General features: G+C 40.3%; 1 protein-coding gene across 3 annotated transcripts; it reads left to right on the forward strand.

Annotated features, from left to right (window-relative positions):
- The first annotated feature begins 8,521 nt into the window (after positions 1 to 8,521).
- Positions 8,522 to 55,673, forward strand: tnrc6c2 (trinucleotide repeat containing adaptor 6C2). Of its 3 annotated transcripts, none has more exons than XM_058641713.1 (22): positions 8,522 to 9,326; positions 17,715 to 17,815; positions 18,233 to 18,254; positions 27,263 to 27,616; positions 33,467 to 35,965; positions 37,687 to 37,890; positions 38,667 to 38,833; positions 38,943 to 39,020; positions 39,353 to 39,410; positions 39,561 to 39,703; positions 39,952 to 40,095; positions 41,360 to 41,503; positions 42,317 to 42,436; positions 42,662 to 42,745; positions 43,271 to 43,538; positions 43,820 to 43,978; positions 44,503 to 44,694; positions 44,825 to 44,986; positions 45,744 to 45,959; positions 46,703 to 46,776; positions 47,915 to 48,054; positions 48,471 to 55,673. In XM_058641713.1, the coding sequence occupies exons 2-22, from the start codon at positions 17,753 to 17,755 to the stop codon at positions 48,817 to 48,819; spliced, it is 5,640 nt and encodes a 1,879-aa protein (XP_058497696.1). In that variant the 5' UTR covers positions 8,522 to 9,326; positions 17,715 to 17,752; the 3' UTR covers positions 48,820 to 55,673. The 3 variants fall into 3 exon arrangements, with proteins under 3 accessions (XP_058497696.1, XP_058497697.1, XP_058497698.1); XM_058641714.1 differs by having other exon boundaries at positions 44,825 to 44,974; XM_058641715.1 differs by lacking the exon at positions 27,263 to 27,616.
- The last annotated feature ends 10,456 nt before the right edge of the window (positions 55,674 to 66,129 follow it).

The following is a 66,129-nucleotide window of genomic DNA, read 5'->3' on the forward strand; positions in this document are numbered from 1 at the left end:
TACAAGGTGATGGAGGCGTGTGTGTGTGTGGGTCTCCAAGAGCACGCCTCAGGGATTATACAGCCCGCTTGCATGAAAGATTCATGATGCTCGGGAGTGTGTCGCTCATGCTCAGGCACTGACTGGAAAAAGGGAACAGGCAGAGACAGAGAAGAAAAGGAAAGCGGGTGGGGGGATGGAGGGTACAGAGTGTGAAACAAATTGATGGTGCGCAGCAAGGCTAACTCTCCAGGTTGCTATTATACTACTGGCTTTTTTTGCACACTCTTCCAGACTCCATCTTGGTAAGGCCTGCCTTACAGAAAAGATCAGTGACATCATTTGAAACAGAAATGTGCAAATCAGCTTCTTTTTTCTTTTTTTCCTCATTTGTGGATTTTGATAATTTGGAGAGAGATGGCACAGTCTCTCAAGAAAAGGAAAACTTTCTCAAAGGTTTTTCACTTTTCAAAAGAGAGGAGCCTAAGGGAAACCAAGAGGAACCAAATCCAGATGGACCCTGCTCCAGAGCAGTACGGAGAAAACCAACAGCATGGATCACACATTATCAGTCAAGGAAGCCAAAGTCAAAGTCAGCAGCAATGTAATAATGTGACGATTTAACAATGAATGTTAAGTCATGGAGGAAAAGTTTATATTTTCTATATTCATAATATTCTCAATAAAAGTATTTATTGAAATAATTTGAAATTTTGGAACCATGAGTAAACTAATCTGAAGCAAACTGAGAAATATGCAGAAAAAAAGTAACTTTTGTCTTTGAACCAATTTACATTACATGATACACAATACACAATAACACCCTTTGAAAAGGCCCCTTTGAACAATAAATAGAGCAGGAACTGAAGAACTGCCATCAAAAAGTAATGCTCCAGGCCATCTGTAGATTTAATTAATAAAAAATAATAATAATAAATGTCTGATTACACAGACATTTATTTGGACCAACTTAGTTTCTAAGGTGGCCCTAAGATTCCCACAACCAGCTGACCCGGTGATGACCTCCAATACATTGTATATAACAATATGCAGCTGCTATAGTGCACAAGTAAGCTGACCTGTGTGAATCCAACCTTGAGCTTCTATTATAGACCTTTGTGGGCGTTCAGACCAAATATAGCATTGTGGTAGAAATCACAAAGACCTGCACTAGCGTGGGTGGACTGCTATAGTTTCTGCTGAGATGAAACAGTATCCATAGCTTTGACACTTTCATGACAACGATGCAGAGCACTTGAGAACACTCCCAAGTGCGCAAAGTGAAAAGCAACTACATCTACCACAGACCTGTGCAGCAGCTCTCCTGTTCACTGACATAAATGTGGACATTTTTTTACCATTCTGGTCATCTGGATAGACATTAACATAGAAATCGTTGGTTGCACTCCTTCAAGGAGTATTTGGCTGGTGCTTATCTCTGGTTTCTGTAGCAAGAAGTGACTAGGACTATTTCTATTCCCCCCTGGATGTGCTCGTCCATTGCATAGTGTCTTCATCTACACCTCCCTCCTGCTGATCGGTAAGCCGAGAGGCTGCAGGTATGATTTTTTTTCCCACATCTTTGGTGTGACGCAGCCAGGGTTTGAATCAACAACCTCCCACTGCAGAGGCGACCATTACGAAACACACATTTATGTGCATATTCGTGTTTCTTTTCATTTTATTGTCAATAAACGAATGGTGTGAGGCTTGCTTCAGAAAGATGCATTTAGTTGTGGGTAATGTGCAAGAGGTGGGTGGCTGAGTATCTGTATATACTGTATATGACACAATAAAGCCCCCCCCCAAAAAGAAGGTTTTAAATGTATTTATTGCCAGGAGAGCAGGATTGATGACTAACACACAAAACCTGTATTTTTCTCCCTCACTTCTCCTTAGCTACAGTATTTCAGTCAGAGAAGTGTCACTGCTGAATGTCTAATGGTGTTGGACAATTCTATTCATGTCCCTTCACCTTGCCAGTCTGTGTGTGAGAGAGGGGAGAGAATGGTGGTTGTGTATGTGTGCATGTATGTATATATGTGTGTGAGTGTGTATATCTAAACCTCATTGGAAGCTCTAATAGCCCCTCGCAGGCCTGTTCCCTCTTCCTCTCTTCAGCGGCTTCAAACACATTCCATTATTGCCGCTTTTGATTGCATTTCAGATTAGAGACCACTGGTGGAGAGAGCAAAGGAGTCACATGGATGGGGAGGGGGGGACGAGAAATGTTGGTAGTGAGAAAAAGATGGATGAGGATTGTGAGAGATAGAGAATGTAGAAAGAGAGGAAGGGCAGATCAAGGGGAGAGACGACCAGACAGACCGACAGCCAGGTAGGATGAGAGGATTTAAACGAGATAGATACGGGGAGAAAAGAGGAAACAGGGAAAACAGAGAGGAGAAAAAACCCTCAGAGGGAGCGTATTATACGGCTGTTACCCCCCCCCTCCAGTGCAGCAGCGAATGGGAGGAGCTGAGTACCCACTATTCCAGTGACCTTGGAGGTCAGTTGGAGGAAAGCAGCATTAATCAAACTGATGCCTAGGCTGAGGACGGAAGATAGCAAGCAGCAATGCCCACAACAACAACAACAACAACACCCCTACTACCACCAACACCAACAAAACCCTGCACATCCAAACTCAGTCCTTACACACATACTACACAGTTGATTTGCATTCCTCCATTCTTCTCTCGCTTTCTATTGCTTTTTGCCCTCTCTCCTTTTCCCCCTCCTTTCCGTCTCTCATTTACCCCATCATCCATCTCTCTCCATCCTCCTCTTTGTGTGCCCCCCAACCCTCGCTGGATCTGCAGCTACAAACAGTGAATTAACCCAGCTCCACCCTGTATTAATGGACTTCTAAATATCAGTCCTCGCCTGTGGATAAGCCACCAACATTTACATTGGTTATGGGATTGAGTTAGTTGCCTTCTGGCCACTCGCAGATGTTAAGATATCGATTTGCTCGTTTCGCTCTCTGCGCTTGTGCATATTTTGAGGAAATGGCTTGTGGGCAGTCAGAAATGGGTATTTGTTTGATGGAATAATATATGTGCAGAGGTATGTGAAAAATGACGTGCAGTGCATGGAGCCCAGATGCTGGCATATTTATGTGGCCTTTATCGTGCCCTTTTTCTAATGGCAAACATATGTAAATACAGAAACAATCTGTATGTGTACAACGCGGCATAGTATTCGAGTCCTTTTCAAAACCTTGCCGGGGTTTCTTGCACCAGACACCTCTCCTGTTTCCTTACCACTTACAGCAGGACTTCCCTAGCACAAATTCACTGTTTAAACCCTCGTCACTCCACCATGCTACAAGTCAACAAGCAAGTGTGCACTTGTGGTGGGTGAGTGTGTCGTTCAATACGAACCAGTCAATGTGTGTCTCTGTGTGTGTGTGTGTGTGTGTTTGGGGATGGTAAAGGAGGCTGGGTTAATCTGTGACTGTTCGTCTTCAGTGATGATACTATTGATCTGGTGAAGATCATGTGAAGGTCAGGTTGTGTTGTCTATGTTTGTACCATCTCGGTCTTAATGCACTGTCCTTCTTTGTCCCTTCAGAGCTGGTCTATAATAGCTTATACTTCTTCACTTCTAATAGGAGCGTCAAATATCACAGCAAGGGGCTCCGTAAAGAGCAAAGGAGCAGTCTGCAAAATAAATTCTCTCCTTCAAAGTGTTTCCATTTGTGTTTTGAGTGACAGGCAGGTGGAATTATTCATACATGGCATAACTGTAATCAGGTTTGACTAAGGCCAAAAAAGCGGATTCCCTATGTTAGCATTTGTTTTTTGATTGACACAACTGCAACCTTCTCTTTCTGTGGGTCATTATCATCATTTCAGAATGGTGAAACAGACACTAAGCTTGTTAGCACTTAATTATTCATTTGAATCCATAAAGGCAATCAATTAAGCTTAAGTGTGCAATAAATCTGATTAACCAGTCAGTTCCCAAAACACCATAAAATCCACGCAGGTCTTATACTCTGGTAATGAGTTTGCAAGAAGGGCGGGGGAAGGGGCTAATAAGAGAGGGCGCTCACTCATAAACACACACACAAACACAAATTACGGTATACAAACCAATAATGTGGCTGACGTTTTTTTTTTTTTTTTTCAGGTGATAATTTGATGTATTAGCTATTGTGGATGAAAGATAAGCAGGGCTTAATGTATGCTAATATTAAGGTCTGCCCGCTTGTAAGTGAATAAAGCAAGGTCATCAGGAAAAGGCGGAGTTGTAATTAATAGACGAATTCATTAAAAAACAATGACTCAGTTCAAAAACACTCATTAACAAGATAAGACATTTGAAGTGAAAATAGAAACATTAATGTGTTGACAGTGTGAGCTACTATATTTAAGCTTGGGATGTGTTATTGCAGAGCGGGTGCGTTTGATTGGGCAAATCTGCTGGCCTCTCCTCTGCCACTGCTGTATCATTTCCCATTATTCTCTGACACAATTGCTTGCTGCCTCCATCCCTCCCTCCCAGCCTCCTTCTATCCATTTCTGCCTCCCTCTTTCTCGCTGGCCTTTACCTGCTTGCTTGTCTCGGGGGAAATTACCACAGCTCAGAAACACTGTCCTACTGCACTGCAACATTCAGCTCTGCTCTGTCCGTCTGTCTGTCTGCCTCCACCCGCACACTTTTATGGACACATGCAAATGCACACACGTATACATTCGACATGCCCTCTCACACACAAGCATGTAAACGCAACCTTGCACACACAAACACAACCACAACCACAACCACATACACATACACACAGTCTGTACAACCCCCCTTCCCCACAAATTGCATTGCTCCTTTACCAGCAGCTGAATTCGCTTTCTTCTGGCTATTGTGCTTCCCTCATAATACATTATCTTCCATACAGACACACAACAATGTTTAGAGGATAAGATGCATTTTGATGCCAAAAACCAGGAAATAGACTAATGATCTATTTGTGTGCTTTTATGAACTGCATTGGTGACAATAAGTGTACACGTGTTATGTGCACATGTGTTTTGGTGCATGAGAGTGTGTTTATGTATACTACACGGTGCATTAACACATTTTTTTATGTGTTGGGATTTGGGGAGCCTCTGCTCAGGGTAATTCATTCTTTATTCTTAATGAAAGCTAATGGAAAGTTAATGATAGGACTCTTTATGGACTACCATGCCCACTATTCCTTCAGCTACTTGCAGTCTGGCTTATCTTTCATTGCAGTGTCTCAGACCATGGCACAATGGATGAGCAGCGAACGACTCCGCATGGCTTTACCACCCTGTACTGTTATTGAATGGTTAAGCACTTCAATCACATTGGTAATCAGAGTGAAAATATCTCACAATGGATGTTTTAGCTCAACTGCACAGCTAGTACTCCTTGAAGCAGCAGCTTGATTGGGTCACTCTCTGTGCAACATTCTTCTTTTATGTGCAGTTGGGAGATGGTTTCATTTGGTTCCTTCCACTGGCAGAATTATCATCATGATGGTCCTTTTGCGTATGTCAAGTCATGCCTTTGGAAATGTCACTTTGAGTGAAGCAGCAGCACCCTGTCTGCATTTTGATTACTCACATGCATAAAGTCAAGACTGTGGAGGAGAATTGTGTATTCGTAATCAATACCATAACACTGGCACCCCCAACTCATTAGTCATTCTGTATCACACAGCACACCATAAATGTCTTCCTCTTTAATGCAGTGTGCAGAGAATGAAGACTTTAAACCAAGATCTGCTTTTGGATTATGTTGCTCTCCTTCAATAGTTCATGTATATTTGGTTAATTCCATAAAATTATAGGTTGATGTATTTGGAATGGGCTTTGTATTTTAGAAAATGACTAAATTACCCTGCTCTGTCATAGGTTATGAAATATATTACATAAATTTGGGATACTGTTCTTGTAATTTGTCTCATGATATCAATTAAAATGAGTTCAACTGATAGAAATGCAGTCACAGACTAAACAAATATTAATTACACATGTAGGCACATTACACTGAAGTGTGTGCATGTGTATTTGTGGCACAACAGTGACATTAAGTGAATGTGTGTGTTTGGTATGTAAAAGAATCTGTGGTTTGGTGAATCCGCATGTAGTCTTGTATGAATTTGTGCATGCGTGTGTAAATCTGGCAGACTCAGTGGCAGGCTTGAAATTAAAACCTCATGCGGAACACATCTCATGATTGGACTTGAATTAAAACAAAAGGCAGAGGAGCATGCTGAAGAGATGGAGAACGAGAAAAAGAGATCAGTGAGAGCAGCAGGAGGAGAAGAGAAGAGTATTGTCTGAGAGGGGAAGGAATGAGCGATTACCTCTGCTGCAGTCCTGCAGCTTGTGTCTGGGCTGTTTCTTATCAGAATGTCAGGCAAACATTTCCCATTGGCTTGCTACTGTTAGCAGTCTCTTAAAATGTGAAAGCAATTAGGGAAATTGGTGGAGTCAAAGAAACGTCTCAGAGACACCAAAGAATAGCAATGATGAGTTGGAGAGTGGATCTAGACGAGGAAGGATGTGCCCATCTTTATATACATCCTGAGTAATTCTTACCTTTGATGGCTAATATGTCAAAACCGCGATAGTTATTTCTAAATTTCAGTTGTCCTTTGCGATTTCCAACTCTGACAATTCAAAAGTAATGTGGGTACTTTATTGTGCGTGATAAAATCACTGATAAATAACCAAATTAATGCTTCTCCTGAGCACATTTGACTGCCATGAAAAATGCTTACAATGAACAAGACATTGTTCATTGTAAGCATTCATTGCAAGACATTACAATGAGCAGCACATTCCTACATATAGTATTTTAGTCTGTAATCACACAACATACTCTTTAAGGATTTTCTGAAGGCGTTCCCCTCTGCTCTCACCTCTCTTAACCTCGAGTATGGAACATCTGCTTTTTTCATTCAGATGGCGCTGGCTGTTTTAATAGCTCTGGGCATCTTGCCTTGAAAAGAGGAAAAAAAACAATTTTGGCTGGGGCCCCTGGCTTTCTCATTAGCAGTCTCTTCGAGTAATACATAGAAGCCAAGAGCTTTCCTGAAAGAGTTCTTACTGGTCAGTATTCCCCTTTGTGGACTGCAGCCTTGACCTGTTCCCACTGCACAGTGTGTGTGTGTGTGTGTGTGTGTTTGTCTGCATGGAGCATTCATTTCCATGAGAAAGGAGTAAGGAGAATGAACCGGGGCCGCATTTTCTCTCTCTGGGACGGCTGCAGACGCGGTTCAGGGCACAAGGGCGACCTCATCCATCATGTCGTGAATACGCTGGAATTATTGTCCCATGTCTCTGGACATCATGTGATCAAGAGAATCTTGACAAAGGTCATCTGGGGTAGAGAAACTTGGGGTGAGCCCTTTAAGAGACATTTGGGTCTGCTAAATAAAGTCCATAATGCCTGCAGACTTTTACGAGTCTCTACTTCTCTATTTCTGTACTCTTGCTCTATTCACATTATGAGCCACATGACGTATGGTATTATATTTCTTGAATATATTATGTAATGTCATACCATGTCACTAACCCAGTAGTAAAAAGTAGGCTACCCAAGTTCATTTATACAATTAGGAGTATTAGAGAAGTAGTTTTAAAAACAGAACAGAGAACAACCGTAGCATTTATTTTGGAGTCCTCAAAATAGCTGACTCAAGATATAAATAGGATATTCCCTGACCTGACTTGTTTTGGCTTACACAGTCATCATCATAGACTGTGTAGACTGCTAAATGAAGACACAGCTTATACAACTGGGGAAATGGTGGAGTAACCAAAAAGTGAATTTGCTTATTTTCAAGAGAACACACCAACAATTCTTAAGCAATTGGCTACCACCTGGCTGTACTCTATATGCATCACTTTAACGCTTGGTGGTGGGTGTACTTGATGTTTGGTGTTGGCTCTGCTATCAGAATTTAGCAGAGCAGTAACTGTCATGGCCAACTTCGTAGAGTTGCTAATGTTGCTTTAGCGATTGCAATGCAATGTCTGCCATTGTTATGTGTTATGTGGAGAAATTGGAAAGTTAAACATTTCTCAACTTCTGCTGTACACCGCGCAAGCAAAGCGAGACAATTGATCCTCAGGCACAGCTGGAGAATGAGAAGTATTTTAGCACACTTCTTATGTGAGTCCACTGTTTTGTATGAATTTGATCAAAAATTCATACAAGCCTTTTACATAACCTTTATGTAATACTTAACAACACGTATGTACTTACTTAACATCATCCTCACACTTGTGTTATTGCTTGCCTCTGAAACATTTAAATGATGTGATTAATATCTTTCTTATTTCATATTATCATCCTCCCAGTACAGTGTTTGCTGCATGCTTCAGCAATTACTTTGGAAATGTAAGCTGCCTGTCATATCCACCCTCCGTGTCCATGGAGAGGATTGGAGAACGGCATAGGCGGGGCCGGGGAGCCAATGGGCGGAGTCAGTATCTGGTGTTGTGGTTGGTCGGGAGTGACGTACCTCGAGCCACTTCCTGGTCTGCCCGCTCTCTCAGAGGAGGAGAGGGAGAGACTGCAGTGTTGTTACTTTGAACAAAATGGCTGCGAGACCACTGTCAACGAGAGCCCACTGAACGCTTGCCATGACTGTCCGCTCCGCTGTATGGATCCACGCAGAATGTATTTTCCCGGAGTCGTTTCTCACTTTGCATTCGCGATAGCCAGCCCTTTGTTTTTCGTCCAGCTGGCGACCTAAACAAACAAACAAAACATTTCTTTTTGCACTTTAAAACAAGTTGGCTGGCTGACGGCGACCGTCGGCTTGCTCTGATACGCGAGAAGTCATCGGCAATTTTAACGAAAGCTGCCTGAATTCTCCACTTTGCAACACCTCGCGACGGTCGATGATTTTCAGCTGCCTACTAGCTAACATTAGCTTACAATTTTAAGTCATTTTATTCGTGTTCGGGTTTTTTTGTTTTTGTTGTTGGCGGTGTTTCGCTCCCTCCACGCCCCCTTATATCGTGACGTTTTAACAAACTGTTTTTTGCAAGTTTAATTTCTCGGTGATATTAAAAAAAAATATTTTTTTGTTCTAAGCATACATTGCCGTACTTGCTGTGTGCAACGTCATATCGGGCTCAGTAGCCCTTGTTTACCTCGGTATCTTCTTGTCACCAAGCTGCTTCAGCAGCAGCAGCAGCAGACGGCTTATCTGTAAAGTCTGACTTCAACTGCGACTGAATCTCTGCTCCTTCTCCTTACGGGTAACTTTTAGAGAAGACATCGGAGAATGATTTTCTTGCATCCTTTTTTCTGCCATGCACCTGCTCTCGACTGAAAGCTGCCAAAGCTGTGGTTAACGCGAGGTAAGTTTCAAATTAATGGCTTTTCATATCATGGGGGGGGATGAGCAAGCGTAGTTGCCGAGTGGAGATCATAATGGTGCACAGACACAATGTATACTGTATGTCTATGTAATGCAATATACGTTAAAAAGAAAAAAGGGGAAATTGAGTGACTATACAGCTTCATTATTTTATTTTAATTTTATAAAACCATTGGCTTTAATATGTATCATAATTTATTTATTTGGTTTGGTTTGTAACCATAGCACTGACTCACTCCTAGTCGACCAATGATTATTATTGTTTCCAGGACTGAGTGATTTCTTCACAATATAAACGTTTCAAATCAAACCAAAGTATATAAAAAAGACCTGGTGCAGCCAGCCTTTAAGAGCGCTAAGTGTGTATTTTGGGGGATATACGTGTCGTATATGTGATGTTGGATGGATGACAAAACGACCGATTGGAGGTAATTCTCCTTCGTGCTTATAGAAGAGGCGGTTTGATGTGAAAAATGTTGGGAACTTGTGTGTTATATCATAGCTCTTTCATGATTGGCTGAGTGGACCAGAACGCTCTGTGTACATGTGAGTGTTTAATGTGAGGATTTATTGAAACTGACTGCAAGCACTGCCTGCCAAGCACTAAGTCTCTGTAGTCACAGAATGTGATTTTGTGCGTATTTATTGCAAAGGAATTGTTCACTGATTGCAGTTGCTGACAAAGTATAATTTCATAAGGGTGAGGGGTGGTATACTTTTCTTTTCTTGTTTTGGTTTTGTGTCTACCTATTCTAGTCGCAGTGATTTTCCTCAGTTTGACCGAGGCGTGATGTTTGATTTTATCCTGATTACCACTGTGTAACGCCACTGGGGTTCTTTTTGTAACTCTACCTGATAAGAGTTACAAAAAATGATAGTCTATCACATCATGTATCTTGCACACTACTGTGCATTTCACTACACTGAGTCCCAAGTACATTATTTAAAATTGCTGCCCTGTCTCTTTTCCACCCTCCGGCTCAGTGAGAAACCCAGGGATTCTGATTTAACTGTCACCTTCCATTGCATCCCCCCCTTCTACGTCCTGTCCCCAGGCACTGGGGTATAGCTTTTAATATCTCCTCCGCATGTCTTAATTGAAGTACATAATTTCCTGTTCAATTTCAAACCTCTTTTCCTTCCCCCCTCTGACATCTCTGTCACCACTGTCTAATCTCTATCGTCACACACCAGTGAGGTGGTGAAATGAAAATCGTGCAGGCGCACCAGTGACACACATACACACATTATTTATGTGCAGTCCATACATTTTGCATCTCTGCTTTTGCCATATCTTGGAATGTAAGTGTGCTGTTGCAAAATGTGTGTGCTTGTGTTTGAATCAACAGGCATTACAACATGTAATGCCTGTTGATTTGCGCCATGGGAGGTTGTGTCACTATTTGTGTCAAGTTCACAGCTCAGGCAGTTGGTTAATGTCCTGCAATTGTTAATCAGGTTATGAACTGCCCCCTGCATGCCTAAGACACCCAGCTTACTTACAGACACACAAAAAGCCTTGTTCCTACCCGAGATCAAGGGTCCTCCCTTCCATATACATGCACATCTTTCCAAAAGGCTGACAAGCAAGCAGTAAGAGTAATATGTTGCCTGGTCCCTTTGGTGTGTGTAAAACTTTGGAATAGGCAGAGACAAAAAAGACATGAATTCTCTCTGCTACATTTCTGCCATACCAAATAGTTAAGCTTAACCCCCGATAAGCACAATGGCTACTGCTGTAGCCACAAAAGGTGGCTCATCTTTGGGGCACTTGGGTAAGTCTGGGGTGTGTGGGGGCATTAGGAGAAATTATTATAAAACTGATAATCTTGGAAGAACATGGACATGAGGTCTTTCAATCTATACCAACATCATCAAATCTAGTCACAAAAAAATGCATAACTTCACACTGTCCAAATGTGTAATATTGATTCTTTCCCATTTCACAAAGACCCAAGGTGAGAAATTCAGTCTCACACTGGCGGCCTAGGCTCAATGAATAATAATACAACTTTTTCAGCATGCATTTTGGCTGCATGCTAGCAGGAAACCCTTAACCCATGTTGGCTGTGTATTCAGACAGGCTCTAGGCTGTTGGCATCCAGACACTGTTTTGATTAGAGTGTAATGTAACAAAGCCATGAGCACAAACCCTGGCAGTAACTTTGTCTGTAGCCTCTTATCACTGTGCAGGATCATACATTTAAAAAGAAACTCAAAGCTTTCTTCCCCTTGTCTAACCCTTTAGAGACAGAACATCAACAATAGATCAATCCTCAGATTGCTTCCATTACTCTGGTCTTTGTTGGGCAGCATGCAACTTGGATGAGCCGCTTCTCCTATGCCACTCTTACCCTATATTCACTTTGTGTTCTTCAGTTATGAGTTTTTGTTTTTGTACAGTGGTTTGCAATTGGTTGAACATTTTTTTTGTGATGACCCTGACAAATGCTGCTTAGTAAAAGTAGCTTGTGTTGTCAATTCCTTTTCCCTGTCATTGACCTTAGCCCAAGCCTGACCACAGTAGTTACTGAGCCTGTGATTATGAGGCATTTCAAACAACTGGCACAGCCGTGATAGATAATGCACTTAACCCCACCACAGGGTGCTGTTTCCCATAAGGGGGCAGACTCAGAGCTTGATTCAGTGTAATGCCACTAAAAACCATTACCCTTTTGCTCTGCTCTATGGATGCTGTTTTGGAGAAGAGGGGAGTAGGATAAAGACTTGCCAGGCTGTTGGGTTTGGTTTGGCCATTGTACGAAATGTCTTTTTGTTTAGATCAGCGATGGTTGCTACTGCACTTACAACAATTTGTATTATTTTGTATTTTAGTAATTGTAGTGGACTAGATTGATGGTCGCAAGAAAAACCAGTGTGTTCGCTGAAATGTGGTTTTTCTAGCCTGGTTCATCACAGCTCTGACACTGATCTGCTTTGGTAAGAGATGGCTAAGATCATGTTGTGATACTTAAAATGTTATCGTCTTGTATTCTCAGCCACAAATTCACTTCTCCCTGGTTAAATGTGTGCAAGCTAATGAAATTGTTTAAAAAAAAAATCATATTTTATTAGTGGAGAATATAAAATATAGTTTCAGTCTTGTGTGAGGGGCAGTGACCCGATAATTGTTTTTGACCTGTAGTCCCTGTACAAAGATGAACATTGGTTAAACTCATGTTCATGCCTCATATCATTATGTCATACATGGGGCTTTTGTGTGAAAGGAGTTTTAGATCATTTTAACTATAAAGTCCTTTGGCCATTTCATTCAGGTTTGCTGGTGCTTGTGTCCCCCTCTCCCTGTCCAAGTTGTGTGCCAGTGGAGGCGGCTGGGCCTTAGGGGCCGCACCAGGGGTAAGCCAGATCGTGATGGAAGCAGGGGGATGGGGAAGGCAAAGCTGAAATCGGTGAGGTTCTGCCTGTGAGTCTTGGCAGGGGTCCAGAGGAATGCTCAATGTGCCGAGGTCTGGTGGGGGCCTCCCTCTCTCCCTCAGCTCCATGTTAGCTAATTGGAAAGACCTGGAGAAAAGGAGAGAGGCATCACATGGTGGCTGACAGAAAATCTGCGGGACATCCAATGTACAATGTTCCCCTTTTCCTGCTCCAAACCATCATTAGACAGCCTTACCCATTATGTAACAGGACTTAGGCCACAGCACTTCCAAATATCACAGTAAATAGCACTAGCATGTGCTTTCTGTCCTTACATTGGATTCATTTGTTAGCTGTCTGTTCAGTTTTATCACTTACATGTCAACTTGAATACATTTACTAAGCTTCTAGGGCTTACCTTTACTAGAAATAGGCCACTAAAACATTTCTTGTGATGTAAGACCACAGTTTGGTATAGCCCAATTTAAATTAAATAAGACATTAACTTATCTGAGACAATAACAATTTGGCCAAATAAGCTAGTACCCCAACTATCAGTGTTGTCTTTTCTTTACAAATGTTTAATGATAAAACTGTAGTATTTTATATATTTTTTAATACTAGTATTTTTATTTTTAATATGTCTACATGATGAATTAATAAAGTTAAAGATTTCTATATATTTATGTATTTATTTTTAACTTTGTTCAATGAGGTTGAATCGGATATTTGTTTTTTAATCTATTAATTGCAATCTAAGGGTCTGCCATTTTGTCAGTCATAACAGCACTTCTTTACGATCCAGACCTTTGGCTGTTATTCACTTCAAAACAGTGAGAGTCAATTACACTACAAAATGTACAGGCATATGCAGGGCATGCACAACCTCACATTCTCACCAACTCAAAGCAATCATAAGCAAAAAACACGTACACCAGTACATGACAGCTTCCTCTTGAATTCAATAAGCTTTAGCTTTGGTGCTGGCAGAGAGAAGGCCTGTTTGGTCTCATGCATTGTGCTGTTTTCCCATTTAATGAGCTGCCACTGTTAAAGTTTCATATCGACTTGGCAGAGGAAGCAGCCAAGACGCTGAGAGCTAATTTTCTGGAGGCAAACCTCAAAGCTTTTATTTATAGCACAGCCTTGACTTTCTCACTATCTGATTCTTTAACTTTCTTACTCCATCATGCTCCCCCACCACCTCCACTGCCCCTCTCCACACATCCTTTCTCTCTCAGCCACTACGCCGACCAAGATTTTTTTTTTTTTTCACCACAGTCTAGAAGCAACAAAGTGTCTCGGGTATTTTCACAAGCCACTCTCTCCACCTGCTGAAAGTGAAGCTGGTATGAACAGAATGCTTATAAACCAAGCAGACTCAAACTCATGTTTGTGTGATGAGGGATGGAAACACACCACCAACAACACCACTGTTATTACTGCTTCTCAACTGTGGAATTTATAGGCTTGTCTTTCCCCAAGCCATTCGGGTTAAATAAACCCAAATACACACCCACACACGTTTATGGGGAAGTAGTTGCGGTCTGTAGCAGGTATTGAAGAATTATTCCCCAGGGCTGTCCATGATAATGTTCCATGTAATAAGGCTCAGGAGAGTCCCGTGGCTTCTCTAATGCCACAGGAATGGGTGGCTGGCTGAAAGGTAATAGAGGTTGGGAGTGGATTTGCCACACTCTGTGGCTACGACCTATTACTTCTATTTCTGAGAGAGGAAGGTCCTCTCTTTTTCTTCCTACTCCTTTGTGATTGTTCTTGTCTGTGGTTGGTCTGATAGCCTTTCAGAACACATGAAGTTACACATTTTCCCTTGCAGCCCTTGAAGTTCTCTCTCTTTCTTCCGTTGCTTGCACATTCTTAACACAAATGAAGCAGCACTTTCTTTCACTTTTGCATGTTTTCCCACTCTCCCCTCATATTTCTCCATGCGTCTCTAGGTACTAATAATCAGGCTGCATGGATATTTCCGTGTCACGCCCCACCCCCAAAATTCCCCAGCTCTCCTCTTCTACCAGCACCAATATAGCTTTGTTCAGTTTTTCCTCTTAGTTTCACTGAGGGTTCCGTCTCTTTCCAGGGCAGTATTTCTTTCTCTTTGCTCTCTGTCTGGTTCTCTGGCGGCGGCTGTCGTTCTTAATTGGTGTTGCTCTGCATCTGCTTTCTACCCCCACCCCATCCTCATCTCGGTTTATCCTCTTCCCACCTCCCTCTCCTCTGCATGCCTGGCAGAAAAAGACAGGCTTCTGACAGACTACCTCCCGCCTGTGTACATCAAACCTCCCCCACGTGTGTCTGTGTGTTTTTATGCGAGGCTATGTGTGTGTAAGTGTGTGAGTGAGCAAGCTTCTAGCTTCTTCATTCCTGTACAGAGTGTTCCTGTTGTCAAGCCTCCTTCTCTATTGCTTAGCAGCTCTACAGTCCAAGGACATGGGGCTGTCTTTTGCAGCAGAGGATGAGAGGGTCCTGCCTCACCATGCAAATTATTCACATTTTCCCTGCGGCCCCAGAGATTCATTCAGTACAAGGGTAGCTGAATCACATGCTTGTTTCTGCTTGGCATCAGACTTGTACAATGGCTAGCCTCACATGAAAGTGGACATTTCCAATAACCCAAAAGCTGTGTCTTTTTATAATAAATTTAGAGATATAAAATGTTAAAGACATTGAGGGTTAAAAAGTACAGAAAATCCCAGCCAACTCTAGGATGTGTTGGTAAACTGCTTGCCAGCTAGCAGGAATATCAATAAACAAATCACTTTTATATATTTTATTTATGTTCTCTTAATGCTGACTTTTAACAAGAAATGTCTCTAGAATTGTCTGTCTTATTTGTATTTCATGGTTAATCTTTTATCAGGGGATGGTGATGAGTTGTAAAGGTAGTTAAATTATAGACATGAGTTAAGTACTTCCTTTGGTAAGTTACTATGTTTTGAGCTAAGGCCCTTTTGCATGTAAGAGTAGATGGAATGACATACAGTGGCCTTGTATGACAAACACCAAAACATGACATCTTTTTCCTAACCGCAGTGTCGTACTGCCAACAAGAGTAAATCTGATGCTTGGAGGCAGCATAGAGACACCCCAGGGTCACTGCTGAGAAGGTGCTGGTGTCAGCAGCACATACAGACAGGGAGACAGACAGGGTAGAGGCAGGTAAAGATATATGTGGGGGCAGCAGAGGACATAAGGGAATCTAACTTTAGCAATGTCTGTGTCAGCTCAGTTGGCCATATCCTCTTTCACATAGCAAATATTTTCTTCTTGCAATCCAAGATTGGAGTAAATAATGATACAGATCAATGTAATACAAAGCAATCCATATATAATTGATACATGGGATATTCAGTTGATGATAAATCCCTATTATTTTGCAGGTGTGGCGTACGTTGTATCTGTATATACCTCCTGACCCAATTTCTCCAACCCTCATTTCCTGTCGTTGTGTGTGTGACAGTAGGAGTAGTAACCAGATGGGACAGAACCAGCTGCATCAGAGAAGCTCTGTCGCTAGCAACTGATGGGGAAAGAATACTCGTTTTCATGTTCTTTTCTCATTTGTGGCATAATTTCCTCTTGTTTTCTAGTTATTGAAATTTGTGTTGGCATGCTTGGAATTGTTTGCAGTACCTGAGGGCTTTCTGCCCCAAGCTGCTGAGATGGCACAATGAAACCACAGTGAGAAAAAAAGGATTGTGTGAGTGCATGTTTGTGTGAATATTAGAGGCATATGGAGAGAAAGATTGAAGAAGAGGAAGATTAAAGCCAATGCAAAAAAAAACCCCTAATCTAGGAATATCACCTTATATTACAACCCACTGTCATGGCCACAAGTTAAGCAGTCTTTCCCAGGGTTTTGCTCGATACATTGTCTCTTCTGTATCTCCTTCTGTCCATATTTATGTACGACTAACCCTTGTCTACTGAATCTTTTTAATCCTCTCCTTCAATGCTATAGAGACATTGCCCCACCATCATGCAGTCTCTTTGAGGCCTCTTCTGTCACTTTGACTGACAGCTCCCTCCTCCTGTTAGTGGGCAGTGCAGTTGGAGAAAAGCCTTTTATTAACCCTCTTGCCTGAGAATTATGATTCATTCATACATTTTTAAGTTCTGATTCCAGGAACACACTTGTAATGTTGTGTTTCGTGTGTTTGCCAGGGAAAGAGTACATGATGTATAGAACAAAAGATTATTTCTATTATTGATCTCTTAAATTAGCTCTCAGAAATAAGACTGCCCATGTCCTAGAGTCTTAGAAAAACAGTGTCCTCACAGTTCATAAGGATAAAACACAATGGCTGTACGATGTGTGCATGCATGCATGCTTTTTTCTCATAATTTTTTCAACAGATATGGAGATTATCAATTTCATTTGCACATTTAAGACAGTCGTATTATTGATTTGTCATGGGGTTGTGCTGTATTATATATTAGCATCCATCCATCCCAGCTCATGCCTTTGCTTGTTTCCATGAGATATCGCCAAGGCTGAGCCAAAGGAAACACAGTGTAAAAAACACTTAATTTCTCTGGCCCTCTTCATTTCCTTAGGCTAGGTATTTAGGTAGTTTGACCCACAACCACTGAAAACAGGTCCTTGTAAAAAAAAAAAAAAAGACACTGTATTATTGTTTAAACCCATGCCATTGTATTTTCTTGCAATTCTCTGCCATTCTCTATCTTTAAACCAGCCTTTGTTTTTTTCTACCATGAGGGAAAATGTTCCTCAGAAGAGATGATTGTGAATGACAAGGTTTTTCCAGATTCATTGGCTCGGTTTCACAGAGGGAAGAGGTTTAGAATTTGCATGTGTGTTTATCAACTGTATGCATATTTGTCTGCAAGTTTAATTTATACCTTAATGTGACTGTACCCGATTGCAATTAATAGTGTAGTTAAAAGTGTTTGATGCATTCTTGCCCTTTTTCTTCATATCTCACTCATTACACTTTCCCTTTTTGTTGGACAGCTGAGAGAAGCTAGCAACAGAAGAAAGAGAACCATTTGATGGAAGAAAAGAAAAAGAAAAAACAAGAAGAAAAGACCAAGAAAGACATTGCTCAGAAAAAGGTGATCCAAAATCAGGCAAATTGTTATTGCAAATATGCTTTTTATTATTATTATTTTTAATTATTATATAAATACAAATGCAACTAAGTTGTTATGTGTGTACATTGAATAACGGTGCTTTTTTAAAACAGTGTCTTTCCTTATCATGGCATTTGTATTTTATATAATAAATATCTTTGGCTGAGCTGGAACATAGCCTGCAAGTTTTTAGTAAACAAATACTTATTCACACTCACTATTTCTGTTCATTCAGTAGAAAATATCACAAATTGCTTGACAAGATTGAATAAGTGTACTTGATAGCACAATAAAGCTCTTAACACTTTTGATCTATGTACTTATTTAAACCATGTTAGTTCAACATCATCCTTTCTGTAATCAGTACTAAAACATATTTCTCTCATTCTCCCTCTGTAGGTTGCTGATCAGAAACCCAAAGGTGAGTGTCATGTTCAAAATCCCTACAACCTTTTATCCACCTCATCTTCTAAAAATGCATTTCAACTGATTCACATTAATCAGCTCTGATTAACACACAATGACCTATCAAACCATAGACACATTTTATTCATGCATTATACACACGCAACATTTTTGCATTCTTGTACACAGATGGACATGCATATACAGTTTGCACATGCATGCACAATTATGTCGGTTAAAATTTCCAAGACACACATGTACATACACAGCAATGCAAATCCAGAGTGTGATAATGATGTGGAGTGACGCCCAGTACGCCTGCAGCATCAGGCAGTGAAGCATGAGGGCAGCCAGACAGCACCCTGAGTGTGGTGTTAGTAGGGGGATGGGAGGATGGGGGAAGGAGGAGGGGAGAGAAGAAATGGAATAAAAGAGGGGTGTGGAGTTCATCTGAACTCCAGAGAATAGGGCTGAAACAAATGTGTCCTCGTGTGCCCTTGGTTGCTCTTTTTAGAAGCAGAAATTGATTTTGTGTGCACATTGCGAGAAAAATCTGTTTGACTTTCATTGTGAGAAATTAACATCTGCTGGTCTCAGCTGTCCAATTGTCAGACCTGTGCTTTAATTTGAGCTCTGTTTTGCTTTAGCAAGTAAGATACAGGCATGCAAACAGGGCTGAAAAAGGTGAGAAGGGTGAGGTGTGTGCCTAGTGTTTATCTGTGTGTTCATGCGTGTGTTCATCATGGGACCGATAGTTGTTTCCTCCTCTGATAGCCTTGCTATCATGTTCGTATTTAACAACAGCTACATGCTAAGGCTCTGGCTAGTAGGGCTGTAATCAACCAAAGAAATTCTTGGTCGACTGAAGCCCTGAAATTTCGACTCAAAATCGACTAGTCGGGGGTGGGGGGGTCACTGAAAGCGCGCATCTGCACAATATCAATATCATAGCGCATATATATACTATACTATACTACATTGATATCAACGCAATATCAACTGTTGAGGAATATTTAGATTATTTGTCGCACAGAGCGACCATAGGAGCTTAGCTTCGCGGCTGAGACACAAATAGATGTGTATAGTGGCTCATAGTGTTGTTGTGCTCTCAGGCCCATGAAAGTAATCCGAGCACTTATATAACGCACAACACATCAAACTCTGTTTGGCCACGTTGACACCCCCCATCTACATTCTTACACTCAATAAACCCCTGGTTATTTTCCTTTACTTTAGTCTCACTCTGGATTGATACTTGCATTTACAGATGAAGATGAGGGAATTCATGTAAAACTTCTGAAATTGGTGTTATTTGGTTGACGATGGCCGAGATTATGAGCAGAGTGATTGGCTGGCACAAAATCCTCTTGCTGTGTCTGTTGGCACAGGTGCCCATCCACAGCCTGCATTGAATTACCCGCCTTAGTGTTTCACTGCCACATCCCTGAGCTTGAACTATCTCTATTGCAGTTTCAAAACTTCTGAAACATTTCAAACTCATCCCTTCTTTAATTAAATTACATTGAAGTAACAGATTGTATGTTGTACAGCAGATTGTATGTTGTGCAGCAGTGGTATTATTTACATGTGTAGCTCATTCTCTGAGCATGAGTTCTCTATCTCTTTCGGTATGTGTTGCTGTATTGTTTACCTAATATCTTTTGAGAATTCATCTGCAACTATCGCGTAGCCACAGTATGTGGACTGTGACATATATTTGTTGTTTTGGCTCTGTACTGCTATAGAATTCAATGTGCAGGATTCAAGCCAAACCATAAGTCCCAATAAATGCTACTGGTAGGAGTAGCAAAGGAAATGTTTAATGTTAGAAAATAGTGAAAACTCTGCAGGGAAAATATGTTCGAGTGCAGAGGAACTGAAGAGACGTACTGTGGGAGGGAAGAGGAAGGAAAGGAGAGGAAGAAGGACAATGTGATCCTGGGAAATGTGAGGCCAGATAGAAGCAAGAATAACAGAAGGAAAGAAAGTAATGAAGCAATGAGCACTTAAGTGCCAAAAATGACCATTGGTAGTTGATGCCGGTGCTTGTATAGATGAGGTCTAATGACATGGACATTTATTTTATGCTATGTTTAATGGAAGATAAAGAGAAAAGGGAACATAGAATGAGAAACTTATTGTGTGTATGTAGCGAGAACTCATATGGCCAGAAAGATAAAGAAAGTGGAAGACGAGGGAGCCTATTTGAGGACTAATCGCTTTGCGAGTCATCAGGTCCTCTGTTTGCTCACAACGTCCCATCTGCAATATCTTTAAATGAACGTGGCATGAACTGGAAGGAGTTGAGTTTTCATGCGTGACACTAAATAATAGAGCTGTGTGTATATATGCAGGAAGGGAGGATATCAGTATGCAGTAGTGATTTTGTGTCTTTCCATCCATATCAGTGAATTCTACCTTCCTCATGCACTCTCAGAAATTCATAGACATTTGCATGCATACCACCTCCCCCACACTCAACATCATCTTCTGCTTTTCTCTCTGTGGGCCTCCTTGGTCCCAGGCATTTCAATTTGTTTGTGGTAATTGATCTGGGCCTGGCACATTCATATGTATGAAAATGAGATAAAGCTTTGGTGCAGTGGAATTAACTTCTCTGCCCCCCATTAGGCATGGAGCTTCACCAAAAGTAGGGTTCCAGGAGGCAGTGTCCCACTGCCCTAACCCATCAGACATACACACACGCAGCCTGGACCTCTGATACAGAACCCTCCCTCTTGTTCCCTATTACCTCAGAGGGATGCTGATTATTCACTGCCAGCACACATGCAGCTTCATCACAATCACTGCCACCACTGCAATCATAATCAGTCAGCTTGACTACTACACATCCCTACCAGCTTTAGAAAAAAAAAATAACAGAGGAGTGAATAAAAACTACTTGGATTGAAGCTTTAGATTGTATATCCCTAAATGATACAATCATATTAAAATATATGCATACTTGCACTTCCAGTTACCTGGGGCCTTTCAAACTGTTCTCAGTGAATCAAGTGCTTTCACTGAGGAGATGCTCAGTGAAAGCAGTGTCTGTAAGCATATGCCAGTGTAAACACACCGACATATACAGATATTTTTGGAGTTATGAGAGGTGGCTACACACAGGCACACTAATACCATGCATCATTCTCACACCATGATAATCAAAAAATATGCAGCCTCCATTTTTGCTGCCTACACACTTTTCATTGCTGGAAAATTGGAAAGGTAATGCCTGTCGCTACCTTGTCCCTCACTTTCCTCCATACCTGGACTGTTTCTTCTGCTTGTTTTATTCAACTCTCAATATGTTTGACCTCAGCAACCACAGCTAAGGAAAAATAAATTACTTTTACACGGCGTTACCACAGTGGTAACGGCTTTATATTTGCCAAAGTGGCGGGAGACATGCTCAAACACAAGTGTGTCGTTGAATTTTCTATGGGATTCATTCGAAATTTCACATGTTATTAATTGCGTCAACACTCTTAAAAGGGAATTGCATGAATTGCAATATAATTAGAAGCTAATTTACTTGAGCATTAGTGCCGCTTTTCTCTTATGTTAACCACATTTACAAACACTCAATGAAATAATAGTGAATAGCTTGTGAGTTATGTCCTGTGGATTTATGACTGCAAAGCATAATTGTTTTTCCCTGTGTTAGCCTGCAAGCATGTCAAGTGAGGGAGGAGAGTGAGAGATGGAGAGAGAGAGAGAGAGAAAGGAAACCGACTTAAACAATGCCTTTCTCTCTGTTGTTTGATCGCTCATATGCTGCTGACAAGAGAGCATTTGGTGCCTCTTTGCCCTTCCCCCATCATCTTCTCATCTCCCAGCAGTGAGCTGCTGTGTGTCAAATATCAGGCCTATTAACAGGATGTAGCTCGAGTGATATGAATGACAGTTCAGCCTGTGATCTGAGGGCAGCATGGTTTCATATACAGTATGTGTACTAAAGGGTTTCATAGTTTTATAGCCCATATGACTGCATACGTGTCCATTATTCCTTGGGAAATTGTTCAGTTGCACTTCTACCACAAAGAAGAGATAGTTCCATGCACCATTTTTATTTTACCAACAGATTTTAATGCAAGCATTTGTAACATTTTTTGTCATAAGTTGATTATAACTAAAAATGTTATTCATATTATAAAGACATGCATCTGGGAAATCCACAGTAGTAGTAATCCTTCAAAGGTTAGATATACCTTTTGGGATGCTACTCACACCAATTACACAAAAAGGTAAATTTCTACGGATGTCCTCAGGCTCTGACCTCACATCATGTGTAGCATGATTGTATTTAAAGTGTTTTATTCAGACTGAATTGGCCACATAAGAGCTCAAAAGGCCAAATGGGTCATAATCCAGACAGACAGGTTTTGGCATAGCAAAGATAAGCAACTGAGACTGAAAAAGAGGAAAAGGGGAGCACTAATTAGAGAGAGAGAGGTTTAAGAGAAGTGGTATAGCAGGAGGTCACAGGAGGCACAGCCACAAGAGGCAAACTGAGGTGTGTTAAGCAACTGCCAGTCTCTATAGAAACATTCCCTTATAGGAAGGGTGAGGGGTGACAAATTTAGCCTTTTATGTTGTGTGTGACTGAGTGAGGGAGGTTTCTGCTTCTCCACGAATACTGACAGATGGGACCTCATCGAGACACACCCACTTGACCCTCCCTTTTGTGTATAAACACATGCATGTTCAATGCATGCGGGTCCTCTTGGTTACCGTGCCAAAATACGGTAAAACACCAAAACTAGGCAACTTGTTTATCAGTGTATGTGTCTCTGCTTCCATATTATTTTTCTAATGTTCCTCATCAATATCAATATACATGAAGTACGACATACAGACGTTTCCCACTACTCTATGCAAGGTGCAAGCACTAATACTTTCAGTTGCACACCCATATAAAAGTACTAGAGAGGTAACATGTATAAAGTTGTTGCAAACAGATGCAGATCCCCTTTTAAAACATGCAATATATTTCAGAACTGAACAAGGCCCCATGAAATTCCATTTGCCTACAGCTAATAATTCTATATGAATCCATTCTCGTTCTTAGTTCTTGTAGGTTTAAAAACGGCAACATTTTATATGGTCTATAGGCCTCTGTGTTGTGGCCTTCTCTCCTGTTGCTGTAAACATGGCTGCATAATAAAGTGACACTGCAGACAATGGACAGAAGAGATGATGGAACCTGCGCTGCCTGGCACTATGCTCAGAGAACCAGTCGCAATTGCTCTTTACAAAGACACAAAAGACCTTGCCTCTCACCCATGTTCATGGCTTTTAAACTCTGTATATCTGATTCCTTTATGCAATTCTCCCTGAGTGGCCTGCTTTTTTCCCTCCATCAGTACTGACTTGTTCTCTATTCTTAAGCTCTTGCTCTTTCTTTGGCTCTCTCACATTGTGTGTAATTAACCATTTAGTGTGAGGAAGGGCTGTAATTAAAAGTTTGCAAGGTTGCAGAGTGTGCCTCAGTTGGAGGGTTTAATCAAATTTACAGTGCACTTGGTATAAATGCCTCGGTAATTGGTTAGAGGCACCAAGGTCGCGCCCACATAAAAGTCTTGCTACACAACTGTCACTTGAACTACTTTGACTTAAATATTAAGATATTTAATACTGCCAAGATAGCAGAGAGATAATTGTCAGCATTTTGTGTAATTTTGCTATATCCTTTTTCTACTGCTTTTCAGCAGGTTTAATGCTGTCGTTCACAGTTTGAAGTTGAAAACCTTAAAGGATTTAAGGAAGTGTGTATTCAGAATACTACCGTTCCTGTCCAAATGGATTAGACCTAGAATATGAAATTGATAACAAAAATGAATGATTTATGAATGAACAATTTAATTGTTTTATTTTTGAATGATGAAGTAGAGTAGTAGTTAGTATTTTGATGGCATCTCATTTCAATGCTGGAATTTGATTAAAAAGAAAATATATATATATATATATATATATATATATATATATATAAATAATTAGACATATTCAACATAAGGGATTTGTAGTATGGATGCACTTGGACTACAAAACAGTCACAGACTGTATGACGCCGGGTATATGTGAGAAATGCAGTTGACTATGACCAGGAAAATGTGTTTGTTTGACACAGCAAACTGTTTTGCAATAATTGTGATTTTGTCAGAAAAAGATATTGTGCAAAGTTTGAGGAGGAGATTGAAAGAAAACTCATGTTGAAGTGTGTCACCTGCTTAATAATTTGTGTGTTTTGTATGTATGTACACAACCACACCAACATAAATAGTCAGCCAAGACCAAATTCAGCTTTGTTTGTACTTGGCTTTATTAGATTTGAAAAACCTACAATTAAATTTCCTTTGCTAGCAACAAGTATGTGCATGTAATAAGAGTAAATTCTGTACACAGATGTTCCCCGTCATTGGGTGTCAGTTCTAGCAGTGAGACGTATCCAAAACTGCAAACTGCATCCTGGTAGTTCCTTGGTCATTGAACAAATACTAGCTTGACCATAGTTAGTATTTTATGGTAGGATTCCAATAACAAAACAAAAACAAAAATAACAAAAAGTTCAATTTGAATCTGTTACAATTTGGTAATCTTGCAGCAGGGAACAGGAGAAATATCTAGTAGTGCAGAAAAAAGTTGTTAACTATGTTAAACTAGATGAAAAATGTCAAAAATAAAGAAAAGTGAGGTGATGGGGGGATTAGAAACTGGGAGATGAAAAGGTAAGGAGAGAAAGAAGATGGGGGGAATCAACGTGTACAAAGGCAGCATAATATAGCAGAGAACATCTGGCTGAAAGACAGGTAGACAGGAAAAAAGAGAAGAAACTGATATTATGGAGCAACCCACTGAGGGAAAGAGGGGGCTGAGAAGAAGCTCACAAAAGGAGCGGGCAGACAGGGGGGACTGAATGTATTTACCTCCCTGGTGTCTGATTGGTTGAGGCTGAGTCAGGCGGGCTGAGCTGAATTTAATCAGAGATGTGCGTCACCAGCTGCAGTTCCAAGCCAGCAGCCCATCAGATAATGCTGAGGGGGGTGTCGTTTTCTCTCTTTCCTACCTCCTTCTCCCTTTGACTACATTCTCTTCGGTGGAATGGGCCAAAAACCCCTGTGAATCTGTACTGTACTGTATCTGTTAATGCAATTTCAAGTTTCCTACTTGTCTCTGCTCTTTCTGTGTGTCAGCAAGAAGGCAGCCATCTGGATTGGCGTTGTGCTCACTGAGAAGGGCTCTGTTTTTAGCCCAAGCTTTCAGAGAGCCTCTTGGCAGGCAAAGTGAATAGCTCTGCACTTTGAATTTACTTTAACCTCCAGTGGGGTAGCATTTGCCTGTGTATGTCACTTAGCGGGTAATTGCCAGCACTGCAGTGCATGACTACCATATGATGTGTAGTTCTGACTCTCAGTTTGGACAGACGGAAGCTTTAATTAACAAATTATTTCCATCCAATTTATTTCCTTTCCCCATACCAGTATTTACAAAAACGATTATTTCGTCATTCTCTGTCTCTCTCCCTTGAGTGAAAGACAACAGATATGCAACTTTGGGAAAATGATGATGTCATAGTCCCAACCTCTATCTTGCGCTGGCATTCACTGTCCCCATCTTCGTCTTTGTTGTTGTCGTCCTCTGTCGTCCCCTGTTTTTGGAGATTGTTTAACAACTACTTTCAATGAAAAGTAACTAAAGTCAGTCTGAAATTACCTGTTTTCACAGACACTATTTTTTACTTGAATTAACAACACAACTCAGTGATTGTTTTTCCCTTCTTTTCCCCTGGCTTGGTTCATTCTGTCGCTGTTTCTGTGATTGTATACATTGTAATGTGTACGATCAGCATCACAGCACCACTAACAGGCCTGGCATAGGTACTAGGGCGTTTTGAATCTTTCTCAGGGCTTTGTGTGGATGGAGACATTCCTTGAAACAATGCCATGTTCACGGGTAAAGTTTTTCAAAAAGACAGAGTAAGAGACTGTTTCATCCCATTTCCATGTGACTATGACCTCACGATTGCTGCACTTTTTGTTTGCTAATAACACCACCTTTCAGGACAACACTCAATTAGATAGCTAACTGGTCACTGCAGCTACAGGGGAAAAGGTCAAACCAGCAGAGAAAGGTGTGTGAGTTATTGCATCAAGCACATGTGTAGGTTACTTTTGGAACACATTTCAGACTTAACACCAATTCATTAGAGGGGTAGCTGTGTCTCCAATTGGCAAAAGGCAGATTTCTGGGTGGGGGTGGAAGGAAAGGCAAGTCGGTGTAATGTCCTTTGGCTAAATTATGTGTCTGAGTGTGTGCACGTGTCTGTGAGAGAGAAGAGTGTAATGATGAGGAAAGTAGCTTCTTCATGCATTTGTGTGTCTGTGTTCAGTCAGCAGAAAAAATATGACCTTTTCATACTGCGTGTCTGTGGCACTAACATATGTTGAACAACAGGCTGCTTGAGGCGGTCTACTTAAAGGGATAGTCCTAAATAAATTGCAGTGCAGAGAGAAACAGTTTGAATTAAATGCTTTTTTTGCTTGTTTTATTTTTAATGAATACCTGCTGAATACGCAAAAAAAAAATATCACCCAAAATATTACCAAAGACTGGAGCATGTCATGTTTGAAGGACTTGTATATTGTAACTTGTAATCTTACAGTACATAACAGACCAGAATATAACTTGCTAAATTACTGGGGGGGTTTTACGATCACCACGTGTGCGGCTCATAGTAATTTTGTAACATTAAGCAGTATTTAGCCCACAAAGGATTTTTAAAAACTAGATTAACAGTCTTAATCGCTGTATAGAAGCTGGCATTTCAACATCAGGACTGTTCTTGTCAGTAGCTGTTTAATGTCAGCACTACTTAGCCTAATAATTTCTGTTATGTATTTGCTCATAGTGCGTTAACCCAGACATTAATACCTTGCTACCTGCATGTGTCTTTTTGTTTGTTTGTGTGTGTGTGTGTGTGTGTATATGTGTATGCTTGTGTGCCTGTGTATTGTATCCATCCAGTGCCAGAGACTGCTTCCACTAAGCCCAGCCCCGGCCCACCTCAACACCTCCGCCCTTCCAGCCCCACGCTGCCCCTCTCCTCCTCCTCTTTTTCTGGCAATGGCAAGCGCGCCTTCTCCAGTAGCCAACTCCCAACTCAGACTCCCCCTCAGCAGCAGTGCCAGTTGTCTTCTGTCAGTGCTCGCTACCCACCCAGAGAGGTGCCTCCACGCTTCCGCCAGCAGGAGCATAAGCAGCTACTGAAGAGAGGCCAGCCACTGCCTGCAGGAGCCCTCAGTGCTCTGACCCTCTCCTCTGCCTCATCTTACTCCTCTTCTTCTTCTACAAGTTCCAGCAGCACTAATCCAAACACAGGTTTGTTTCAGTATAGACATTTTTTATTGATTTCTGATAGATTTTCTTTTTTTATTATTTTAGACTAGACCTTTTTGGTGGTGGCTGTGTGCACATTATTTTATCTCGAAATACCATTCACTCTTTTTCTTGACATGCAGTTTAAATGCACAAAATGCTAAGCCCTCTGTAGCCTGTGGTTGCATTTTAATGAACTCATCAGTGGCCTCCACTATCACTGATATATACTATGCCTCAAGGTGTACTGCAGATGAGTGCTGTATGTGCATGCAAGTAATATTTTGATAAATGATGGGCACAGGTTATTTACATCATTTCTACTGCTGCTGTAAGCCAGCTTTGTCTTAGTATTTTTTTTTCCCCTTTTATATGTACATTTAACTTTGCCGATTTTAATTCAGTATAATCTTCCCACAATCATCTGCCTGTAATGCAGTATACGAATCTGCTTTATGATTTACATGGATACAAAGATGGTGTCACTTCACATCTTCTAACATAACATACTGCTTCTTCGAAAGCAGAGATGCAAGGCTTATTTCTGTTGCACACCATGCACTGTTTTGATATTTCATGCTTTGAGCAGGAGCCTGCACGGCCATCTGCTTGTGTCCTTGTCTCTTTTCTTACTTACTTTCTAATGCTTCTCTGTGCTGCCTTTCATTACTAACTCAACATTTGCTTGGAGAACACCATGCTCTTGGTAAACAAATCGGTAGCAGCTGTGGTGCATGGCTAGCCAGTCAGCAAACTACAGCTCTCTGCATTCAAGGGGCAACTGGTCCTTACATGCTGAATCAAGACACAGCATCCAACCAAAGCTGTTGTTTTTGGCAAGTTGTGTCAGGCTTACTTACTTAAATACTAGAACGGGGGGTTGATGGTGTTTGGTGGTTTTAAGGCTTTTCTATTTACTACGCAGTAATAGATATTAGCCTTGACTTTAATAAGCCGTATTCAAACATTGGCAACTAATTTGCCTGATAGATATTGTTCTTGTTTAGCAATAAAACACTAGGTACAAACACAGGACTCTAGCGGAAATGGGTGAATGTCATGTAGTGCACTCTGAAAAATTAGTATTCTGGACCATAATAATGAATTGGACAGATTACCTAAAGAGAGTACTGGCATCTCGTGAGAAGTGCCTGTACTCAAATAACAGCACCAATCCTCAAAAAAGTCAAATCAAGAAGTGCCGATACTGCCTACCGGGCAATACCAGCCCACTTCAAACCACTGTATATAAGCCTTTAAATTGAAAATAACATTTCTCCCACATTTCTCCCTTTCTCCAAGTTGAGATCTGCAAGTTGAGTATACTTAGCCTATAATGTCCTTATTCTTGTCCTAGTTCAGCAGTTGTTGTCATGTTTGGCCTTTGCCTCACACTGGTTTTCCCAGGGGCCCCTCAGTACAACACAACCTGTGGCAAAATAGCCATTGGCCATTGGTTTCCACCTCCTTTCTTCTCATTTTTGTCCTCAGGGCCTACCATCTACAACTAGTTCTTTCCTGCCTGCTCAGCAAATAGCCTTAAGCCAATGGCCCCGATTCTGTGAAAAATGTATTGTTAGCCATTTTGATTATCGATTAATCGATTTGAGTGATTCTTCCACAAATAAAACAAGTTTTCTGATTTTCATCCTCTTAAACATGACTATTTTTTTTTCCACCTATTGACATTTTTCAACATTTTACGCACCTAACAACTACTCGATTGATCAATTAATCTGCATGTACAAACAGGACCACATGTATGTATAAAGACAAAGTGGTTGGGTAGCAGTAAGAACACTGACCTAGTTGTCCTCTCAGATCCATGTTCCTTGCAGGCCAGCTGGCTCAGTTTGTTTGTATGCGTGCATGCAAACACACACACACACGGAAAAACAGACAGTACATGTTTATAAGCCAGAACTGCTGCAGTTTGATTTGGAGGATGTCTTAATGTGGTTAAATGTATTTCTTCTGACCAATTTTAGCTTAACTTTGCACACAAGTAACATTTGTGCAAAGTGTGTTGTATTAATAACCTCCCCAAATGGCTAGTCACACTCACCACCCCACCCCCAGTGTCTGAAAGACAAGGCCCTCTAGTTTCAAGGCCATTCACAACACTCCTACATAACCTTCACTCTACCCAACCCCGTTTAATTGTCCCACACACCAGACAGAGACCCCCGTCTTTTCTCCCTCCCTCCATTGCACCCACCATCCCCATCTCTCCAGCTGACTGGGGACCATTAAGTTGTCCAGGGCAGCCAGCAGCCGTCCAGACAGGCTTCCGAGTAGCAGGTGCTGGAGTGGGGGTCTCTTGAGACTGTGGGAACTGCAGGCCAACAGCTGTTTGCCAGTCATTCAGACAGAGCATGTAACCAGAAGGCACTCTGCTGGGTGCTGTTAAACACTTAGCCCTTTCATTGGAGCCCTTTTGATGAGCAGGTAAATCAGTTGGGTTTTTGAGTATATCTTATGTGTGTGGCTTTCTATAAGAAAGTTGTTCCGAGTTAGGCAGAAACTATGGTGTTTTAAAAATGGTGGTAGGCTACGTGGTGTCAAATATTCCATCAAATATTCGTAAGACTACTAGGAAGGTATTGATTGCCCTGTGTGCTCAGGCTGTGACACACACACACACCGAGGTTGCAGAGGTTTGAGTGAGAATCCCCCCAGTGGCTTCATTAATCTAGGCTCTGTCAGAGAAACTAGAGAAGTCACCATGGTCTCGCTCTCCTACTTTCTCCCCTACCTTTACAGAGGTAAACAAGCATGAGTGATGAGCTATGTAAACCCTCCTGTGACCATTCCCTCAGTCTCACTTTTATTTCTTTTTTTAGTCATTGCTTCCATGGAAAACAAGTACATGCCTTCTTGATGTAAGTGGGCGTAAAGCTCCACTTAAAGAGGAATGGAAAGAGACTATTTGGTGACAAAAGGCTACTAAATGTCCCCTACTGCCTCTGGTTCTGGTAATTATGTCATCCCACATTTGGCTCTGTGAAAACAAGATTAGACTGTGGCTCACAATCAGACTAAAGAATCTGTTCATGTTTCTTTCCCACTGTCAAGTGCCTGTCCCTCCCCCAAGACTTTCCTCCATCTCCCCCTACCATCCTGTCCTCTTCCTTATTCATTGACCATGCCTTTCATTTTATGCAAAGGGAGATATTTAATTCTTGGCTACTTGCCAATTTCTATGATGGCAGCTTGCCTCATTATTGACTCATCCCCTGCTTGTTTCTGCATTTACTCTGGCAAGCTGCATTCACACAGCTTCAGTCTGTAGGTACTGCTATTAAATGTAACTTTTTCTTAGCGCATGTATGAGCAATATGCTCATACATGCTCACAAAAAGGTAGCCCATCTTCCTATAGGAAGCATTAAGAGCCACCGAGGGCCTCTTTGTTTTATTTTTTTGACCTTTTTTATTCACCAAGCATTATCAGTCGCTGGCCCTCTAATTGCTACCAGAATGAAAGCAGCATCACATTACTGACACATGACTGCAAGCAGTGGATGGAAATTATAGTTCCCTTTTCTTTGTTTTTCATGTTCGGCCTGTCTCCCTCCCCTGCCAAATCGCTGCTTTGCCAAGAATCAGTAAGACCTTTCTGTTGGAATGTCTGTATAGGCAGTTGAAAGTGGAGCACTTGAGGCATGTTGAGGTGAATGGAAAAAAATCTGTTTCGCGTTAGTCCACAATTTCTTTATTTTGACATTTGCCAGAAGACACAATAGGCTTATTGCCTCTACAGTTAAATGAAATACAGCACAAACTTATTGAGTTAAATGCTCCTATTGTGGAGTGTATTGTGTTTATTTTTTGTTAAGACAGATTTCAACTTTTGCTATTTTATATTAGCTATTGAACACAATTACACAAATAGCTGCACTCAAATAGGTACCCTCTCTCGTCTTTCCCTTTTACGTGTTTTAATTTTTTTGTTGAAATATTATTTGTTTATATAGTCATAGCAAAGTGCTACTTTCCAGTGCTTTCCAGACTTTGATTAACTCACCATGTAACCTACTTTTACGCTCTTAAGGAAACAAAATGTGCAACTGAGACATGGACAAATGAGAGAGAGAAAGATACTCAAAATTTTGTGTGGATTCGTAGCTTCTTGGTCTGTTAAATGGCACACCCCTTGGCTCATAGAGTTAGATTTGTCAGAGCTAGATCAAAACAGACAGAGTATAATCAGTTTACTCTTTGCGTTTAAAAATAAGCCACTGAGAGCTTGTCTTGGATGAGGCAAATATTTTACCAACTCTTTCTGAAGTTAAAGCCAAGTGAGTCAAGTATACTGCAGTAGTTAGCCAGGAAATTATTATCTAGCGGGTTTCTAATGCTTGATATTATTTATATGTGAGCTGTATGTGCATATGTGATGTACTGTAGCCATCTTCAAAGCAAGATTACTAAGCACTTTCATTTTCATGACAAAATATTGTTTGCAATATAGCCCTACCATCTTCAACTTTTGCTGAATGTGTGAATGTCACTAAAGTCAGATAAATATCTAGCTTCCGTGTATGCACTGTGGCTTCTTAACACACATGAATTTTACTCTCCTAAAGTTAATTGATAAATTTCTTCCTTCACATGCTCAGTTGGCCTGTGTGCTGGTCATTGCTTTTTCAACCATTATATGAGGCTGGCTGAGTGGTTAGGATGTTTGCATGCTGGATCAATACCCACCCTGCTCTCAGCCACTACCATTAATAAGATTATTGATTAACTGCCTCCCACTGATTGAATACCCCTTTACAGCATTGACTCAGTCTATTATTAGTTCCCCCTCTGATGGGATGCTTTTGTGCTTAATGAAATTGCTTGTGTGTGATACAATGCTGATTAGATAATTGTTTGAAAAATATGTTGTTGTTTTTTAGCATCAATCTGAATTTGTCAATCATGCTTAGTCTGCATACCAAGTTTGTAGTATAAGTCTACAGTCACTGGATTGAAATAAAAGCTGTACATGCATACAATAAAATGCACATGTACACACACCATATTGTACATTCACAGATGCACACATTGTGCTTGTAGAGAGAAGCCACTAGACACGCATATTCACACAAGCCTTAAGGAATTGTTCCGTGGTTTCATAGTGCAGTGCAGTTGAAGGAGGAGTATGCCTGGCGGAGCGTAGGGGGGTGATGGATGGGAAGCCATCCTGGTTTTATTCCAATAAACGAGCAGCGTTCCACTTGGGCTTCCTTTCACAGCCCCAGTCAGCACAGCCACGATAGAGATGGATGAGCCTCTCACTGCTGGGTGTTAGTGGAGAGGGAGAGGAATTAAGGGGTGAGGTAATAGGTGGGGGCAGAAAAGGAGAGAGGAGGGAGAGATGGGGGGGGACGCAGGAGGTAATAATAATAATGATAATAGTGTAGAATATGGCTGCAAGTAGCGATATCAAGCCCTTGCATCCATGTGGTCTTGTCCTCCCATCCAAGATTTTTGTAGAGGTCATCCTGATAGACGTTTGCTCTTTGTGTGTAGGTAAAATGACATGTAGCATGCTTGGATGCACTATGCGATTTTGTGTTTAATTGTGGAATGTGCAAGTGTGACCATCTCATCCTGCTAAGTCTGATGGCCGGCATTAACCAACCAAGAAAATAAAATTGGTCTACACATCTAATGGGGCTGTATTACATGATCTTGTCTAGTCTAACCTGAAGTGTTTTTCCCCCTCACTCCCCATTTCCACTGTTTACCAGTTACATCTCTCTGTTGTTGTTTTTTTTTGTTTATTTCTAGTTCAATGTTATCACCTGTAATGTTTTTTCTGCTTCCTTTGTCTCATCTCCTATTTTTTCCTCTCCCTTTTTAGACATATCCCCCCAGAGTGGTCCTGGTGCCCAGTATGAGGCCTCTCATTGGGGAGCCTCTTTGCCTGTTGACAGCTCCTTCAATGCCAACAGTTGGGACAAAGTGTTAATTGACGAAAGTGACACAGAAGCCTGGCCATCCATCAGCTGCAATAGTGATCCCAGCCACTCTAAAGAAACAGAATGCCCCTTGAGCTCAATTAGCTCCAACCTAGACACCAGTACTGTCACTACCACCAGTAGTAGTAGTTTTCTGAGTATGGCCACAGGTGCCACTGGCCAGCAGGCCCACTACCCTTCTCTCAAAGTTAACAGTAACATGATGACAGGACCATCAGCCAACACACTTGGTAATAGAGGATGGGGCTCCGATGGGAAACAAGATAGTATAAATGGTGGTCGAGGAGCACCCAATAACTGGGGCTCTCCCAGTTTTAACTTAAACCTCAATCCCAATGCCAACCCATCTGCCTGGCCAGTTCTGGGCCACGAGGGTGGTGGAGGGGGTGTTGGCCCAGTGTCCAGCTCTCCATCTCTCCCACCAGGTATGAATGGCAATGGAAACATGGGAAACGGGACCCTAGGAAGTACAGATAATAGTGGGGGAGGTTGGGTCAGTATGAGAAGTACCAACGAAAATGATCAACATCCTTCAAGCAGCACAAGCTTGTCCTTCAGTATGGAATGTGCTGACCTTAACTCTGATGGACCAAAACGCACTAAGCAAGCTCAGGAGCCTATGAGCCCTATTCATGGTATAACTGGTTGGGGAGGCCAATCACCCACTGAATCATCCCAGCTCAATGTGGACACAAAAAGCAGCTCTTTATGGGGTGGTGGAGAAACAAAGACAACTGACTCACCCAAGGACTCCGGCTGGGACTCGGCTCCTTCTGGAGGCCTTTCTGCTTGGGGTCGCCAAGGCAGTGGTGGTGGGGGTAGTGGAGGTGGTGGCTGGGGTGACTGGGGAAAATCCCCTGGAGTTGGAGATGGATCAAAAGGCTGGGACTCTGTAGATGCTGGTAGTTCAGGTTCAGGCCAAGAGCAGCAACACCCTTCATGGGGCCAGCAGCCTGGAACAGCCCCTGCAAGTGAAGGTAGTGGGGACAGCAGTGAAGGTCAATCTCACAGAGACCGGTCATCCAGCATGGATTATACCCCTGTGCTACCCCGGCAGGACCTTGACCCTCGAGTGCTGAGCAACACTGGTTGGGGACAGACCCCCATCAGACAGCACACTGTATGGGAGATGGAAGAAGCCAGTTCTGATGATGGAAAGAGCAACAGCAGCTCAGACACCATAGGAGGCTCCAGCTCTAATGGTATGCCACCATCTACCAATGGAGGTACCATCAACTCTAACATTGGGTCCAGCCAGAGGCCTGGGTCCAGCCAGAGGCCCGGGTCTGGGGGAAAACGTGACACTGTTGAATCACAATCTACTGGTTGGGGAGCCCCTCCACCTCAGCCAATCAAGACTGGATCCGGATGGGGAGAAACTCAGCAGTCACTCAGCAAAACCTCGAACGGCACTACAAGTAGCTGGGGAGACCCTTTGCCTACCAATGGTCCTAAAAATGGGGGCACACAATCCTGGGGGTCTGAGGATAAGTCACCTAGCTGGGATGATGACTTAAGGAAAAGCAAGCCCACCAGCTGGGGAGAAGGCCCTAAAAACTCCCATGGTTGGCGCAGCAGTAATGGTGGCTCAAATGGTTCCAATACAGGGGAATGGGGAGAAGGTGAGGCCAAGAATAATGGCTCCTCTAGTAGCATGTGGGAAGGAGAAGGAGGCAATGCAGGAAATGGTGGATGGAAGGAAAGCACCAGGGGAGGAAACACAGGAGGAGGCTGGGGTAAACCTCCCCCTACTGTTAGTAATGGTACCTGGGGAGAAATGTCACGTTCTAATGGTCCAGTGCAAGGAGGCTGGGGATCTTCCAAGCCTCAGGAAAGCAGCAGCAGTAGCAGTACTGGCAGTGGAGGAGGTGGCAGCGGAGGAGGAGGTGGCAGCGGAGGAGGAGGTGGCAGCATTGGTTCTTGGGGTGGTCCTGGTTCTGTCAAACAGAATGCCCCTGGCTGGGGCAGTGTCACCAAACCGGACCAAGGGATGGATCCCACTGGCTGGGAAGAGCCCTCCCCTCCCTCCATCCGCAGGAAGATGGAGATTGATGATGGAACATCCACCTGGGGTGAGCCCTGTACCAACAGCCAGGCTGTCAATATGTGGGATCGTAAAAAGCCCAATAATAACCCAGGCAGTAGTGGCCCACCCCCCAGTAAGAATGGTGGAATGATTATGCCCAACAATAACAACAACAATCACTCTATTGGTCCTGGTAACAACAATCACCATCACACCCACAACATGCACCACCATCCCCATCATGGCCCGCCCCCAACTCACCTTCAACATCATGGAAACAACAATGGATCACCCAACAATGTGGGCTTACATGCAGGCACTGGCCCCCAGGGTAGAGCCCCCCTTGCCAACCCAGGTAAGCTATTTATTTATTTTTGATTTTATTCATATTTTATGAGTCTCAGGAGGAGAACATATACAGTGTAAATTGTGCCTAAAAAATAGAACACAGCAGGACCCAACACACCCAAAAAAAAAGAAAAAGAAGAAAAACTATACAGAAATGAGTGCTTGGCAGTATATTTTTTACTGCAAGACCTGTATATGAAAAACCAAACATAGTGCAGCAAAACACTGTTCGAGGTGGGACCCGTTTTCACTGATGCACGACACAAATTTACTCCACCACTTAAGCAGAAAACATGTCTGAGAGTACCAAGAATGTATGCAGTTAAGTTACAGACACAGACAATAGCACCACTCCTTCTTGCTCGACCACTCACTCGGTACAAGCGCACACACTTGACTCTGCCACTGCCTCTCTCGCTCAGCACTCACACACTCAACTGCACCTCTCTCTCGCTCATGCATGAATAAATATCATTGTAAACAATGAAACCATTGACATTTTGAAAAATACCATCATATACTATGAGCTCTGTAAGAATAATTATGAATAGGTAGTCTCCTGGAAGTACTTTAAAAAAGGGTCCCAAGCATCATTTAAGAGGGCATGCTTGTGTTTGGTGACAAATCTTATTTTTTCTAATTAACATTATGTTAGACATCCCACAACCTCAGACAGTAAGAAGGAGAAGAGGAAAGTGCAACAGTCTGGCTTTGTAGAGGTGTTAACTTGAAACTTTCTGGAATTATGCCAAACGGGGCCAGCAGGGGATTGGGTTGGAAACCACTTTAAAATGGATTGTGTTGGAGCAAGACTAAAATGTATGACAGTGTGTTTGGTTCTGATTTACATCATAGACGAGTTGGATTATGCAAAGATTTAGCAATTTTGAATGGAGTGAGGCAGTGCTTAGAGTTTAATGAGGAATGAATCCTACTTTAGATTATATGAGCTCTTCATTCAAACATATGTTTAAGTTATTCTCCAAAAGATATTTTAAAGGCCCCTTCCTGCTTTTTGTTCTTAATATAAATTCTCCAGGAAATGTTTTCAAATAATATTTGATTGTTAAGAAAAGCAGAAATGCTAGATATAATTTACAAACCCAGTATACACAGTGCATTCCAAAAAGTCTATTCTTTCCTCATAACATTTTTGAATAAATTATTGAATTAAATATGTAGATTAGTTTCATTCATCACTGTATGTAGTTTTTGAATTGCCAACAATATGCTTAAGTTAGTGTTACAGCTGGTGGCACCTCTGGTGTTTGCCATTTGAACTACAGCTACCACCGAAGATTATTAACACCTTTTAAATTGGCTGAATTTGGAACAGTTCTATCTAAACACTATTCTATTCTAGTACAGTTCAGTATAGAGTATATAGTAGAGAAATAGAGAGAAACTCAATCCCTTAATCAAAAAGATCTTGCACTAGCTTGCCTGAGCTACTCCTTTCATCTCAAACACATTCATGCAAAGTCAATACCTGAAAAGTCAGACTGAGAATGTCAGGGACCTACTGATGTCTGTAGGGGGTTGTATGAAGGGTCTCTATAAAGAAAACAAATCACTCTAGTGACATGCGTTTTGTTAGTGTTTCTTAATGATATGCCCACTACAGCTTTTGATAGTATGAAATTGTACAAGAAAGGGGTTAAGAAAAAAGACTCAAAGAAAGACAGTCACTTTAAAAATGTTTTCTAAATTTTAACTCTTACTTTCCAGGTTGGGGAGAGCTTCCCAGTGCTCAGCCCAAATCAGAACCTGCTTGGGGAGAGCCAGCAGCTCCAACATCAGCTGTGGACAATGGTACCTCTGCCTGGGGCAAACCCCGAGGGGGAGTAGGAACCTGGGGAGACGGTGGCCACAAGTCTTCTGTGCCCTATGGTAGAGCCAACGTACCCCCAGTTTCTGCACCCTGCAAGCCAGGTAATACCCCATTGAAACTATGTTGATATAGTAATACATAATTTCAACCACATGAAAAAGCATTGTCCTCTTTGCCATACTGGGGGAATATGTAGGAATATGTTCAGTCTCATCAGTTGTTGATAATATTGTTGGTCTCACAACCCCCTGACTGCTATACCACTGTAGCAAAGCCATACTCAACAAATTGCAATATTATATGTGCTGGTTTATCAGTCCCCCATTGCCACACATTGTATGCTGCATTGTTGTCTTGTAATAGTGTCAACGTGTTACAGATTGCTTGGCATTCTGAAGCTTAGTACAATGTACAGTAGTATTTCTGCTATAGCCTGTCGGCATGATCGTTACTATAGGCATCGGGTAAAGATAGTGTCCAGTGTTAAAGCAACCTTTGTAAAAGACAGATTGATGATTTCTCCCAGTATGCGTACACTAATGTCTTTCATTTAATGGAACAAAACAGGAATTGTCTTCAGACCTGTACCATTTGTGCCAATTGTTGAGGTCTGTGATAGTGCTAGTGTGTTGCTTGGATTAAAGCAATTCCACGCCTCAGTAGTTCTTGGTTTTTTTTGTGCTGTTAGTTTGAAATGTTGGAAATGGTAGAGTAATAGTTGGGAAAATATGTCAAATGGCAACAGTGGCACCAAGTGGTCAGGTTAGAAATTTTCCTCTGCCCGTCTGCTGAGATAACTGCTTTACTCCCAGTTTGCTTTAAGATACACCAGATAAAGGTAGCCAACTTAATCCATTTTTATTTATTAATATTTCAGGCCCCAAACCTATGCAAGATAGCTGGGGAAGTGGAGGAGAGGAGATAAGCATGTCTACCAGCCAGTGGGATTCCGAGGATGGGGACATGTGGAACGGCCCCATCTCCCAGGAGAACAGCTCCTCATGCAACTCTTGGGGCAATGGGCCCAAGAAAGGCCCAAGCAAGGTCAGAGTCCATGCTTGACTTGTACTCATACAAATGCTGGCAGGTTTTATTGTTAGGAATTGTTGTCATTTGGTTTGTTTTTTTTAATCACTGTTGTTGTTTTTTCCAGGGGAAAATGGGCAACAAGCCAGATGAGACCTGGATCATGAATCGTCTCATTAAACAGCTCACTGACATGGGCTTTCCGGTATGTATTTAGAAATTATTGAAAAAGAAGCACTCATACATAGGATGACAGAGCTGTCTTTTTAGTTTTGCCCTTAGAGTCCACAAATGTACCACATTTTTTACTTGAATATAGCATTCTCTGCTGTATAGAATAGAAACATACAAAACAAAGCAATCAGTTAATAGAGCTATAAACCATCAAATAATCAATACATCTAATTTAACTTAATAGTGCCACATCTTAACATACATTATCTCAAGGCACTGTACCTAGGAAGGCTGAAACCTTATAACAACTGTGTTGATAAAGATGCCTATAGTTAACATGTGTGTTTTTTCCATGTGTAACAGAGAGACCCTGCTGAGGAGGCTTTAAAGAGCAACAACATGAACCTTGACCAGGCCATGAGTAAGTTCATAAACATGATTTATCTCTGTATGATACCCAGCTGTACATTACTCAGTAAATCTAGTGTTTGCTTTTAAACATGTTTGAAAACATGTTTAAAAATGTGTTTCATGCAATACATCCTTTGAAATCCTCCTTTTTTGCTTCCAGGTGCTCTGCTGGAGAAGAAGACTGACCTGGACAAGCGGGGCATGGGTATGTCTGATTACAGCAATGGCATGAATAAGCCCTTGATGTGTCGGTCCTCAGCACTCTCCAAAGACCTCTCTGACCGCACTGCCTTCCTCGACAAGGTACAAAAAATGAGCAACTAATTATTGTGTGGGTTTTTTGTATTTGTACATCGACATATGTTGTGTTGACTGTTACAAAGAAGTTCGAGTAAGAATGTCAGTCTTATAATTCCTTCCTATCTGTATTGATTTAAACATTAAATCATCACATTCTTGATAATTTATATTTGTAATGTGTGGAAGTAACAGTTGTTTTTTTTTCCATCTCTTTATTCTTCAATTAACCACTTTCATTTGCTCTGTTCCAGGATGGCATTCTGTCAGATGATGCTCCCCCATCACCGTTTCTGCCTTCCCCCAGCCTGAAGCTCCCCCTGGCCAACAGTAGCCTTCCTGGGCAGGGTTTGGGACAGGGCAACCCGGGGCTGGCCATGCAAAACTTGAACAGACAGGTACAACACAGCATCAGTACAAATCACTAATGTGTAGTATAAACAATAATACATATAATGTTATTTGATACCACCCAAAATATTGAAAAACATTGTAGAAGCTGCCTAATTATTAACAAACTATACTGACAGTAGATTCTCATTCACTCCCCAACTTTATAACCATCATTTTAAAACTATTGGCTTTGCAGGATTTAAGTGTGTATCACGCAGTGATGGCAATAACACAAAAATTTCATTTCTAATACACACCTCCCAAATCTCAACTTTTCTATCACTCACTCATGTGTGTATATAACCTTGCCTGAAGTGTTAATTGAAATGGGATAGTTGTGCTCTATCAAATATTAGCCCCAGAGGCGGCCGTGGCCCAGAAAAACAGCGCTATGTCCTTGAAGTCTAAACAAAGGCACTGTATTCAGGCCTTTGTTTTGTTTGAAATTCACTGAAGTGTCTCCTCCAGCGATACTTGGATAGGAAATGAGGATAAAGCAACCCTTTACATGCTAAGTGTTTTGAGCCAAATCTAAATAATTATTTAGTTTTGTGATCTTACATGGCTGCTCTCAGTATGCGCTGTTGTGCATAAGGTGTAGTTACACAAAGTGCAAGGCCATATTCACACAGAAACGGAGCTAAACCTAAAGTATCTTTTTCTTTGTCGTTTTGAAAAAGTTTTGGCCTCATTTCAGGGAATGGCTCTAACCACATGAACCCCCCCACCCCCACAACTCACAACTCTGTAATGCATATGCCAAGCCTGTAAGTGGTGCTGTTACGCTACACCAAAAACAGATGTTATACACATAATGTATACTATCACAGTGTACAACAAAGATAGGGACAGTGAATGTCAGTGAGAGTGAGGTGGGACTATGACATCAATGTTTTCACAAAGTAGCGTATTTATTGTCTTCATGACAACACAAGGGTGGTGTTTTCCCACTCTGGGCCCGGTTTTATGTTGGGGTTAGTGAGGCCTGGCTGTTTCTGTGTGGAGAAAACACCAATCAAATAAAAAAAAAACTTTGCATATTCACCTACACTGACCCTTTTCAAGTTTTCAGGCTTTTGATTGTGCTTTATGGTTAAAGTGTTTTGAATGAACCCCAGCAAATTCCTTAAGACTTAATAGTTGGAGGGTCAACCCTTGACCTTACTCTATTAGCTGCTGTGTGTTGTTGGTGTGGCGTATAATAGCTTATAATAATTTGAGTACTTGTGAGCATTTTGAAGATGCATTGTGCGTTTATAACTCGTCCAGTCACAGATACCCAGTGGAATGTTTGGCAGCAGTGGAGCAGCACAAACCCGGGCCATGCAGCAGCCTCCGCAGCCACCTGTGCCACCTCTCAGCTCCTCCCAGCCTAGTCTACGTGCTCAAGTGCCTCAGTTTCTCTCCCCTCAGGTAGATGCACACATCACATCACATCACAGGCCTCCTTTTTATTTGACACACACTTGTATCCCAACTGTTTAACAACTAAGTGTCAGTACAGTACAAGAGCTTGAATTACTGTAGGTACTAAGTGTTAAATCTGATCAATAAGACATGGCGTGGGGGATCACAAAATGAATTGCACCAACAGTAAGTGCTAGTTAGCCTGCTGGGACAGGAGGTCTTCTCTAAAGACATGAGCATAGGGAAGGATTTTCCCTGCTCTAACAGTATGTGGCATCTCATTCATCCATTGTCAAACCAAAAATTAGTGAATGTCTTGTGTGTAGAGATGTGTAGGAGCCAGTTTTGAGTTAATTTAGTTTAGGGTTAGTTTAATGATTAGTGCAGGATTGCTAGTTACAGTGTAATTTGTGAACAGTTAAAGTAGTTAACATTGGCCATAAGCCTTTGATTAAATATTCTTGCAAGGAATGGAATGTGGCTTTGTTGGATTTGTGACTTTGATTATATTCATAGATAAAGGGTACCATGGACATACCTTTGACAGCTATGATAGAAGGATTAGGAAATATACTGGAAAATATCTAGCAGTTTTGTGGGTTGTCAGAAGCTGTACTAGATTTGGTGTAAAAAGTTTTTTTTGCCAGATGTCCGCCTGAAATACAAAGATGTATTCTCTGCCTGATGCTTTTTCTTTATTTTTCTGCAAGTAGTACAAGTAATAGTGACTAGTTCTACCTCGCCAGAAGCTGCCTTTGTGCATTTGGTGGGATTCGCAATGACAAACTTGTTATCTCCCCATTCTTACCTTTCTCCCAGGTCCAAGCACAGCTCTTGCAGTTTGCAGCAAAAAACATAGGTCTGAACCCTGCACTTTTAACCTCACCAATAAACCCTCAACAAATGACCCTGTTGTACCAACTTCAGCAACTGCAAATTGTGAGTAAACATCCATGTTTCCCATCATTTACTGAGAATGTGCGTGTTGTGAACTCTGTTTTAATATGACTAATCTTAATGGAAAGTAGTTGATGCCAAGCAACAGAATCAAGACATATCTAATATTTTGTAATTTTTACAGTGACATACAAATATCACTGACAAATGTTTATGAACAGCATATTTAATCGGCCTTTATATGTTCTTTGTGTTCCCTTCACTCAGGCGTACCAGCGTTTACAAATCCAGCAGCAGATGATGCAGGCGCAGCGCAATGTTTCTGGGCCCATTAGACAACAAGAGCAGCAAGTGAGTCAACAAATGCGTCAACACAAGTGTGATCACCAAGGTCATTCCTTTTGTGTGTGATTACACGTGAGCTCATACAAACACTGTGACACAGTTTTTCTCAACAAATATTTTGAGTCTCACATGATACTGTGACAACAGCTGAGAAAAACCCCATGCTGTTGTTGAAAAGGATATGCTCAGCCAACAACTTCTTCTCTTTTGTGAAAAGGAGTTGGTTCTCTTTTTGAATGCTGATTCTTTTCATTAGACAAATGTCAGAGGTCTACATTTCAGAAAGATCTCCCTTTAATAATAATTCTCCACACAATATCTCCTTCTATTGTTTTCTCTTTTTGCTTCCTCCTTTTTCTGCCGTTCTTCATTTGTACTAAACCTTTTCTTCCCCTTATCATACACACACTTTTCTTCCTCAATTTTTTCATTATTTTGCCGTCCAGCTTACTTTTGCCACCATATTGCCACCTCTTCACCCAACATTTCCTTTTATGATTTGGTTGTGACAACCCTCCTCTTGTCTTCCAGGTTGCACGTACAATCACCAACATGCAGCAGCAGATCCAGCAGCACCAGCGTCAGCTGTACCAGGCGCTGCTGATGAAGCAGCAGCAACTTCCCTCCCATTCCTCCTCCTCTTCCTCCTCCGGTCTGCATCCCCCTGCTGGAGGCCCTGGCTCTGGCAAATCAACCCTGGACTCCTTCACAGGCCCACACCACGTTCCGGGCCTTGTCGACACACTGCACACCAAAGAGCCACTGTCTTCGCCCAACACATACAGCACCTACACCCTCTGTGAGTATAGGACAGGGAAAGCACCAAGTCAAAGCAATGCCTTGGGTGTCATTTTTGTTTAAATAACTTGAAGCTGAGCTGATTAACAAGATATATCTATTTTCTACACCTTTCTATTTCTGCTTTATATTATCTATATATATATTTATATTATTATATATCAGCTTTTACTAGATTTTTGTAAATGGTTACAAATATATAAAAAAATACTATACTTGCACATTATGACTCTCGTATTAGTAATAAAATAATAAAAAAAAAATTTGTCTGTGTGTGCACAGCTGGACTGAATCCAAACATGAATGTAAACTGCATGGAGGTTGGGGGTATGTCCCTGAAGGAACCCCCTCAGCCCCAATCCCGCCTGTCCCAGTGGACACACTCAAACTCCATGGACTCTGGCAACACCTCAAACATGGAGAACAACCTCAATAAGCATGGTGAGTTGCAGATCAATATGGTCAACGGTGCCCATGGGTGAAAGATACTGAGAGATAAGCGAGTCCAACTCTTCCCCTTTTAACATTTACTTCTGCATCTTATTTTCTTCTCACTTTCTGTTAGCCAACACAAGTCTGTTAGGCTTTTATCAGCCACAGTTATCTTGAGTCGTGTTTCCACCGAGTGGAACAGTTTGGGTTGGTATGGTACTTATTAGGAATAGTACCAAAACATCCAGCCCATGCTCCATTGTTTGTTACCATCCAACCACAGTATTTCATTCAAACCAAGTTCTTTTTGTAATCAGTTGAGTTGCCCCCTAGTGGCTTTTTTTTTATTTCCTGCTTTGTTTCAGATGGAAACCAGAAGACTATATTGATTTTTTTGTATGCTTTTTTTAACAGTCTGTGATTACACAATACAATTTGTGCAAGTTGTACAATACCAAAAGTGTATTCCATCAATTTGATTTATTTTTTTATAATTTAGTTTAATTTTGCCTATTTTTCTTTGCTTATGCTAGGTGCCATATCTGCTGCCTCTAACCTGGGCCCACCAGGGAAGCCCCACCAGCTTGAGGACTCGTACAGCCCTTACAATATGCTATCTAGCTCTGACTCCCCGACCAGCCCTCTGGTACCACCAGACAGTTGGGGACAGGGCAAAAGCCCCAATGAAAAGATCTCCAATGGGACTAACATCAATTGGCCCCCAGGTAAGAGGAACAAAGGAAATTTTTTTTTACCTTTTCTTTGTCAAACTCACATCAGCTTTTATTCTCTATCTGGTTTTAGAATTAGTTTAAGCTCTTCTCATTGTTGAATTTGATTAATTTTTACCCTCAGAATTCTGCCCAGGTGTGCCATGGAAAGGCCTTCAGAACATCGACCCTGAGAATGACCCCAACATGACCCCCGGCAGTGTCCCTAGCGGTCCCACCATTAACACAAACATCCATGATGTCAACCGATACCTTCTGAGGGACAGGACTGTAGGTATGAACAGAAGTAAGGCTTTTAAACTCTTAAACCTCTTAAAATATACATTAATACTCACTAAGCCTAGCTTACCCAAGCTTACCCAAGTCATTGGTCTATTCTGTAACGGTTCTCTAACACAGGTTACTTTCATTTTTCTTTCTCTGTCTCTGCACACAACTGTTATTCTAACACTCTATCACATTTACTCAAATTCACACCTATACATGCTGCTACAGTATCTTATGACAACACCTTTTCCAATACTAAGACAGCAATCTCACCTAAATGTGACCGTCTTCCATCTGTACCTCTTTTACCCAACCCACAAAAAACAAGTTCCACCCAATCTGATGTTAACATCAGTACATTACTTGTGTTTGGTGTATGTGTACTGTATGTGCTTTAAGGGAAACGGAAAAGGAAGTGCTGGAGAATTTAGTGTCATTTGTGATGAGATTCATTTATTTTATTTTTTTATTGGTAAATATTTAGAAACAGTCTTTCTGTCTCCTTTCCTTTTTTCAACAACATTTGTGTCATTGGGATGAACAGTTATGTTTGGTTTCATTCAAATAAATCCTTGATTGATAGAAACAATATTTAACGCATACAGAGGAAATTTTAAGTTAACAGTCGGATATAAGTAGCTTGTGGTTTAGTTGCTTTCATTAAGGTTACAATCAGGGACTTTTCTGACCCAATTTTGCATAAAGACAATATTATTTATATCTCTAAATTTTGTGAATAACTATTCTCTATCTCTACATCCTCCTCCTCTCTAAAGGTAAAATGTCTGACATGAAGTCCACCTGGTCCCAAGGTCCAATCTCCCAGAGCCAAGCCTCTCTGTCACATGAGCTGTGGAAAGTCCCCCAGGGGCCACGGAGCACCACAGCTCCCTCTCGACCCCCACCAGGCCTCACTAACCCCAAGCCCTCCTCCACTTGGGGTGGCAACTCACTGGGTCTGGCTCAAGGCTGGAGTGGCGCATACTCCTCTGGTGAGCATTTATTTTCTTGGAAGCATCTAATGGAAATGAGTGGACACATTATTTCACAAACCCAAACGCAATACCCTGCCATTTTAAAGCATAATAATATACATAAAGTGTCCACATTTCTGATTTAGCGGTTTTGGTTTCAGGGTTTTCTGTTTACATGGACCCGATCTTGTTAAAATAAGTTTTAGTTACAATAGAAGTATGAAAGAAATAACTGTTTCAGCTAGGTTTTCATTCCACCAGCTGGGAGGAAATGTTATACAAATCTTGAATGGAAGGTGGCTTTAATAGCTGAGCCTCTCAGATACTGTGCTTTCACAACATCTAAAGGTACACATCATTCTCTCTGTGATATGCAGTACACCACACCCAGCAATGTTAGATGTATAGGTGTGGCGTAGTTGTCAGCTGTAAGTGTTCACCAAACTGTGTGGGTTTTAACTGACATCTTGAGGTTTACCGGCTCTGTGAAAAGCCACGTTTGTGTATGTGACCTTATTCTGACATGACAAACAGACCAAAGAGGAAAAGACAGTTTTAGTAAGGCAAACAATTTATAGTGGATGTCAGTATCAGTCAGTAGAAAATATTGTCTTTGCCTTCCATTTTTACATTTTACATTTTTTTATAGTGAATTGCATTGTGAAAAGTCATCAATGAAAAGACTACAGCCTTCAGTGCTAATAAAACATGTAATATTTTGAGTTGCATGGAATTTAACAGTGTCTTTGCTTTGCTTACAGAGGGGACCACCTGGAGTACTGACAGCTCCACAAGGACCAGCAGCTGGCTGGTGCTGAGAAACCTCACTCCACAAGTATGTACTAATTAGTGCTGGGTGATATTGACTAAAAGTCATATCTCGATATTTTTTAGCTGAATGGCGATACTCGATATATATCTCGATATTTTTTCTGTTGTAATTGGTGTTTCCCCCAAAGCATTATAGCATATTAGATAAAATGTTTTCCAGAGGCAAACCCTTTAAAAAATAAACAAACAGTCCGTTATAAGTTTAAGACACATGCCAAATGTCAGAGGTCACTGAAATAAAAATGCTCCTTCTCAATTATTTCACATGAATATTTAACACAGATGTTGATATGATAATTAAATAATGTCTTATATTTTATTATCAATATTTACAACTTCGGGCTTCCATATGTCCAAAAGTGACTGACAGTAATGGAAAATAAGTCAAAACTCTGTAATGTGTGAACTATGAACCAGCTAGTTCCTGCCTCCTCAGCACGAGCTGAACAATAAATCTAACACACCAAGAGAGGCGGGGCTTAAGGCAGAGCAGCCAGTCATCAGCCAGTCACACTCAAAGCCGGTGTCATGTTTGAGTCAACGACAGGAGCGGGAGGGTGAGAGGAGGCAGCCACAGCAAGCGCAGAAGCAAAGCAGCCAGAGATGTAGCGGCAAATGTAGTGAGGCGTTTGTGCAAAACTGCAGAAAAAGTGTCAGTGTTGAACCCTCTCACCGGGAAAAGTGTGGGTTTTAAAACACCCACCTCCCCCACGGGTGCGACGCCCCGGTGTGTGTGTGCGCGTGTGTGCGCGTTTGCGTGCAGGGATGCAGGGAGAGGAAGAGGAGAAATAGGTGCGAACTTGCATCCCATGTATTGTCATTTTAACGCAAAATTAATTGTCCCGTGTTATATCTCGTTTAAATATATATTTTAATAAATATCGATATATCGCCCAGCCCTAGTACTGATATTAGAACCAGCATGAAGATATGAGGAACTGTAAGAGATAAATCAGCTTGTGAATCAATTTATCTGTCTCAGAAAATAAAGAAATAAAGCAAGAGTTATGTGCATGTGATATAAGAGGGAAATTAATTATGACTGAACATAGATTAATAAACTGGGACATGAGCAATAACTGCTAACTAACATCTTTTTTCCTGTGTGTGCGTGTGTGTGTGTTTTTTTTTCTGTGCTCCAGATTGATGGTTCAACCCTGCGGACCCTGTGCTTGCAGCACGGCCCCCTGATCACATTCCACCTCAACCTGACCCAGGGGAACGCCGTGGTACGCTACAGCTCCAAGGACGAGTCCGCCAAGGCCCAGAAGTCTCTGCACATGTAAGACTCAGCAAAGTCTCTTTCATCAACCAAAGTTGACTTAGGGAGCTGAGATTCATTTCTTTATTTTTTATTTTTTTCACCAAGGAAAGAAAATTAAAAGGAAACTAAGTTTCTTCTTGTAAATGGTGGTTGGAAACCTCGAGATTTCTCTCAAATTTGGTTTAGGTCATGTTTGGCCATAGTTGGGAAACAAAATACAAGATGAGAGAGCTATTTTTCATTAGCAGCTGCAAGAATTGTGCTCATGGCATTTTCAAACTCAAAAAGAAGAGTGAAATTAGTTTAAAAATGTCTGTCCATGTTTACACAAAGAGGACATTTTTTTTCCAGATGTTTTAGTTCCTTATTTTTGCTTGGGTGGGGTTTATTTCACCTGTGTACAATAAATAATTTCCTCTTTTGTCCTATTTTAGGTGTGTGCTTGGAAACACCACTATCCTGGCGGAGTTTGCCGGGGAGGAAGAGGTGAACCGCTTCTTTGCACAAGGTCAGTCACTAGGGGCAAACACCACTAGTTGGCAGGCCAACCCAGGAACCAATCAGAATCGGATGGGAGGGGCAGCACACTCCCACTCAATTGGCCAGTGGAGCAACAGCGGCGGTGGAGGAAAGGCCAGCGGAGGCGACCTGCTGTGGGGCAACGTGCCCCAATACTCCAGCTTGTGGGGACCGCCGAATGGAGAGGACGCCCGTGTGATCGGGAGCCCGACCCCCATTAACACCCTGCTGCCTGGAGATCTACTGAGTGGGGAATCCATGTAGGATGATGCCACGTTACACTAACAACCAACCACCACCGTGTCATGTAAGCCATCGGTGGATGGTGGGATGGAAAAAGAAAATACAAACAAACAAAAAAAAAATTGATATGAACAGGAGCAAAACCCAAGCAAATCATGTGGCGATAATCAGTATCAATTTCAACTGTTTTGAACTGTGAATTGTGATTCAGAAGGAAGGAGGTCCCTACAACACAGACTTCAGACCCCAATCCTTCTGTTTTACTTTGTTTTGTTAGTTGTTTTTTTTAATGGAAAAATCTTTTTTTCTTTCCTTTTGGTATTTTTGTCAAATACAACAAACTGAAATGAGACACAACACAAAGAAACCTTTCAAGTATTTTTTAGTTGTTTTCCATAAGTATACATGACATTGTGTGTGAAGTGTGTTTAGGAGAAGCAATCAAAGCTGCCATCTGAGACTTTCCTTTTCCCTCCAAATGAAACAAAAAAAAAATTCACCCCAAAATAAGACTTAAAAACGACCATTCCCAGCATGTCCATGGCCAATGACGTGGTTCAAAGACCTTTACTAGTTATGTTTAACATTGTTTTCTCAGCACTAATATTAGCCTTAAGTGCTCTCTGGCCCAGGTCTTTCCCATGTCGCCTTTTTGAGTTCGTTTTGTAACTGAAGAAATAGCTGAAATCTTGCACAGTTTCACTTCTGAGCCAGCAAATGGTACAGGACACGATTGGAGACCAACTCTGTCACTGGGCAGTTAGAAGGCCTGGCCATGTGACTGGCCCTACCAATCATCAGCTTAATTATTTAATTTGTCTTCTCAAAGGGATTGCTCAGCTATTAAATGTTGTTGGGTTTTTTTGTAGGTATAGATCCAAGCGCAATTTTATATCTGTCACAACCTATAAGCTGAGAGAAGATTATTTGTCGACCTTGTTGCGTGTCTCTGTTTTCATACATGACTCACTGTGTGTCCGTTGGCACCCAATCATTGACGTCTGCAAGCCCAGATCCTTCTGGTCACCTTTGTTGAATTTTCTGATGTCCACTTTGTTATGAAGCCCAGCAAGTCTATATTATCAGCCAGTTTTTCGGGGGAGAAAACCGAACACAATTTCACCTGCGTGTGACAGTTCATTGTGCAATATACCCCATAGACTTTTCTTCCGTCCATACTCGATGTCCATTGGAGCTGGTTTCTCTTGAGTTTCTTTTTTTCTTTTTGATTGTTGCTGTTTTGCAGCAAAAGACTTCGGAACAAACAAAAAAAAACAAACAACAAAAAAAAAATGACCGCCCTCCTTTTCATAACTTGGATTCCCTCCAGGCTGCCAGTCCCCCTGAAACTGTTGGGAAAACTCTGCAAAGAGGAAGAAGCAACTTTTGAACACAATGCATGCCGCAAGCTGTACTAAAGAGTGAAACTGGGTACATGACAATGCACACTTCCTCTCTGCGTGCCACAGCCACACCCAACAGAGACTGAATCCACAGTGGGATTGGATGGTTCTGGGTATCTGGCACAATACCAAATAAGAGGGGTTTCTCCTAATGCAGTAGACCTACGAGTGTTCCTTGCATTTGGTACTGTACAAACAGAAGAGACTAAGACTTTTATAAATTCAAAGGGTTTTATCAAAGCACTTATGAAGAGCAAATCGCTTCAACTGCAATCCAATAAATCAAAGAAAGGAGCAGCAAAAACATGGAAAACAACAAAAATGTTACGTACTGTATCCCGTTTCTTGGAAATGTATCTGGCGTTATTCCTCTGGTAGCAGGATGAAGAGAAAACTGAAATGTACCTTTTTGACTTTGGAGGGGGGAAACTGCAGTGTGATATTTCCCCCCCCTCAACACACACAAACACACCTTCTTTGAACTTTAACAAAGTAAGTATCACTGTTACTCCAAATGTTTAGCCTTGTTCTGTTCGGAGGCACCAGACTCGACGTCGGCTGTTTCCAGTCCGCCAGTCAGTGGATGAATCAGAGTGGGGTGGGGAGGTGGAGTGTCCACTGAGTGCCTCTATATGTTGTGGTCATGTGGGATGTGGGTGTCAAGCGGCAGCCCCATTTCCTCCTGGGCTCCACTTGACCCTCCCTCAGTTTGGTGGGACAGCGGCTCCTCCCAAGACTGGCCAATCATGGCTCTCTCTCTCCCACGGGCGGCATCTCTAACCGAGGCCCGCCACCACTCAACCCTGCCGTCATCCTGCCGCCTCCCCCATCTCTCAGTTCTTTGACACGAAGATCACATTAGCTGGAAGATGTACATGTAGTCATGTTTCTGGAATTTTTGCCAGTGTATTTTTTTTTTCTTTTTCTTTGTTTTTTTTTTGATAAGATAATTTGAATTTGTTTCCAATGTGTGCTCTATTGTTATTTTTGTCTTACATGCAGTAGTCTACAAAATACTGGCTGCTGAACTAGCCCTTCACTGTTCATATGCAGAAACACTTTGGTCAGAGGTGCCTCTGTATGTTCATCCTGTGCGTGTTGAATCCAAAATGAGGATCGATACTACAGACCGTTATTGATTGTCTATTTGTTTTATGATTTGTTACTGATCATGCGTTTGACAGTATTCTGTAGTACTTCCAGGTAGTATCTTGAGATGTGTAAAACTAGGGTGTGGGTGCGCGTCGCTCCAAGCTGCTCCGCCTGACCGCAGGCTGTCCCCCCTTGCCCTTTGCCTAGCTGCTACGCTATAACCTCCTCCACCTCAACCAGACCCAGTAGCCCTCTCCTAACCAAGCACCAACAGGCCCTCATATCTGTTTCTATGCAAAAGACTAGAGGCTGGGGCCCTTTACAGAAGGCCAAAACCTGACTTGGGAATGAGCACTCTTCCCAGAGCTTGGCAAACCCTGATACTCGTTACCCCGTGCGCTCCCGTCAGCACTTCAGAGTGGCCACCGTATTTGTAAAGTGAGGCTCAGCCACCAGAACACTGTCATTATATGAAAGTCTGCAAACTTTTATCTAAAGGTCGGCCTTTCTCTCTGCGCTGAAGACACTTCTGTCCAGCTTGATCTCAGGGTTAGGGGAGTTGATGATACCAAGTATGAGATGCAGCTCTCCATATCTGTCCTTTCTACTGTGAGAGCAAAGTCTTTAATTCCTAGGCCATTTGCGCAACAATATGTACAGACCTCATGCCTCGAACTTAATCCTAATTGGGAGGGAAAAGGCTGTATTCAATCCTTTTCTCAGAAGGTGGCCTCGAGTTGCTGTTTGGAGGCCTATTGTTGCATGAAAAAAAAGATGCCAATGTCACGTGCCAATACAAATTTGGTGTGTCATGCTGTGTCTTTGTAGGCAGCACTTCTGTTCCCTGTTTGGAGGAGATATGATAACCTTTGCGGAGGGCGCAGCGGGGGACAGGAGGGATCAAACACATGGGGCGGCAGCATCCCACCCTTAAATGACTGAGATTTTTTTTTATGCTTTTGTGGGGAATGCCCCCATGCTAAGGAGAAAATCTACTCAGTTGGGGGTTCCAGTTTGCTACAGTGCACAGTTGCTGATGGGTAATCCCGGGTACATATTTTTTTAAAACCAAAAATGAAATCGCATTTTAACGTCATTTTTATGAAGTTTGACATAAAAATCTTAAAAATGCTAAAAAAATCTAAGTTAAAAAAAAGAAAAAAGATCTATATGTTAAAGCTCTGCACTTATAGCTGAAACGTCTCCGGTCATCAGCTTCTACTACCACCATCTAAAGGAGTAGACTCGTGGCCGGGGTGCCTTTTTTTGTGGATGCTGTATTTATCTCATTTTTTATGTTTGTGTCCTGCTCAAAGCAGGCCCACTGAACTGTACATTTCCACAGACCCAGATGGCTTGGGCTCACTGTATCAGCCTCACTCCCCTCACTCTGCATCAGCAAGTGGTGGAGGGGCACATTTCAAGAGGTACAAAAGTCTTAAGAAACATTTTAAAAGAAAAAGTTAAAAAATGGGAAAAAAAAAAAATAACATTAAAAAGAAGAAAACAGGAAAAGGCTACCTTTTCAGGACTTGCAGTCCTGCAGCACACAAGCAAAAATCACTATTGCCTGTTTCTGTAACTGCCTTGATCCAAGCTCAGACAGACCCAATAGCCGAGGACCTCCCAGCATCCTGTACTAACTGGAGAACCCTGACAGTGAAGTGGGTTTCCCATGCTGCACCAGCATCGAGAGGCTCTCCTCTCTACAGCTCTGTTCTAGATAACAGTATATAATGTATGTATATAGTACATATGTGTATACTGTGAGTATGGTGTGTCGTTGAAAAAACATTTCTGACTTCTTGGATCATAACCTCTGAAACTTTTTTTTCCGTTTTTGTCATCGTTTTTTGTAATGTCTTATTTGAATACAACTGAAAAAAAAAAAGAGCAATATGTATTTTCCCCGCAAATAAGTGATACAAAGGAAAGAATTCGGGTCGGGTGTAAACTGATACTTGATTGATTGAAAGCTGCATCGTTGTTATATGGAGCTGGATATGCACGTTCTGGTTATGACATATTACAGTACTTTGAAGTGCTCGTACTGTATATATGTGTATTTGTGTTGTTAAATACCCTGTTGTCTAAAAGCCCCAACCTGAATCACCTGGTTTGATGCACATTTTTACCCAGTTGACGAAAAAAAAAAAAATCAAACATATCAAAACGAAACAAAAAATATTGAACGCAAATACTTGAATCATGGAGCGCCAATAACGTAATGTGAAGTCAGTAATTTTCTTTTTGTTCTCTCCATCTGACAGGTACACCGAAGGGGCTTTTAGAGAATAACAAAAATGTATTGCATTAAGTTACAAATATGAAATCTGAAGAAAAAAAAACAAAAGCAAAAGTCATCTTAGATGTGTGCTTGAAAGTCAGATGTTTGTATGAATGTGTGCGCGAGAAGCTGCGCGCAGGGCACATGGCCTGCTGTTAAGTTCCACTCAGTATGTTATATTTGTATCATCTTTTTTTTTGTGTTTGTTAACTTTCTGTCAAAAACTATTCTGATAGACGTTATTATCTTCTAACGTTGCACTGAGTGTCTTCTACCCCTCGCTCAGCTAATCGTAGATAAACGAGTCTAAGTACGGAGGGGAGATGGTGACAATTCATGTGTAAATGTTTACTCAAGGACTTAATGGATTTTTTTTATTATTATTATTCTCTCTGTAAAAAGTTTATCTACCTTATAGTGGCTTTTATTGTGGAATAATCCAAATACAAGGATTATTGTTGAGTATTGCACCATTTTGTTCCACTTATACAAAAAGAAGAAAATGGTAAAAAAAAATTTAAAACCAGAAAAACTACAAAAAAAAGACAAAACTACAAAATGGGGAGGAAAAAAACAAAGAACTGTTGCCATAGATAGCTGTAGAAGGACTAGTAATCCCTATGTTAACTTCACGTGGAAAATGGAAAAGGGATAAAGTTTGGGAGGTGAGTTTGTTACAGGACTCATTTCAGAGGTGCCTATCTTTTCTGTTCTTGTTTTGCAAAAAGCCACTCGTCGTTTACAAGCATTTCATTTGTCTGAAGTTCAAGAAAATACTTTATAGTTTATGACAGGAATGTTGTGTAAAATATAAAAAAAAGGACATTTAAACTTCCATCAAATATGGACATGAAAATCTTTGCAAAATGAAGATTTATGCTACTTTCAGAACTCTGGGATTGATCAGTGTTGCGTCATACTTCAGTTATTAAGTTCTCTCTCAGTGTGGACAGACTATCTCTCTATGTAATTGAGTTGTGATTTTGTGTTTTTTCTGTAAGCGGTGCCGTTCGCTTACCATCTTGCACACTCTTAAAAGATGTGGATTTTGTCTCAGGAAGGCCAGGGTTCCAGATACCAACTCCATCATTTTAATGTTTGTATGGAAAAAAAATAGAAAAGAAAGAAAAACGCAACTGAAAACAGTTAAACTCCAAGAAAGCACTGAAGGTTCTAAGTTTAACGGAATATAGAAAACCATTCAAAAAACGATGTTCGTAGCAAGTTACATATTTACCAAATAAAACTGAGAATCAACTTTGATAAAAGTGGAGTGCTTTACACATGAAATCTATGTAGAAATTGCTTTACATTTAAAAAAAAAAACAACGATCAGTAGTTTGACTGTCAAAAAGACACAAGATGCATTTGTTGTTTTTGATGCTGTACGTTTTACGTTTCTCCATCTCGTAGTCCATGAGCATTGTGCAAAGACGTTTGTTCTGTTTTTCTGAATCATCTCTTGCGAGAGGTCTCATGTATCGGGACAGATTTCAGAGTTAGGCTGATGTTGATGTGGAGGAATTAAAAGTTGGTTTTTAAAGGATCATGATCTATGCACAAGTGGGAGGCAAGAGTCCAAACGTCGTAGCTGTAATGCTGACGTTTGTCAGACTCAGACTCTAGGGTTCAGGGTTCGCCTTTTATTTTATTTTTTATTTTTTTCTCTTGCTCAGATTTCCTCCACCTTATCCCCCAAACCCCTTATCATTATCCTCATCTAATATTTTAGCAAAACTTTACATTGCATTGTCATGCTGTGTAATCCTTAACCAATGAGCGCTTATCCTTCTGCTAAAGCACTGTGGGTTGTACTGAAAAAAAAAAAGCCCATGACTTAAGGCTGTCTGTTTTTTAAGGGAGGGAGGGAGGGGGAATGAGGGTTCTTTGCCTTTTTCTTTACTTTGAAAAAAAATAAACATCAAGGAAAAATGTCTGTAACTGAAATACAAAGTTGTGGCTATTAATGTTTTTCTTTTTTACATCCTCATAGAATGTGATTGTTAAGAACATGCACCGGAAAAAAATGTTTCCATTGATTTGGAGCTTCTTTCTCACTATATTAATAAATTACAACATTTTCTTGGCTGTTACTTGTTGTCATGTTTTGTTTCTTTGCCACACTTGTGACTCATGTGACCAAAAATTCATAGTTTAGTATGTCCACTATGTTATCGAAAAAGTGACAAAAATGTCATAGTTTAGTATGTCGTCCAAAATTGCACCAAAATGTCATAGTTTAGTATGTCGTCCAAAATTGCACCAAAATGTCATAGATTAGTATGTTTCCAAAATTGCACCAAAATGTCATAGTTTAGTATGTCGTCCAAAACTGCACCAAAATGTCATAGTTTGGTATGTCGTCCAAAATTGCACCAAAATGTCATAGTTTAGTATGTCGTCCAAAACTGCACCAAAATGTCATAGTTTGGTATGTCGTCCAAAATTGCACCAAAATGTCATAGTTTAGTATGTCGTCCAAAATTGAACCAAAATGTCATAGTTTGGTATGTCGTCCAAAATTGCACCAAAATGTCATAGTTTAGTATGTCGTCCAAAATTGCACCAAAATGTCATAGTTTAGTATGTCGTCCAAAAAGTGACAAAACTGTCATAGTTTAGTATGTCGTCCAAAATTGCACCAAAATGTCATAGATTAGTATGTTTCCAAAATTGCACCAAAATGTCATAGTTTAGTATGTCGTCCAAAACTGCACCAAAATGTCATAGTTTGGTATGTCGTCCAAAATTGCACCAAAATGTCATAGTTTAGTATGTCGTCCAAAATTGAACCAAAATGTCATAGTTTGGTATGTCGTCCAAAATTGCACCAAAATGTCATAGTTTAGTATGTCGTCCAAAATTGCACCAAAATGTCATAGTTTAGTATGTCGTCCAAAAAGTGACAAAACTGTCATAGTTTAGTATGTCGTCCAAAATTGCACCAAAATGTCATAGATTAGTATGTTTCCAAAATTGCACCAAAATGTCATAGTTTAGTATGTCGTCCAAAACTGCACCAAAATGTCATAGTTTGGTATGTCGTCCAAAATTGCACCAAAATGTCATAGTTTAGTATGTCGTCCAAAATTGCACCAAAATGTCATAGTTTAGTATGTCGTCCAAAAAGTAACAAAAATGTCATAGTTTAGTATGTCGTCCAAAACTGCACCAAAATGTCATAGTTTAGTATGTCGTCCAAAATTGCACCAAAATGTTATAGTTTAGTATGTCGTCCAAAAAGTAACAAAAATGTCATAGTTTAGTATGTCGTCCAAAACTGCACCAAAATGTCATAGTTTAGTATGTCGTCCAAAATTGCACCAAAATGTCATAGTTTGGTATGTCGTCCAAAATTGCACCAAAATGTCATAGTTTAGTATGTCGTCCAAAATTGCACCAAAATGTCATAGTTTAGTATGTCGTCCAAAAAGTAACAAAAATGTCATAGTTTAGTATGTCGTCCAAAATCGCACCAAAATGTCATAGTTTAGTATGTCGTCCAAAACTGCACCAAAATGTCATAGTTTAGTATGTCGTCCAAAAAGTAACAAAAATGTCATAGTTTAGTATGTCGTCCAAAACTGCACCAAAATGTCATAGTTTGGTATGTCGTCCAAAATTGCACCAAAATGTCATAGTTTAGTATGTCGTCCAAAAAGTAACAAAAATGTCATAGTTTAGTATGTCGTCCAAAACTGCACCAAAATGTCATAGTTTAGTATGTCGTCCAAAATTGCACCAAAATGTCATAGTTTAGTATGTCGTCCAAAAAGTAACAAAAATGTCATAGTTTAGTATGTCGTCCAAAACTGCACCAAAATGTCATAGTTTGGTATGTCGTCCAAAATTGCACCAAAATGTCATAGTTTAGTATGTCGTCCAAAAAGTGACAAAACTGTCATAGTTTAGTATGTCGTCCAAAAAGTGACAAAACTGTCATAGTTTAGTATGTCGTCCAAAATTGAACCAAAATGTCATAGTTTAGTATGTCTTCCAAAATCGCACCAAAATGTCATAGTTTAGTATGTCGTCCAAAAAGTGACAAAACTGTCATAGTTTAGTATGTCGTCCAAAATTTAACCAAAATGTCATAGTTTAGTATGTCGTCCAAAAAGTGACAAAAATGTCATAGTTTAGTATGTCGTCCAAAAAGTAACAAAAATGTCATAGTTTAGTATGTCGTCCAAAATTGCACCAAAATGTCATAGTTTAGTATGTCGTCCAAAAAGTGACCAAAATGTCATAGTTTAGTATGTCGTCCAAAATTGAACCAAAATGTCATAGTTTGGTATGTCGTCCAAAATTGCACCAAAATGTCATAGTTTAGTATGTCGTCCAAAATTGCACCAAAATGTCATAGTTTAGTATGTCGTCCAAAAAGTGACAAAACTGTCATAGTTTAGTATGTCGTCCAAAAAGTGACAAAACTGTCATAGTTTAGTATGTCGTCCAAAATTGAACCAAAATGTCATAGTTTAGTATGTCTTCCAAAATCGCACCAAAATGTCATAGTTTAGTATGTCTTCCAAAATCGCACCAAAATGTCACAGTTTATTATGTCGTCCAAAAAGTGACAAAAATGTCATAGTTTAGTATGTCGTCCAAAAAGTAACAAAAATGTCATAGTTTGGTATGTCGTCCAAAATTGCACCAAAATGTCATAGTTTAGTATGTCATCCAAAACTGCACCAAAATGTCATAGTTTGGTATGTCGTCCAAAATTGCACCAAAATGTCATAGTTTAGTATGTCGTCCAAAAAGTGACAAAAATGTCATAGTTTAGTATGTCGTCCAAAATTGCACCAAAATGTCATAGTTTAGTATGTCATCCAAAAAGTGACAAAAAAGTCAGTTTAGTATGTTTTCCAAAATTGCACCAAAATGTCATAGTTAAGTATGCCGTCCAAAATTGAACCAGAATGTTATAGTTTAGTATGTCGTCCAAAAAGTAACAAAAATGTCATAGTTTAGTATGTCGTCCAAAACTGCACCAAAATGTCATAGTTTAGTATGTCGTCCAAAATTGCACCAAAATGTCATAGTTTGGTATGTCGTCCAAAAAGTCACAAAAAAGTCATAGTTTAGTATGTCTTCCAAAATTGCACCAAAATGTCATAGTTTAGTATGTCATCCAAAAAGTGACAAAAAAGTCATAGTTTAGTATGTCGTCCAAAATTGCACCAAAATGTCATAGTTTGGTATGTCGTCCAAAAAGTCACAAAAAAGTCATAGTTTAGTATGTCTTCCAAAATTGCACCAAAATGTCATAGTTTAGTATGTCATCCAAAAAGTGACAAAAAAGTCATAGTTTAGTATGTCGTCCAAAATTGCACCAAAATGTCATAGTTTGGTATGTCGTCCAAAAAGTCACAAAAAAGTCATAGTTTAGTATGTCTTCCAAAATTGCACCAAAATGTCATAGTTTAGTATGTCGTCCAAAAAGTCACAAAAAAGTCATAGTTTAGTATGTCGTCCAAAATTGAACCAAAATGTCATAGTTTAGTATGTCGTCCAAAATCGCACCAAAATGTCATAGTTTAGTATGTCGTCCAAAATTGCACAAAAATGTCATAGTTTAGTATGTCGTCCAAAAAGTGACCAAAATGTCATAGTTTAGTATGTCGTCCAAAATCGCACCAAAATGTCATAGTTTAGTATGTCGTCCAAAATTGCACCAAAATGTTATAGTTTAGTATGTCGTCCAAAAAGTAACAAAAATGTCATAGTTTAGTATGTCGTCCAAAACTGCACCAAAATGTCATAGTTTAGTATGTCGTCCAAAATTGCACCAAAATGTCATAGTTTGGTATGTCGTCCAAAATTGCACCAAAATGTCATAGTTTAGTATGTCGTCCAAAATTGCACCAAAATGTCATAGTTTAGTATGTCGTCCAAAAAGTAACAAAAATGTCATAGTTTAGTATGTCGTCCAAAAAGTCACAAAAATGTCATAGTTTAGTATGTCGTCCAAAAAGTAACAAAAATGTCATAGTTTGGTATGTCGTCCAAAATTGCACCAAAATGTCATAGTTTAGTATGTCGTCCAAAAAGTGACAAAAATGTCATAGTTTAGTATGTCGTCCAAAACTGCACCAAAATGTCATAGTTTGGTATGTCGTCCAAAATTGCACCAAAATGTCATAGTTTAGTATGTCATCCAAAAAGTGACAAAAAAGTCATAGTTTAGTATGTCGTCCAAAATTGAACCAAAATGTCATAGTTTAGTATGTCTTCCAAAATCGCACCAAAATGTCATAGTTTAGTATGTCGTCCAAAATTGCACCAAAATGTCATAGTTTAGTATGTCGTCCAAAAAGTCACAAAAAAGTCATAGTTTAGTATGTCGTCCAAAATTGCACCAAAATGTCATAGTTTAGTATGTCGTCCAAAATTGCACCAAAATGTCATAGTTTAGTATGTCGTCCAAAAAGTAACAAAAATGTCATAGTTTAGTATGTCGTCCAAAATCGCACCAAAATGTCATTTTAGTATGTCGTCCAAAACTGCACCAAAATGTCATAGTTTAGTATGTCGTCCAAAAAGTCACAAAAAAGTCATAGTTTAGTATGTCGTCCAAAATTGCACCAAAATGTCATAGTTAAGTATGTCGTCCAAAATTGCACCAAAATGTCATAGTTTAGTATGTCGTCCAAAAAGTGACCAAAATGTCATAGTTTAGTATGTCGTCCAAAATCGCACCAAAATGTCATTTTAGTATGTCGTCCAAAACTGCACCAAAATGTCATAGTTTAGTATGTCGTCCAAAAAGTAACAAAAATGTCATAGTTTAGTATGTCGTCCAAAACTGCACCAAAATGTCATAGTTTGGTATGTCGTCCAAAATTGCACCAAAATGTCATAGTTTAGTATGTCGTCCAAAAAGTAACAAAAATGTCATAGTTTAGTATGTCGTCCAAAACTGCCCCAAAATGTCATAGTTTAGTATGTCGTCCAAAATTGCACCAAAATGTCATAGTTTAGTATGTCGTCCAAAAAGTAACAAAAATGTCATAGTTTAGTATGTCGTCCAAAAAGTGACAAAACTGTCATAGTTTAGTATGTCGTCCAAAATTTAACCAAAATGTCATAGTTTAGTATGTCGTCCAAAAAGTGACAAAAATGTCATAGTTTAGTATGTCGTCCAAAAAGTAACAAAATTGTCATAGTTTAGTATGTCGTCCAAAACTGCACCAAAATGTCATAGTTTAGTATGTCGTCCAAAAAGTGACCAAAATGTCATAGTTTAGTTTGTCGTCCAAAATTGAACCAAAATGTCATAGTTTAGTATGTTGTCCAAAATTGAACCAAAATGTCATAGTTTAGTATGTTGTCCAAAATTGAACCAAAATGTCATAGTTTAGTATGTCGTCCAAAATCGCACCAAAATGTCATAGTTTAGTATGTCGTCCAAAAAGTAACAAAAATGTCATAGTTTAGTATGTCGTCCAAAACTGCACCAAAATGTCATAGTTTAGTATGTCGTCCAAAATTGCACCAAAATGTCATAGTTTGGTATGTCGTCCAAAATTGCACCAAAATGTCATAGTTTAGTATGTCGTCCAAAATTGCACCAAAATGTCATAGTTTAGTATGTCGTCCAAAAAGTAACAAAAATGTCATAGTTTAGTATGTCGTCCAAAAAGTCACAAAAATGTCATAGTTTAGTATGTCGTCCAAAAAGTAACAAAAATGTCATAGTTTGGTATGTCGTCCAAAATTGCACCAAAATGTCATAGTTTAGTATGTCGTCCAAAAAGTGACAAAAATGTCATAGTTTAGTATGTCGTCCAAAACTGCACCAAAATGTCATAGTTTGGTATGTCGTCCAAAATTGCACCAAAATGTCATAGTTTAGTATGTCATCCAAAAAGTGACAAAAAAGTCATAGTTTAGTATGTCGTCCAAAATTGAACCAAAATGTCATAGTTTAGTATGTCTTCCAAAATCGCACCAAAATGTCATAGTTTAGTATGTCGTCCAAAATTGCACCAAAATGTCATAGTTTAGTATGTCGTCCAAAAAGTCACAAAAAAGTCATAGTTTAGTATGTCGTCCAAAATTGCACCAAAATGTCATAGTTTAGTATGTCGTCCAAAATTGCACCAAAATGTCATAGTTTAGTATGTCGTCCAAAAAGTGACCAAAATGTCATAGTTTAGTATGTCGTCCAAAATCGCACCAAAATGTCATTTTAGTATGTCGTCCAAAACTGCACCAAAATGTCATAGTTTAGTATGTCGTCCAAAAAGTCACAAAAAAGTCATAGTTTAGTATGTCGTCCAAAATTGCACCAAAATGTCATAGTTTAGTATGTCGTCCAAAATTGCACCAAAATGTCATAGTTTAGTATGTCGTCCAAAAAGTGACCAAAATGTCATAGTTTAGTATGTCGTCCAAAATCGCACCAAAATGTCATTTTAGTATGTCGTCCAAAACTGCACCAAAATGTCATAGTTTAGTATGTCGTCCAAAAAGTAACAAAAATGTCATAGTTTAGTATGTCGTCCAAAACTGCACCAAAATGTCATAGTTTGGTATGTCGTCCAAAACTGCACCAAAATGTCATAGTTTGGTATGTCGTCCAAAATTGCACCAAAATGTCATAGTTTAGTATGTCGTCCAAAATTGCACCAAAATGTCATAGTTTAGTATGTCGTCCAAAATTGCACCAAAATGTCATAGTTTAGTATGTCGTCCAAAATTGTACCAAAATGTCATAGTTTACTATGTCATCAAAAAAGTGACAAAAATGTCATAGTTTAGTATGTCGTCCAAAAAGTGACAAAAATGTCATAGTTAAGTATGTCGTCCAAAATTGTACCAAAATGTCATAGTTTACTATGTCATCAAAAAAGTGACAAAAATGTCATAGTTTAGTATGTCGTCCAAAAAGTCACAAAAAAGTCATAGTTTAGTATGTCTTCCAAAATTGAACCAAAGTGTCATAGTTTAGTATGTCATCCAAAAAGTGACAAAAAAGTCATAGTTTAGTATGTGGTCCAAAATTGAACCAAAATGTCATAGTTTAGTATGTCTTCCAAAATCGCAACAAAATGTCATAGTTTAGTATGTCGTCCAAAATTGCACCAAAATGTCATAGTTTAGTATGTCGTCCAAAAAGTGACAAAAATGTCATAGTTTAGTATGTCGTCCAAAAAGTAACAAAAATGTCATAGTTTAGTATGTCGTCCAAAACTGCACCAAAATGTCATAGTTTGGTATGTCGTCCAAAATTGCACCAAAATGTCATAGTTTAGTATGTCGTCCAAAAAGTCACAAAAAAGTCATAGTTTAGTATGTCGTCCAAAATTGCACCAAAATGTCATAGTTAGTGCCTGCAGCTGCAAGGCATTCTAGTGAGAACCCTAGGGTTCTCACTAGAATGCCTTGCGCTGCAAGGCATCTCTTGTAATCGTGCGCGTTTATTCTGCTTTTTATTCTCGCGCCCTCCCGTTATTTCGGCACGCTACTCCTCCTGCATCTTTGAGAAACCCCCAACACAAGTTATATCAAAATGTGCGCCTTGACCGGGAATGGTGTGCTATGACTTTTCTAAGATTTTCATATAACCATTGGGATAATATTTACAAAAAACTGAACAAAAATTAACATTGAAGTGGATGGGAGACCGAAAAAAACCAAGCCCGCTTTGGAGCATCACAGTGTCGTCATACTTTAACGTAGAAACGTGGTTGGAAGTTTAAACGGGTCACAAGACTTAGGACTTTTCTGACCTAAGTCGACATTTTGATACATGTTACGGTTTTTGAACTATCGCAGTTTAAGTTTTGTACTTTTTTTCAAAGCTTTCTGATTTTATAATGGGTGTGTGTGTGGTCGTTAGGTGTGAGCTAGAGTGACACACTCTAGCAAGATCCAGCAAAATAATCAGAAAAACTTCTAAACAAACTCTTCTCCTGCCCACAATTTCCAACCTACAGAGACAATTTTTACATCAAAATGTTGCCATGGTTGTCGTCTAACCCTGTGTGTGTTTGTCATGTTCATATGACTTGTAGTTTTTCTTAAAATCACCTCAAAGCACAGAGAACTCTGGTCACAGTCTCAATTCACTCCCATGTTAAAATGTCTGCTTTGGAGTTGTGGAAAATCAAGATGAGGGTGATTTTAAAACTGTGATTTCTCTGTCAATTCACGCCCGTTTGTCACAAATTTTGAGATGGGAGCTGCTGAAAGCCTCCTGGCGCTCACAAACCAAAAATTTTATCTCTATCATCAACCGTTCTTGAGATATGACAACTTTAAAACATGCTGTTTTCTCTGTGAGAATGGGAAACAGAGGGGATTGTGAATCTCTCTCTCTCCCTCTCTCCTGTCACTCCAGCAGTTTGCCCCGCCCCCTCCTCTGCCGGCCCTGATTACACACACCTGCTGACAATTAAGCCATGTGGACTATAAAAACTCCCTGTTCCCCTGTTTCAGTGCCAGTGTGTTTTCGTCCATGCCTGATCACCATAGCGCCTCGTCACAGCCCCAGAATCCTCAAGTTTTTGATCCTCTTGGTGAGCGATGCTTTATTTTGTAAGTTTTCTTATCATAGCCTGTTAGCTGATACCTTAGTTAAGATTTATAGCTTTTGTTTTCCTCCTTGGGAGAGATTTTTTGTTTGTTAATTTTCACAGCCTTTTAGGAACTCCAATCACTAGGCTTGTGACTTACCTTTTATTAGTTAGATACAATCATTTAGATTGCGTTTTGTTTTTTATCTCATTCTTAGTTGGTTAAGGATCGCCAATCATTAGGATTGTGTTTTTGAGTTAGCTTTTGTTTTGAAGTGTTTAGAGCCGTGTTTTCCTCCGTTTGGAGAGTTTTCTGTTTAAGTTTTACATGATAACCTTAGTCCGAGTATGTTTCCTCTTCGGAGTGATTTTTTTGTTCCGCGTTTATAGTTCCACAACGTTTCTCTTGTAGAGCGTTGCGCTCGCAATTTGTTATAGGTTTTCATAGCCACGCTTTTGTTTTTCCTCAGTAAAGAGGACCTGCCTTGAGAATTGTTTACGAGTGCCAATAAAGACAATTAAAAGGCCTCTGCGTCTGAGTCCTCTCTGATCCGTCTTGTTATCTCCTCTAAAACTTGGTGTTTTTAAAGGGTGAGTCCACCAAAATACCACTCTGTCTAAATGCTTTTAAAGGTTCAATCCACATTTTTAGATTTTATAACGCAGGTGTTCGGAAGGGGGAGGGGGCATCAGGGAGTGGGAGGGGTTTATGAGTTATTCTCTTTCAAAGGGTGATTCCACCAAAATACCACTCAATCCTTTACCAGCACAAGTCCTGCACGCGAAGACACATGCCGCAAGAACTGCAGGCACACTCGAAATTTCGGCACGGAATTGCGGAAATCTAGTTTAATATGTCGTCCAAAATTGCACCAAAATGTCATAGTTTAGTATGTCGTCCAAAAAGTAACAAAAATGTCATAGTTTAGTATGTCGTCCAAAACTGCACCAAAATGTCATAGTTTAGTATGTCGTCCAAAATTGCACCAAAATGTCATAGTTTAGTATGTCGTCCAAAAAGTAACAAAAATGTCATAGTTTAGTATGTCGTCCAAAATTGCACCAAAATGTCATAGTTTAGTATGTCGTCCATAAAGTGACAAAACTGTCATAGTTTAGTATGTCGTCCAAAAAGTGACAAAACTGTCATAGTTTAGTATGTCGTCCAAAATTGAACCAAAATGTCATAGTTTAGTATGTCTTCCAAAATCGCACCAAAATGTCATAGTTTAGTATGTCGTCCAAAAAGTGACAAAACTGTCATAGTTTAGTATGTCGTCCAAAATTTAACCAAAATGTCATAGTTTAGTATGTCGTCCAAAAAGTGACAAAAATGTCATAGTTTAGTATGTCGTCCAAAAAGTAACAAAAATGTCATAGTTTGGTATGTCGTCCAAAATTGCACCAAAATGTCATAGTTTAGTATGTCGTCCAAAAAGTGACAAAAATGTCATAGTTTAGTATGTCGTCCAAAACTGCACCAAAATGTCATAGTTTGGTATGTCGTCCAAAATTGCACCAAAATGTCATAGTTTAGTATGTCATCCAAAAAGTGACAAAAAAGTCATAGTTTAGTATGTCGTCCAAAATTGAACCAAAATGTCATAGTTTAGTATGTCTTCCAAAATCGCACCAAAATGTCATAGTTTAGTATGTCGTCCAAAATTGCACCAAAATGTCATAGTTTAGTATGTCGTCCAAAAAGTCACAAAAAAGTCATAGTTTAGTATGTCGTCCAAAATTGCACCAAAATGTCATAGTTTAGTATGTCGTCCAAAATTGCACCAAAATGTCATAGTTTAGTATGTCGTCCAAAAAGTGACCAAAATGTCATAGTTTAGTATGTCGTCCAAAATCGCACCAAAATGTCATTTTAGTATGTCGTCCAAAACTGCACCAAAATGTCATAGTTTAGTATGTCGTCCAAAAAGTCACAAAAAAGTCATAGTTTAGTATGTCGTCCAAAATTGCACCAAAATGTCATAGTTTAGTATGTCGTCCAAAATTGCACCAAAATGTCATAGTT

This window comes from Solea solea, chromosome 10, assembly GCF_958295425.1.
Source record: "Solea solea chromosome 10, fSolSol10.1, whole genome shotgun sequence".
Classification (NCBI taxonomy): Eukaryota; Metazoa; Chordata; class Actinopteri; order Pleuronectiformes; family Soleidae; genus Solea; species Solea solea.

Coding starts and splice junctions, on each gene's coding strand:
- tnrc6c2 (XM_058641713.1), top strand. CDS start 17,753: ATGGAAGAAAAGAAAAAGAAAAAACAAGAAGAAAAGACCAAGAAAGAC. Junction 37,891..38,666: donor TTCTGCACCCTGCAAGCCAG/GTAATACCCCAT, acceptor TTAATATTTCAG/GCCCCAAACCTATGCAAGAT. Junction 48,055..48,470: donor GCCCAGAAGTCTCTGCACAT/GTAAGACTCAGC, acceptor GTCCTATTTTAG/GTGTGTGCTTGGAAACACCA.